We start from the raw sequence: 63,880 nt of genomic DNA, 5'->3' as shown, positions 1-63,880 counted from the left end.
GACTCTCCCCACCCAGGCCTCACCCGGCTCCCAGGAGGTCCTGTTCTGCTCCTTCAAGAGGTGTGTTTCTCAGAGCAAAAATGTAAGTCAGAGCTCATCACCACTTTCTCTAAGCTTCACCTTAAAACAAGAAACCAACTCCTAATTTGCTCCCAGGACTCTTGCCAGCCTCTCCTCTTTACCTCCACCCCCCCCCCGCCCCCCCCCCCCAAGGTCCCTCCTTCCTTCTGACCCAAGGCCTTCCACACCAATCTTCCTCCTGTACAGAGGTCCACCCACATGTCACTCCTTACAATGGGAACTGTGGGGACAGGGACTCTGCCGTGTCCCAGGGCCTAGGACAATGCGTGGCTCAGAGCAGGGCCCGATGCCAAGGGGCATTGGTGACATTAGGACAGAATCAAGGGACACTCAAGTGTTCCCTTGGCCTGATTCCTTCTAAAGGAGGCGACTCATGGCTCTCTGGTAGAAATGAATAGGAGTGTGAGACTGGGGAGGAGGGGAGGTGGGACAAGGGGGGGTGGTGGGCACCCTGTGAAGGGCTGGGGCCTGAGAGGAGGAGAGAAGAGAAGGTTCCTGGGACGTGGGAGGGGCTGAGGGACCCCGAGGTGGGAATACACTGTTGCCTGTTAAGATGCTCCTGGATGGTGCCCTCGCTGGCCGAGTTCCTATTCACACCTGGAGTCTCTGGTGCTCTGGGGAGTGAGGGCAGGTGGGGACATTCAGTGCAGCCCTGTGCATCCATCCCAGGCAGGACCAGAGTAGCCCAGAAGGGCAGCACCACTTGGAACTGGGCACAGTGGGGGCACTGGTTCCCACAACATGTGGGTGCACTTTGGGCTGGGTGAACAGGCAGGCATCCAGATGGCTGACACCTGGGTTGAGACATTCACCAAGGGAAAGTGGTTAAATTCAACCAGTGATATCGTAAAGTTAAAATGTCCAAACTCAGTGGGGGTCTTTTCCGTATTCACATTTAGAATTATTATAGAGGTAAAAATAACAGCAAACCGACTACCGCCAAAAGCTGCCTTTGTCAGGAGGGACTCTGCCCATGAAAGTGAAAACGAGGCCGGGACAGTGGGCATTGCAGCCGCAGGGTATAGGCAACACAGCAGGTGCCCGAGGAGTGAGAGAGGCCTGAACAGGCAGGCACAGGGCCTGGCCACAAAGTGGCCTCTGGCTCCTGACCTTTGCTGGGCTTCTGTCTGCTCCCTTGGGTGAGGTGCCCACTGTGCTGTGCTGACAGCTGGGTCCACGTGACATGGCCTGATTTCCTTCCTGAGTCCCTGGGACTGCTCCTGGGCTAGGCCCTCCTGGGAAGCCTGCTGAGGTCGTGTCCAGAGGGCCAGTGTCACACCTCAATCTAAAGCCACCTCTATGCCAGCCACTCACTTGTGAAGGGAAGGCATACAAACATCCCAGGGCAGGGCCCTGCCACACTCTCCTGGGTGGAGTTCATCTCTCTGGGTAGGGATTGAAGTAAGGGTCCTAGCTCAGAACCCCCTGATCTTGGAGTCCAGGAGTCCACTCAGTCATGGAGGTGACCCTGGGTGCACGCTGAACCCCTCTTGTCCTGTCCCCGTCTGTGGTCTGTGATGGAGGTGGTCATAGGCTCTTTCTGGGGTGGGGGGTGAGACTTGGGGAGCTGATGGCAGGGACCCAGCCCGGGCTGTGCTCTCAGGCCCATGGGCCACCGGTGCTTAGGGCCTGAGGCAGCATTTGGTTCTAGTAGGTGGGGACAAAGCACTGTCACTTTATTCATAAAGTAAACATTAGGGGAGTGCGTTCCTAGCTCTCTCAGGAGCCAAGCTGGGCGCTTCCCAGCTCAGAGTGGAACCCCGCGTCCTGGTGCTTCCAGCACCCTCTGCTGGTGGCTTTGGGAGACTCCACAGCCTACTGGGCAGAGAAGGGGGGCTGAGCTGCCTCTGCTGCCCTTTCCTTTGCGTGGCCAGTCCTGTGACCTTGTGGGGCTGATGATCAGCAGGAGGAAGGCTGATCACAGAGACCTGGGATTTAGCTGAGAACCCATTCACTGTAACTCAGGACTGGCATCAAATTTATTATTATCTTTTGTTAAATATTTTATATTTTCGGAGCATATGTTCTACAAGGGGGGGTGGGGGTAGATTTTCTCCCCAGTACATTTTTGTGTGTGCAGTTATGTGACAGGAGAATAAGTGACACAAACACAAACAGGTGGTACACATGTGGGGAGGGGTCTCAGGCCTGGGCCCCTGCACGCAAATCATGAGTTGCTCCTCTGATTGAAAACAGCCTCTGGACTTCCACCAGGTAAACCTGAGACCCAAGTCTCACAGGCAGGTGACATCAGAGGAGGAGGTCCACTGGGGACAGTCATACCTGCATTCACCATATCTTAAGGGAACAATACACAATGTGGGGGGGTTCCTGCCGGGCAAGCCCCTGCTCGCTGCACGGCCGCCTGTCCTGCAAGCGTCTCATGGGGTGGGGGTGGGGTGTCAAACATTGTGGTGCTAACTGGGATGAGGGTCTTTCTCCTGCTAGAGGTGTGGGTAGCTAGGGAGTGTGAACTGGGCTGGGGAGGCGGGGGCCCTGGGCAGAATGGCTCCAGCCTCCAGATGGTCCTCTGCTGTTCTGTGAGAGAGGCTTGACCTGCCAGGGCACTGATGTCAGGTACAGATCAGGGGGCAGAAGACAGGGCCTCCCTGGGGCCACAGGGACATCCACTGATTGCCTCCTGGTACAGAGCTATGCTGGTGGGTCCTCTGGGCCAACCCCAAAGCCTTCCTCGGTGGAACCCACAGTGCTTGCCTCTCATAAGGTTGTTCACAGCTTGGATGGTGCCTTGGGTGGCAGATCTAGGTCCCAGAGGGAAGAACCAGGTGATTCTCAAATGGGGCAGCTCTAGACCATCGGGTGACTCTTCCAGTTCTGGGCTAGGCAGGTGAGGCTGGGGACTTTCTCCAGAAAGAGGTGGCCACAGTGGGGTCTGTTATGACAGCACTTGACTGGGTGTCAGAGGCAAGGATCGTCCAGATTCAGAAAAACCTTCCCTGGGCTCCCTTCAGACGGAAGTTTTAAAAAGTAAATTCTTCACAGCAGCTCAAATAGTCTCTGAAGTTCTAAGGAAAAAAACAATGTTGAATAGTACTTCTCAACACGCAGGAGAAGAAGGCTTGCTGTAACTGGCTCGGCACTGCGGAGATGGCTACTCTGAGCTGTTTGGCCAGGCTCAGGAGAGGACACCCCCATTCCCCCCACAAATTTCTCATTTGTTGCTTTGAGCTGGAATGTATCTTTGAGCCATATGCATCTTCTCTTGAGCCTTGGAGTGGCAAGTGAAGAAAACCATTCCCACGGGAAGAGAGGCTGCATGGCGGGGGCAGCATTTTGGGTGGGTGCTGGGAGACCACAGCTGAACCTTGATTACTATGTGATTCTCAGACCCTCATATTCCTCATCAGAAATCAGGGATCACACCGCCCACCATGATGAGAGGAGGCACCCAAAGAGATATTTCCCATGAGAGTGCCCGACCCAGGGCTGGCCCCTGTGGATGTTGAGCTAAGCAGAATCTGAATCTGAAGGGGAGAAGGGCCCCAGGGATCAGCAGGGTGGTCCTGGGCAGGCATGGTGATGGAGTTCAAGAGAGCCCTGGAGCCTGGGTTTTGCTCTTCCCCAGACCGAATGAGATGAGTTCCCAGCCTGGGCCTCCAGCCCTCTGCCCGCTGGCCAGGCACGGTCCCCACCAACTGTTGGAGCCCAGGGTCCAGTGGGCCTTGCCCGAAGCTGCCTTAGTAGCTGCTGTCTGTGAAGAAGGGCACTTGGGCAGATGGGATGCCATCGCTCTCCTCTGGTCGCCCTGCCAGCTCCCCATACTCGCTGTTGTAGAACACCTGGCCCTGGGCCCCTGGGTCTGGCCTCTGCCGCCTCCCTGGGGGGTCAGGGTGTGCCATGGTCACGTCCATATTCCTGCCTGGTCCTTTACAGCTGCTGAGACAGGGAAGGTGACGTCAGTAAGAAAAGAAGAGAAGAGTGATTGAAACCATGTTGGGTCTGATAGGAATCACCAGACACAACCGGAGCAATAAGAAAAGCCAATGGAAACACACGCAGACTTGACTTAAATACAAAAACAAACCGATGTGACTGTTGGCAAACACCAGAGCTTTCTTTGTCCCAAGCCTGGGTGTGGGACAATGGAGAAAGCCCAACTTCATTCCCCCAAACCTGCTTCTCTCCCCTGTGTCTCTGTAAATGACACCAACGCTGATTCAATGACTCAAGCACCTGGGTGTCATCCTTTCTTCCTCCCTTTCCCTCATCCCTTATATCCAGCCCACCCAGAAGTCCTGTCCTGTCTATTCCAAAATGCATCCATGCCCCTCAATCCATGCTCTGCCCCTACTTTAGAGTGAGCTTCCGTAACTGCATGCTCTGGGCTGCCCTAGCACATCTTTCTTCTCCCACTCATGCCTCCCTATAGGCCAGTCTTCAGAGATCCTTCAAATTAGATGGTGTCCTTCTCCTCTTGATACACCCTTCAGTGGCTTCCCATCACCCTCAGAATAAAATCCAAGCTTCTCCCCCTGGCCCAGGAGGCCTTGCCGCTTCCAGTCCCCACCTGCCTCGCTGATGGCCCTATGATTCTCCCTCCTTAGCACTCATTTTTTTTTGAAAATTTGTTTCTCTGCTTTTGCTTCTGTTTTTGCTTTGCTTGGTGCTATTGAAAAGCCTGATGCCAATCTCTCTCTCTCTCTCTCTCTCTCTTTTTTTTAAGTGACTTGGTCTTTTTGCCTGGATTTCCAGAATGTTTATCTCTAAAGTCTAAAGTCTAAAGTCAACTAGGATATGCCTCAGAGTTTACTCTTCTTGGGCCAGTTTTCCCAGGTACCCTTCCAATATGTAGATTCAGGTCTCCTTTTATTTAAGAGTTATCTTGAATTACATATTTAAAATATTAGTTCTATTTCACTGTTGGCATTCTTCTTCCTCAGAGACACCAATTGTACACATGTTGGATCTTTTCTACTCAACTTCTAAATTTTTCACGTTCTTTCTGACACTTCTTTACCTCTTTACTTATTTCAGTTTTAATTTCTTGACTTCTTTTCATGTCTATCAAATGTGCCCTCCACTGTAAGTCTGATCATATCTAATTGTCCCTTGGGCACTCTGCTTTTCATTTTTGAGAGGATTTGTCTTTTATTTCAATTTCTTCCATGAATTTAGTCAGCTCCCATTTGATATCTTCACACTGTTCATCCATTTCTATTCTGAATTTTTGAATTTATGATTCACTGTGCAGCTGCTTATTTAATTATAAATTTAATTCATGTTGATGTGTTGTATCACAGTTTTTCCATGCTTTTTTTTTTTCTTGGAGTGTTTACAGCTATTGAAAACTTTTAATTCTAATTTTCTTTTTTATTCTTATATGGATAGTGCTTATTTTTTCTGTTCATGATTATTCATGCTGAGATTACCCTATGGAAGGGGGGCCAGGGATGTGGGTGTCTCCCTAGTTTTCTTCATTCGGGAGTGCTGTATCAGATCCATATCACCTTGAATTCCTTCAACTGCGTCCCTCTTTCCAAAGGCTCTGTTTGTGTCCCATGCTCTAACACCACTGGGGACCAGCCAGTCACTTAGCAGGGAGTGCTGGACCCCCTCTTGGCTGCTGCCATTCATCCATACTGACCAACCACAAGCCCAGGGTTTCCAGATCTTCCTTTCACCTACAGACTTGGATGAAATGCCACACCACAGGGAATGAGATCTGGCATCCTGAGAGGCCATTGAAAGGGCTGGGTGAACCACCTGGAAGTGAGGGTGAGTTAACTTCCCATAGGGTGAGTACTAACCAGTGGTTAAGAGGAGATAGGAAAGAACTGGGCAGATAAACTCCCTCCTTCTCCCTGACAGATGCCTCCAAGGCACATTCCATCCTTGCACCTGTTTGGAGAATGTTCCATATGCCAAGTGAATGCACCTGCCAAGTCACCTGCTACACCTCTTTGTGGCTCATCACAACGTGTTTCTAAGGGGACCTGGGAAGAGAATAGTGCACTTTGTTGCCCCTATCATGAGGTGCAGTTTCTGTAATGAACAGATCCTTGGGTATCTGTCTTCTGGATTCTTAATACAATCTTGCTTCCATAAGAATCTTCTGCAACTTTGTTTTTCCTTCACCACCAGGCACCTGAGGTGTACACTCACTTCCTGCTCACTGCCCTTTCAGAAGCAGTGCCTTCCCAAGCAGTTGTTCTAGTGCTCATACTCTGTTGTCTCCCCAGTCTCTGTGGCCACCGTCCCAAGGACCTTTACATTCCCTTCTCACGGGGCAGTCCCCATCCTGCCCTCCTTCTGCTAGGGCTTGGGCATGGCTCTGCTGGTTCTGCTGCTGAGTTCTATACCCACACATAGCTGAAGTCTCTCCCCTGGTTATATCATAGGCATGGGCTCTGACAGGCCTTGTTCCATGTGTTGTTTTTAGGAAGATCTGTGGAGATTTGAATTTAACTAGCTACCATCCTTTGGCTCACCCTCTTACTGAATTACTTTTTAGGGAGATAAAAAAACTGTTCTGTAAAGAAACAGCCAGAAACTATTTCTGTCAAATAAATTAGCATTAATTTTCCAAACCTAGGTTACTAATAGAGATCACCCGAATCAATAAAAACAAAAAAGGCCAAGATGCATGATACAGATGCAGTAACTATCCCTAGGCATACGACCCCACAACCACCAGTGTCCACAGTGTTGCAAACATGCCCTTTGTAAGCTTCTGGGAAAATAACAGATATTTGGCTAAGTTGTAGAGGTCTTAACTATACCTATCAGAAAGGCGAAAAATGGCATCAACTATCCTAATGTGATACAAATTAACACCTGTGGTCTAGGGTAAACTATTCAGAGACAACATCTATTGATTCAAAAATAGCCTAGGCAGAAGCCAAGATTTGCTCTGAAAAACTGTGTCAGATGACCCAAAAAGGGGACCCTGACAGACACAGGTGTCAAAGGTAGAAGTGAACGGTCTGAACACAAGGATCTGAAGAAAGCAGAAAAGAGCACTGTTTTATATAATATTGTAAGTCCTGTCATTTAAACAGCTATGAGCAAGTCAACTATTAAAGTGGATAAGTAGACATTTAACTACTTTATATATACCCTTAAAAGTTAATATTCAGGTTTTCTTTTTAGAGACGGGGGCTATCTTCTTGGGCAAATGGAGGTCACTGTTTGTGCAGGTCACCCCCCTATGCAAGCACACAGGAGGATTTCTCTGTAACCATATTCTTATCAAAGTGGGACACCAGCCATCTCTAGGTCACATGATCTGTGGCCTCCCCTGGCTGGGGGAAGGGTGTTACACGCATTGGGCATGGTGGATCTTTCCTGGTTTCACAAAGAATATTGTCTGAGTATCTGTCGAATGGCAGGGAGGTTTGGGGACCAGCACCAGGTGTACTGGGTCAGGACGGTGATGGGGGAGAGGGGGCCTTTGGTAAGGCTGGTGGACAAAGGCCTCAAGTCCCAGAGTGGCCGGCCTTGAACACACAGAAAGGCACTATGGAGCCATGAAAGGTTTCAGGTAAGAGAGTGACAGGCACATGTCGGCCTGGCCTCCCTTCCCTGGCCCCTTCCAGGAGAGGAGGCTCCAGAAGCCCTACCTGAGCCCACTTTCTTGTCTGTGCCTGCTCTCCAGCCGCTCAAATTCCTCGGAGGCCAGCACCATCCCACTGTCCGTCTGGCTATCCTGTGCAGAGAAAACAAGCCAAGGCTGTGGGCCCCAAGGACCTGCCCCGCCGCCAACCTGACACTCATCCTATGGGAAGTGTGCAGGAAACAGGCATCCGTTCCATCACCAGAGCCTGTAGGTTAGGGTCACATGCCCCCACCACAGAGGGAGAAACTGAGGCCTGGCAGGGCCATGCCTCACTACTCAGGAGGGTGGCAAAACTGGAACACCCCACTGGGAGACATAAAAGGTGGCTATACACATGCTCAAGGCACAGGCAGAGCAGGAGCACCAGGAGAAACAGGGAAAGTATCGAAAGGATCTGGCAGCTCATAGTATAGAAAAATGATCCTTAGACACATCCCAGGTTTAGGGGGGCTAGGTCACCTTTAGCATGACTTGGCATGGTTTTCATTTTTATTTCCGTGGAGGGGAAGTGCACTCTTGTCAAAGATGGGGGCCCCCCAGCATTTTCATCTGGCCCTGGGAATGGGAGCCCGGGTCTGCATGGCTCTGGTCCAGGGCACCCACTGCCGCCTCTGCACCCAGCCTCCCCTGGTCCTGCGCTCACTCACCAACCGCATCTGGAGGGAGGCTGGGAGGCTGTCTGTGCCTTCAGCCTCACGGAGCTGTAAGAGGTCTACTCTGCTTGACTGCATCTGAGAACACAGGTGGTTTTCCGTGCCCCTTACCCCAGCCTCCTCCTCTAGTGACACCATCTCCTCCTCTCTGGCCATGTGGCTTGATGGCCACCAAAGGGGGGTCCTGACTCAGGCTGATCCCAGGAGAACCATCTAGAAGGAGTCATCTTTCTGCTGGGTTCCTACTGGAGTTTCTACCTTGCTGGGAGAGAAAGGCTGGGGTGCTAGGGAGGGGAGCCCCTCTGTGAGTGAGGAGGGCACAGGTGAAAGCAGCAGAGACACGGTGGCACCCAACATGCCTGAGGCACAACCTGGATTTGACATTTTCAAGCTGGTTTCTGCTGCTGGCCTCAGGACTTCCTGACATCTGACTCCCTGTGGAAAGAGCCCAGTGGCCCTGACCTGGGGCGCACCGGTGCACCCACCCCACTTACCACTGAGGCCTTGTAGGTTGTCAGGGTCATGGGAAATTCTTCGAAAGTTTTCATCCTGAAGGGACCCTGGGTCTGAGTCCCCCTGGCAAGGCATCCCGGAAAGGACACACAATTATAATATCTGTGGGGAGAAAACGTAAAGTGCTGAGAAACGCACTCCAGCACCCTTCCTGAAAGCTCTTTCCACCTCTCATTCTGCACCCCTCTCCACTGGGGAGGGTGTGGAAGGTGAGTGGAGGGCACCCAGCTTATGTGTGACATGGAACTGGAGAGAGACTGGGGGAGGACTTCGCCCCAGGATGGGCCACCCTGTACAATGCAGGCAGTCCCGGTGCTGCAAGCTACTGCCTGACCTGCACGTGCGTGTATGTGTGTGCACATTCGAGTGCCTGTTCGGGGGCTGGTGGAAGGAGCCTGGCAAGAACCAGCTGGGTGTTCCTGTCCCCCAGGCCTGGCTTTGCTCTATGCTGGGGAACATGGGGTGGGGAGTCTCAGAGCCCTTCTCTCAGCACCGTCAACGGGAATGTGGATGGACTTTCTTGGACTATAGAAATACACTGGCAAGAGACCTCTGACCCCGAACTCTGGGAACTTAGGCTGCATTCTAAATCCTAAATACAGGTTAGTGAGTGACCTGCCCTGCTCCCAGGGTCCCTACCAGTGGCCCCTGGGACTCGCCCCTCTTCCCACCCGCTCCGCTTTCTTTCCCTGCAGTGTGGAGCTGGCCAGGGCATCGTGCCTGAGATGGGCACTTCCTTGAAATTGGCAGGGGGAGGGCCCCTCAGGGGCTAGGAGTGCGGGCAAGCAGAGGATGCCAGAGGGAAGAACTGAGGCGGTGTGGAGAAAAGCAAAGTCGCAAGGCTACATGGCCTTGGAGGGGCCCCGAGACTGACCAGGACCACCAGGGTGTCACCGAAACTGGCACTGTCATTGAATGTCACTTTGTTGAGTTGGCATACAATGGCCTCTCAAGCCCTTGTAGTTCACTTTTCCTTGATGACTGATGAGGATAAAACAAACTATGTCCCCCTTGCCTGGGGGACCCCTGGACCTGGAGAGGGCGGCTGACCTGGCAGCCAGGCTGTGCCGGTGCAGGCTCGGTGGGCTGTCCTCCATGTCAGCGTCAGTCTCCATGACATGCAGGGCCGTGGTGGACGCCTGCAAGAAGCTGCCCTCCTCTGAGCTCTGAGAGCCACAGGAAACCACGCAGTCCTCCTCTTCCTGGCAGGAATGGCACAAATGGCCAGGGTCAGAGGCCTCTGTGCCCCCTTAGCCCTACCCCTGCCCTCAGGACTGCTGGAGTTCCTGACCCTTCAAGTGCCGTGCTCAAGGGCTCCAAGGCCTAAAGGAGCAGGCAAATTCTCTCCACAGCCCTCCCAGGCGCCCCATCTGAGGAGGAGGTCGGCACAACAGGACCATCCTCACTCCAGAGCGCCGGCTGCTCCGCAGCCTCAAGAACCAGCACTAGTGCTTCCCACCCTCTTCTTGGGCAGAAGTGGACCCCAAGTGCCTGTCTCCAGCCCCTGAGGCTGGGGCAGCAGGCAGCTCCCTGTTCCCTCCTCCAGGTCCCAGGGCACTTGCTGAGGCCCTGAGCTGCCCTGAGCCAGCCCTGAGCTGCCTTTGTTCCCCACCCCTGTGGGGGGAGATACAAGTCAAAGGCAGGTGAAGGGGGCAGAGGGACAGAGAGGGAGGTAGAGGAACACACCACTATTCTGCTGGGAGACAGGGCTCCTTGTAGGCTCCCTGAGGACCAGCCTGGGGCTCTTCATGGGCAAAGTTGGGCTCTGACCATCCACGTGATGGTCCCTGGGTTGGGGCCAGAGGTTGCTGTAGCCCGACAGGGAGAGTGGGGGCTCACCTGATGGCCCCTGCCCTGAAGCAGGTCCCCCAGGATCTCCACCAGATCTGAGAACGCAGGCCTCTCTTTGGGGTCTCCGGCCCAGCAGCTCAGCATGATGCGGCGTCTGCGGGTACAGCCAGATGCTGGATTGTGTTCTGAGTGCACCCCTCACCCTACCCCAGCAGACCCCAAGCCCCCTGCCTAACGATCCCTCACACCTGCTCTGCCTCCCTCCCTCCCCAGGGCTTAGGTAGGGCTGTCCCTCCTGCCTGCAGGGAGGAGAGTTGTCAATGGACCAGTGGTGGAGTGAGAGACTGTGTCTGCAGGCCTCCACCCCCACCCCTGTGACTGAACAACCTCCCACCTCCCACCCTTGCCTGCATGCCGCCCTTCCCATGCCCGTACACAACCCCTCTTCCCCTTTCCCAATGCCCACCCACCCCTCTGGCCCCCCAGTGCCTCACAGCTTCCCAAGAGACTCACATGGCAGGAGTGGCCAGCTCTGGGGCCCTCATCCGGGTGCCTTCTTTCAGCCGTTGGCAGAACTCCTCATTGATCTGCACCCCAGGGTATGGGGAGGCCCCTGAGGGCAGGAACAGGATGGGTGGGTGGGTGGGGAGCAGGCTACTACTGTTCAGCCCAGACCCCGAATCGCCTCTGTCCTGGCCCTCCATGGCAGAGGGCTCGGCCTGCTGCTCCCCTCCCCAACTGCTAGTTCTTCATCGGGTTAAGAGGACGGTGGCACCCGCTTGCTAGAGCTGCCATGAGCAACAGCGCTTATCACAGGCACATTAGCGAAAACATGTCCCATCCTGGGATCATCAGGGTCAGTAGAGCTTCGATGAGCCATTTGAGCTGCCCTGTCACAATGACCTCTCTTAGGAGAAGCTTCCTCTAATTCTTCTTTAAGTCCTGTGGCTGTACCAGCAAACAGGACCTAACCCCTCCTAGCTCCCTCCTTGCCTCTCCTGACCAGGGGAAAAACAGCTCCTGCAAGCCATACAGCAGTGGAACGACCCTTTTAAGACAAGAGTCAGACTGCTCTATCCTTCCCTCAAAACCCTGCATGGCTCCCAGTAGACTTAAATTCCAGGTTCTCATCCCAGTGGGCCTGCAGAGGCTGCACGAGCCACCTCTCCTAGCTCTCACCGCATCTCCCAATGCCACCTGCTTACACCCTGCCCACCTCCAACAGGCGGGGACCATGGCCATGGCTAACCCCTCATCCCGGACTGCTGTCTTCCCAGGCCCACCTGCCTCTACTCCACCCACCTTCATCAGCCTGGGCCCTCCTGGCCCCGCTGGCTCACACACAGTGCTGTCCTTCCTGCGCTCTTCCATGTTGTTTTATTTTTAGTAACAGCATCGGTCATGGCTGCCATTCAGTGTTTTCACTTTCCCACTTGCTTACTGCCTCACCCCTACCCTGGTGGGGGGGGGGGGCTTCACCTTGGTCCCAGCAGGGCCCAGGTTCCCAAGTGAGGTTCTCGCAGGTGTGGTCACTGAGTGAGCACCCAGTCTCCTCCCAGCCGCTCCCACCCCTGCAAAAGCAGGAGCAGCACTCCCAATGGCAGGTGAGGAAGGGGCTCAGCCAGGGAGGGAGAGATCCGGGGGAACTCGTATGGTGTTACCCTCTGTGACCTGCGTTGACCCCAGGAGCTGCTGAGTGAACACAGGGTTCTGCCCTGGCACAGGCTGGAGGTGAAGGGGAGAGGTAGGGGGCTCTCCAACCACCTGCCTCAGAATGACCTGGGCTGTTCACTCCAGGTGTGCACCTCTGGGCTGCTCAGCTCCTTGTGCAGAGGGGCTGGTGGAGTGACCTGGAACCTGTGATCTTGCCTGCCCCCTCCCCTGCACCCTGCCCTGCACTCACCCAGGGAGAAGATCTCCCAGAGCAGTACCCCAAAGGACCACACATCGCTCTGTGTGGTGTACACCTTGTCGAAGATGCTCTCGGGGGCCATCCACTTCAGAGGCAGTCGGGCCTGTGGGAGGAACATGTGTCCCCAGTGCGGGAGGGAAGAGAGGGAAGAGGCCAAACCCTTGGGCAGCCCTCCTCCTGCCCCCAGTCTCCCCAGGACTCTGTGGAGTCACATCCCAAGAAAGGCTTTTTGATCACATCCACCCTGTGTGTATTCGGATGGCTCTTGCAATTTGCCCTGTTCCCACTCCCCCATCCTGCAGGTAGGATGCAGAAGCCTTCGTTCCTCCCTTGAAGGCTTCTGCCCTGCTACTGTTCTCCTGGGTCCATCTGGGTCCCTCTCTTCCTCTGTGCTCTCCCAGGGAAAACTTGCAGCCCTCCTCCAGCTCCAGACCCCTCAGCCCAGCATCCTGAGGAACACCTGTATCCCTGCACAACCTCACCAGCTCCACCTTTCTCCACTCACTTGGTCCCCAAACTGGAAGCATGGCATCATTCCTGACCCCTCCTCCTGTGGCTTCTGATGTGCCTTTCCTCCTATGGCTTCTACCTGGGAGCCCTGAGGGCCATGGCCCTTCCAGAATTGCCTCTGCCTCCACCCCAGCAGCCCCACCCCCCTCTCCTCACAGCCTGCAGAGGGGGGGCTTCTGGACCGCACACCTGACTCTTACCTCCACAGCCCCCACACACCTGCCAGTTAGAATGAAGTACAAAAGCCTTCACGGTGGGCCTCTCATAGCCTGGACCCATTTTGCCTGTTGACCTCCCTCTAAGCCTCTTCCTTCCTCCCCTGGGGCAAAACCCTAATCAGCTATGGATGCTCAGATGCCTGCCTCTGAGCACCACCAACGAGACACAAGTTGCACCTAGCACCCATGTACTTTGCTGTGACCCTGCTACACCAGGTCTGTCCACCTCCAGGACAGACACCACGTAGGGTCCACCTCTGCATGCCCAGCCGCTAGTGGGCAGGCATGGGGAGTCAGTGCCCACCTAATGGACCAAGGTACGGGGCCAAACACAAGCTCCAGTTGGAGCGCTGTGGTCCCTGTTTGTCAGCTCCTGTCTCCACTCACCTGCTCCAGGTGCCTCAGCAAGGTCACCAGCATTCCCGTAGGCGCAGGCCCTCAGACCTTCCATGTGGGTGGCAGTGAGTCCACCACCCTGCTCCATGGCCCCCAACCCCCATCCTCCCTCTGTGGTCTGCACTCACGCTGCCCTTGCGCACGTAGTCAGGGTCTTTGTAGATGTCCCGGGCCAGGCCGAAGTCACAGATCTTCACCACATCACTTTCTGACAGCAAGATGTTCCGAGCAGCCAGGTCTCTGTGGATGCACTAGGGGTGCAATGAGGTGCAATGCAGTGATCAGTGCAGGCCCCTGGGGCCACACCCATACCTAGAGCTCCAGGGTGCCCCACCTGAGCCTTGCTCTTTTGAGAACAGATTTCTGTGTGCCCCCAGGACTTGCCATGGAGAGAGCTTGTGGAACCGTGCGGACAGCAGAAGAGGCTATGCAGTGGGACAGACTGATTCTATATCTAGCCCTGCCTCTGACTAGCTGGAGACCTTGGGATGTCAATTCCACCCTTTGGGCTCAGTTTATAACTCTGCGAAGTGGGAGAGATGCGCCTTGATCATAGCTGTGCTGTGGGGTGAGCTAGGACCAAGCTTGACGTGCTGGTGAGTTTTGGCCTTTCTCCCCTCTGAAGAGCCTGCTGGGGCAGTCACCTTGCGAGAGGCCAGGAACTCCATCCCTCGGGCCACCTGGAAGCTGTAGCAGACAAGGTCTTCCATGGTCAGTGGGCTCAGCCACAGGTCCTCAGCTGCGCAAAGAAGCAAGGCTGGCTCAGGAGGGTCCTCGTCCGTGACTCCCATCTTCCACCCAGCCCCAAAGGGAGCATTTGTTCACTGAACCTGGCTGCATCCCTCCTGGTCAGGCTTAACAAGCATGTTGGCCCCCTCTCCTGCCCCTCAGCTTCCATTCTCTCCGTGACACCCACTAACCACTTCCAGAGCAGTGAATACTGTTGCCACACTAGACCTCTGCCCCTGCTACTTCTGCCTGGACTGTTCCCCACCATGTTTGCAGGGCAAACTCCTGTTCATCTCTAGATGTCCAAATCAAACATCAAAAGTCTCTGTGAAAACTGTTCCTGAGGTGTCCTCCCCTCCTAAGGCAGAGTGCATTACATGCTCTCCCACATAAGTCTCTCCAGGAGGGTCCCAGGCTGGCTTATCCCAGGGTCCCTGATCATGAGGTATGAGTGTGCCAGCGAACTCAGGCAAGGGGAAGCCAGACTCTTACCTTCTTGGACCGGAGGGGCTCGTCCTGCCCCGCCCTTGCCCATCAGGAGCCTTGTGAGGAGGGCCCTGTCGCTGCTCCCTGGCCTCCTCCGGTCAGCCTTGGCACCCTCCACCATGGTGCAGAAGCGCCTTCGCTGCTCAGGGGACTTCTCCTGCGATGCACAAAGCAGGTCCGAGGGGGAGGAGGCTGGCCATCTACTGCAAAAGCACTCCCCGCGCCTCCTCCCCAGCCCATCTAAGCACCTTGCCTGCTCACCAGCAGAGCTCTGGCCCCTGGTGGGGCGCCTACCTACCGCGTAGGGGTTGAAGGCCTCCCGCTTGGTGCGCAAGAAGTTGGAGAGGTTGCCGTACTTGCAAAACTCCACGATCACCATGAGGGGGCCTGGGGCAGGGCAGGAGCCAGGATCTTGGTGACTGAGGGCACGCTGGAGGGCAAGCACCACAGCCACGGCCCTGCCCCCAAGCCCTCCTGTGCCCCTCCTCATCCCCGCCCATTCCCAGCCCAGCTGGCCCTTCGCACCCACAAAGACAGAGCACCCTGGGGGACTCACCCTCCCGCCAGGGCACCTGAGCTCTTTACCGTTGGGCTTGGTGCACGCCCCCAGGAGGTTGACCACGTTGAGGTGGTTACCGATGTGGATTAGGATTTTGAGCTCTGACATCAGGGCACGGTGCTCGCTGGCTGTGGCGCCCTCTGGAGGGAACATGGGGGCTTCGCGTGGTGCCCAGCCCATCACCCAGCCCCTGCATGACCCTCTTTCCGCGCCACTAGCTTAGCTGAGGCATGGCCAGTGCTCTTGCTGGTGGGGGCGCAGCACATCCCACCTGCCTCTCTGAGGCAAAGGGTTTAGGTGGAACTGGTAAGTATTACTCAGATGTGAGCCCCAGGCTCGGCTCTGATTCCCACGGACTCCCTGTAGAACCTAGGGTAAGAGTCTGTTCTGAGCCTCTTTCCCCTCCTGTACCACAGACCCACCAGCCCACCCAGAGCTGCTGATCCCCACCAGCTCAGCCACCCCTTCTACCAGCTGACCCCACACCTTTCAGCATTTTCACGGCCACAGTGTCACAGCTGCTGCCCTTGTTGATGCCAAAGGCCGAGGCTTCCACCACCTTCCCAAAGGCCCCATGGCCGAGGACTCTCCCTGTAGGGGCAGGGAGCCGGTTCCAGGTGAGCTGTATGGGGGTGAGGGTGGAGAGGATTGGGCAGAAGGGACAACCCCTGTGGAGGGCCAGGAAGGAAGGCCCAGGAGGCGGAGGAAAGTCGGGCTCCCCTCTGCCAAACAGGAAGTGCATGGGGAGTGGGAGTGGGAAGAGAGGGAGAGGAGAGGCAGACAGGAAGGCCTGCATCCTCTCCCAGCAGGTGTGATGGGCCCACCCTGCTTAGAGCAGCAGGAAGTGACCTCGGGGGCCTGGGAATTGAGAGCCCCAATCATTGTTCTGGGGATGCATGCCTAGATGGACAGGTCGGGCCAGGTGGGGGCTAGGTGGGACCTTCTGGCATGAGTTCTGAGAATGGAGGGATTTCAAGGCTCTAGCTTGCCCAGCCCCACAGCAGCTCAAGCTGTCTCTGCCCAGCAGTACAGGGTGGGTGAAGTAGGCTGGGTGCGGGGTCTCACCAAGGTGCAGCCGTTCCCTGGGGAACTCCCACTGACTGGCATCATAGGACAGGTATTCACACTGCTCCTCCAAAGGCACTTCCCCAGGGTCCATGATGATGGACAAGTAGCCGGTCTTGATGTCTGCATGGGTTGGCTGGGGGTGTGGATGGGGACAGCTCATTGACTTGGCCATACCACCCTGGCTTGGGTAAAACTTTGCCTGGGGCAGATGGGAGCTCCTTAGGGACTTTCAATATAGGAGGGGACAGATGGACAGACAACCTCTGGTCCTGTAAGAGCCCAGCATGGAGGGGTCAGGGAGGCCTCCCAGGATACAAGGCTTCCACGTGGAACGATATTCCTTAACTTAAGGGCTAGCCAGGGTGGAGAGAGACCCCATGAGGAGCTGGGGAGAGACTCAGCTGGGGAAGGAGTGCTCACCCTCCTCATGTTACAGAAGATGAGGAGGAGGAGGACCCAGAAGAAGACGGCGATGACCCCGGTGCCAATAAGGATCACGATCTCCATGTTGCCTTTATCCTCGGAGCCTGAGTGGGCAGAAAGAGGCTAGTGTGTGCGTGTTGTGAGGGGGGAGAGGGTGCACCCTGAGGCAAGTGCCCCTTCTGGTGTGGGTGGAGGGGCGCGAAGGGGAGGCCGGACCTTCCACAGCCACGCTGGCGGAGGAGTTGACGCAGCCCTTGGCGTTGCACACACTGCACAGATAGCGCCCGGCATCCTCCTCGCGTACGCGCTGGATGCTCAGCCTCTGGTTCGAGTCCGCCAGGTCGATTCCTGCAGCGAGTTGGGGTGCAGGTTCGAGTTCAGGTAGGTCTGGGGCCTTGGCCTCACCAGCTTCCGGACCCCGCCCTTTACCCACGTCCATCCCCCTACCGGACTCTTCCTCCAGCGGCCTCTCATCTTTGTACCACACGATGCTGGGCATGTGCGCCCCGGCCACCGGGCACCTCATCTCCAAGGAATCGCTCACATTCACCAGGAGGTCGGTCAAGTTCTGCGTGAGCCGCGGGACTTCCAGGGCTGGGGGTGGGGTGGAGACGGAGCTAAGTGGAGCTGCAGAAAGTGGGAGGGCACTCCAGGCAGGGGCCCTCCAGGGCTGGGAACTCTCGAAGCTGAAGGGTCAGGGTTTGAGCTCGGGGGTGGGCCGGGCTGCGCACCTCCACAGAAGGGCTGGGGAGGGTGACGCTCTTGCAGGCTCGGGCTTGGGAATGGACCGCCCAGGCGCGTGCTGGGCTGGGGGTGAAGGCTCCTTGGGAAGCGCCGCCCTGCCCTGCCCTCAGGCCCTGCCTGCCTCACCCTGCACTGACAGGTACTTCTTGTGGCAGTGCTTGTCGTGGCTGCGCCGGTCCTGCACCTCGCACACGTAGTCGCCTTCGTGTTCCGGTGCCACGCTGGGGATGGTCAGGCTGAGCGTGGCGTGGCGCACCCCGGGCGCTGCCTCCTCCAGGCTGGCGGCCAGCGGCGTGGCGAAAAGGTGCACGTTCTTGCAGTCGAGCAGCAGTGGGTTCCCGTGAGCGTCATGCAACGTGGACAGGTTGAGGCGGTACCAGCGCAAATGCTGATAAGTGTAGTTGTCGGCCCGGCAGCTCAGGTGCACGGCCTGTCCCTCTAGAGGATCTTCTGATGGCTCCGATTCTATGCTGAAGCCATCGGGGATGGCTGGGGAGGGAGGAGGAACCACTATGAAGCTGTGTCACAGTGTTGGCTCACTTACCCCCCTGCCCAGGGCCTCTCTCTCCCTTTCTCATTGGCCTTTGGACTCATTCAGCTCTCAACTAAGGGTGTACATCACACGTATCTGGGGCAGGGACACCACTCTGGAGCCCTCTTCTCCCTCTCACTTACAAGAGACCAGCTCTCTGAAGTCATTTCCACCAGGCTCTCCTCCGGCCTTGCATGCCTCTAGCTTTTTCCTAGACAAGCCCCAACTGGCTGCTGCCCCTACCTCTCCCAGGATCCCAGATCATCACTGAGTTCCTTGCTACCAGCCTCAGCAGGGGCCTGAGTCCCCATTCTCCCTCACTGCTGACCACACTCCCCACCACTGTCCCCTCCTTGAAACAATCTGGTTTCATTAGCTTTTGGCAATGCCTCCCAATTTCCTTTTGTCCCTCTGGCCGTTCATTGTCAAGCTCCTATGGGCTCCTCTCCCCTCCAAAGTGTTCTCTTTGGCTCCATCTTTCTTCCACGTGCCCTTGTCTACACCTCTGGGCCCAGTGACTGTCCTTCCATGATCTTCTTAGCTTTTCTGAGGTCACTAACAAGTTTGAAAATCTGAGGAAACTATGGACCTTCTCCCCAGGGCAAAACGCACATAGGAACCAGCTGCTGTGCAGGATCCAGGGCTTAGGAAGGGGGTGGGAGGGAAGTAGAGTTAGGCGGAGCTGTGGGGAACAAGAGGGCACCCATAGGGGAGGCACTCCAGGTCTGGGGGCAGATGGTGCCAATCCATCCCAGTGGATTACCACCCCAGTCCATATGCCTATGACCTCCAAATCTATCCCTCCTGCCCAGACCCAGGGGCCCAGCGGACCCTGGATATCTCTCCTGGGTGTCTCAAGGTCACCAGAAACTCCATGGGCCCCAATCTAGGCATATCATCTTCTCCCAGGCCTGCTCTCCTCCTGTGCCCACCTGGTTCCTGACCTCCATCCAGGCCTGCCCAAGTCACTCACTGGTCACATAGAAGTAGATGAGCCGCTCATCCTGGCCCACTTTGTTGAAGACCACGCACTTGTACATGGCAGACACATTGGCGTCCTGGATCACCAGCTTGCTCACCGTCTGGACAGGACATGGGTCAGGCATAAGGGTCCATTTCCTGCATGAGTTCCCCTACCCCAACCTCCTTTTCTGCATGGAGGTTGCTGTGCCCACCAGAGTAATGAGGGAAACTGAGGCTCTGAGCTGGAGATGACCAAAGCTCAGAGACAGTACCAGGAATGGTGAGGCAGGGAGAAGGTGGTGAGGCCCTCGGGCAGCAGCAAGAGGTGGCTCCCCAGAAAACCCAAGGGACAGCACTATGGACAGTTGGCTTCAACTGTGGCTGAGGTCAGAGGGCAGCATTAGGCAGGACCAGAGAGACCTCTGGCTGTGGATGGGCTCAGGCTGTGGCCATGTCGAGGAGGGGACAGGGGCCTGGTAGCACTGGGATGGTCCAAGCCAGAGCTAGGACTCATGCTCTGGTCACATCAAGGGTCAGCCTGTGGTCCAAGGGGAGCAGCTGGTCACTGTGTGAGATCCTTGTGATGTGCCCATAAATGCCCCAGGGCTTTTGTGATGTGCCCACGAGTGCCCTGGGTCGTGGCAAGGGGAGGGGCTGGGTTCCAGGGCTCCGGAAGGACTCTGGCCTGGGGGAGTAGGAAGCTTGGAAGCAGAGGAGGAGAGAGGGCCATAGGCCCTGCCTACCATCCAAAGACCCCACCCCCCAACCCCAAGCCGGGCACTTCCTGGCCAGCCTGGAACAGGAAGAGGCTCTGGAGGTGTGTAGGAAAACAGGAAGTGACTGTAGGAAGTGGGTGCCTTTGTTCAGTCCTTCCCCTGCCTGGCCTCTTCTAGGCATTGCCCCCAGCCTGAGCCAGCAGCTCAGCAGCCTTTGGTAAGGATGGAGCCGGCCCCCAGCCCCAACCCTCCCAGCCCTGGGTGGCTTGCGCCCATGGCCTTGAATCTCAGCTTCCCTGTCTGGGAAGCAGTTGGAGGTTTGGCCCCCACAGTCTACATGCAGGCAGGGAAACTGATGCCCAGAGACACTGCAGAAAGGTTACTGACGCTCAGCTGCTATCACAAGAGCTCTGCAAGCCCAGTGGAAACCTAGAAGGCCAGGAGAGGGCCCCACCCTGCCTCCTTTCTTCTTCTCCCCCAGCCACTCAGTGGCCTGGTTGGCCCATACCTTATTTTTGCCCTCCACAGACTCAGTCCAGGTGTCCAGGCTCTCAATGGGGTTCACAGCGTCCTGCATGGTCACCTCCCTCCAGTCCTGGCACTGTGGCATTTGGTCTCGCTGCTGCCGCCGCTGGCTGCTGAAGACAAGGAGGGGCAAGGGCAGGTCAGGGATACAGGCAGAGAGGGCCCACACTGGGGGTAGGGTCAAGCTTTTCTCCTACTCAGATTCATCTCACATCATGGTGGGTAAGGCTGGCCCTTGGGCTGAAGTGAGAGAGGGGGGCGGGGGCTTTGTTTCTGGAACACTGTTCAGGGCCTGGCGACCCATATGGCACGAGCTGCCAGACACAGCCTTGCCCAGTAAGCCAGGACCTGCGCCTGCAGAACACCACAAGCCTGTGGCTCTGCGGTCATCCTCTAGTCTGTTGTGCCTCCTGCTCCTACCTGCATGTGTCCCTTCCTGCAAAGTCCACCCAGATCTCCTAGGGCAGCGAAGTCACCACTCCTGTTACAGGAAGCCCTCTCCCTCCCTACCCCTTCTAGAGCTGCAGCCCCTCCCTGGGCTGGCTGTGCATCCCAGCACCCTTGGTCTCCTGCTGGGATGGGGGTCTGTGGGGAAGGGGTGGCCCAAGGGAGGCTCTTGTCTGCCGCTAATGGAGCAGAGCTGGCCCCAGGGTTCTGTAATCATGCAGAGCATAACGGTAGAGCGTAAGAGGGAAGCACATTTGGAGGTGCCAGTGACCTGCAGCCTTGTGGTCTAGAAGAATCTCTTATAAGCCTTGAATGTTGTGGGCTGGCCACCCTGACTGAACCTTCCTAACTGACCATGCCAGGGCCACAGCCCCTTTGCCGGTATAGCCACCCTGTCTCCCTTGGATTCCCAGCTCCTGTCTCTCCCCAGCCTGTGATCCTGCACCCTGCCCATTAGGATCTCTTGCTAAAAGGCAAATGTGACTAGTTACTCCCCTGCTCAGCACCATTCACTGGTTCTCTAGTGCCTTCCAGACCACTGGCCACCTTGGCCCCTCCATTCCGGGCCCTTGTTTGTCCAAGTTTTCTCTGTTCTCCCAGACTGTCTGTCCTGTTGGCGACCAGTCAGGTAGGGCAGTGTGGCCCAGCAGTTGGGCAAGATCTGCTGCTTATTGCCGTGACCTTAGGAAAGTCACATCCCTTCTCTGACCTCACTTTTCTCCTCTCTAAGGGGTCATGGTGAGCGCTGCACAGATGAGCTGATGAGCATTGGACATGCTTAGTGTGCCTTGGGGCTTGGTACAAGTCTCACAAAACTGGCCTAGGTCTGCCTGTTTGGTGAGAGGTGTCCTCCCTGGTGCCCAGAGGTCCTCTCCAGATATGCAGTTGTGTGTCTGGGGGGCTTTGCTTTCAAGGGAGGTGGGTGGGCTGGACCATCCCCAGTGTCCAGCCCGGCCTGATTGATATAAGCGAGCCTTGCTCAGGCGAGGTGAGGTCAGGGATTGGCTACAATCCCTGAATCGCGATAGGGTTTGGGTTTAGAGCAGGGGTCTGGGGAGGGCTGTGGACAGTAAGTGGGGGTTATGACTGAGGTTGGAGATTGGGCTGGGAAGCAAGGGGAGACAGGGTGGAGCCACACTTACAGGCTACGCTGGGTGAAGGTCTTGCAGGGGGTCCACGGCCGCCAGTGCCACTGGATGCTGAGAGGAGGGGGCACCCCATAGGCAGTACAGGTGAGGGCCTGGCGACTATGGCGGGAGTAGATGCTGGGGGAGGAGGCCTCCTTCTCGTGGATGTGGGGAGGCACTGGGGACACAGGCAGACAGCCAGTCAGTCAGCCTCCCCCACCACACCCGCCTGTCCACCATCTCCTCTCCTGTCCTGCCCACACATACCATTTACCACCAGCTCCAGGCTGATGTTGCGCCTCAGGCCGGCCGCGGAGTTCCACAGGGCGAGGGTGTAGATGCCCGCACTGGCTTCCGTCACCTCCTTGAGCACCAGAACGTGTGGACTATGGCGCCCTGACACTGCCTTTCTGTCCTTGTACCTGGCCCAGGAGGGGAGTTCAGGGGGCTGTGCGGACCCCACCCCGGCCCTGTCCTGGCACTCCTTCCATGAAGCACGCCAGCCCCTACAACTGGGATATACTGTCAGGAGGCAGGAGAGGCCAGGAGCAAGAGGCCCCTCCTGCACCAGACCAGGCTGCTGGGAAGAGGAGTAGGGGTGTGGGCTGTAGCAGCTGACTCTGGACTGGGGAACAGATGGCCTAAAGGCTATGGGGATGGTCTCCGGGCTCAAGCCTACCGGGTCTCACAACACCTATAGGCTCAGGACCAACTGCAGTCCCCAGGGGGCTTTGTCTGTCTCTCATAGGCTTCGCCGGTGTGTGTTGTGAAGGGGTGGAGGTGCAGTCCCCGAGGGGCACAGCTCCTTACCACATGGGGGTCCAGGAGCCCTGACCCTGGCTCTGCCCTTTCTGGATCTCTCCAGATATGGGGCCTTCTTGTTGCCCTGCCCCCTCCCCAGGGCTATGCAACTCACTGTCCTGCCTTGCTTGGATGCTAGACACCTGCAAGTCTCCCTCTCTCCTATATTCATATCACCCGCTCGTCAGAGAAGCTGTGTGAACCGGGAGCCGGCCCTCGGGCCTGTGCCTGCTCATCTGAACACTAGTGTTCACACGTATGTCTGTTGACTGTCCGTCTCCCCTACTGAGCTGTACAGGGACTGTCCCCTCACTGCCATATCCCCTACACGTAGAGCAGCACCCAGCACACGTAGGTGCTCGATGCACACGTGAATGAATAAATAAACTCACACCCCAAAGGGGACTCCTCCCCAGTACTGAGCTGGGAGTGCTGCAGGCAGTGCTCCTGCAACCCAAGCTCTGGACTCTGCCTGGAAGCTGCCCTCCCTTAGGCAGGTGCCTTACCCTGGTTTACTAAGCCAGAGAGACACTAGGAGAAGCACAGCCCTCGGGGCAGAGAGTAACAGTGAGGGGGATGCAGGGGTCTGGCCCTCAGCTGCAACACCACAGCCCAGTCAGAAGAGACGTGACTTGACAGGAGTCACACAGCAGGGCAGAGCAGGACCCAGGCTGTGAGGCCTGCTGGGCTCTGGTGCAGAATCCTGGTTGCCACCTGCCGCATTTGTGATCCTAGGTGAACTGCTTCACTGCCCCAAGCCCCTGTGTCCTCATCTGAAAACCAGGGAAACCAAATGAACCTTCTTGCAGGTGTCGTCAGGCCTACCCAAGATATGGCCTTTAGGGTCAGCATGATGCCGGACACACAGAGGCTGCTTTGGGAACCAGGACCAGCCTGTCTGTCTGTCCACTAGATCTCCAATCATCACACGATTACCTGGAAGAATTGGCCCCTGTGGAGCTATGGTCACCATTAGTGCCCTGGGGCAGGTGTCTCAGTGAACAGTGGGCCCAGCTGAGCACTTCTTGGAGGCAGGTATTGGCCAAGTGAGAAAAGAAAGGCCAGATGTGGTGGGAATGGTGAGAGGCAGTCAGCTGCCTGAGGATCAGGCCTGGGCCAGATCTCTGACGCAACAGAGCTGGCCACCCTCCTGGACGGGGTCAGTACTACTGGTCTTGGAGGGCAGGGTACTGGGCCCTAGGCGTCTCCAGGAGACCGCACCTGTGAGGGAGGCTCCAGACTGCATCAGCGCCCTTCCGGACCCTGTCTCAAGGGTCCTGATCCTGCACCAGATGCCCCTGATGGACCCCAAAGCCTGTGGCCTCAGAGGTAGGGTCACAGAAGGCGCAGGCCCAGGACATCCAGGGGCTCTCCCAGGAGAAGCCTGCTTCCAGCCTATGGCCAATGAAGTGGGATGCTGGCTGAGAATGTCTGGGCTTCTGCTTGCCCAGCTCCAGGCTTTCAGCAAAGGTCATCCTGCCTGGTGGGAGGTGCTCCAGGCTGGGAAGGCAAGGCTCCTCTGGCCAACTGTGAAAGAATGGAGCAGACCCCTCCCAGGAGGCTCAGGGCTTGGGCGGGAGTGCCCTTCCCCTTTCCTGGCCTGTTTGCCTCATGTGTACGATAAGGGTCAGGCTAGAGTGTGACCTCCCAGGGTCAGGCCAAGTGGACTGCTCAGATGGCCAAAGGGTGCGTGGTGGGGTGCTGTGCCTTCCTGAGCTCTCTGGGAGCTCTCAGGGAGCGCCCGGTGAGGGTGAAACCACCAGTGAGGGACCCCTCACTGACCCTTGGCATACCCTGCAAGGGAGACCATACTCTCAGGTCACACACCAGAACTGGGGATCTGGAGCCTGAAGGCCTTCCGGAAGTTCTAGCTCACTGCCACACAGATCAGGCCCAGCCCAGGGCCCAGCACCATAATAATTTGTGAAGCCCCTTTGACATCTCTAAAATTCTGGTTAGAAGGATCCTGGGGGTGGCAACCTATTTGGATAGGGGCCTAGAAAACCTGAAGTCATCCCTCTATGACACCCTCCAGCGGGGGCCCTCAGAGAGGCTGAGTGGGTGCAGGAAACAGTTAGATTATGCTGTGCCCACCACACCCACACATAACAGGAGACTGGTATTTACACTTTTTCACAGTTTAGCAGCAATTCAGGCCAACCTTTCCTCTAGCCAAAATATCTCATTATGTGCATATTCCTTAGAATCTTCATAGGGGTTCCCTGCCCAGGGTGCAGGCCCTGATAGTGGGGACAGCTCCCCATCCAGGTCTCAAGGAGTAGGCCGTGATGGGGAGAACGCTGCCTTTCCCTCCCTGTGGTTCTTTCCTGCATTGGACCTGGTGGGTAGTGAGGGGCAGGAGCGAGGGAGGTACCATTGGAACTCCGGTGGCGGGTATGCTGCCAGCTTCACGGGCAGTTTCACCAGCTCGTCTCCTGCCGTGGCCTCCAGGACGGGACCCTTGAGCCACTCGACGCTGATGAAGGGCTTTTCTGCCAGACGGGAGGCATCAGGGTAAAGCTGGGGCCAGCATCGCTGACCCACCACCACCCAGGGATTCACAGCCACCCCCAGTGGCCAGATGCTCTGCTTTCTGGGGTGTGGGAACCGGGCAGTCCGTCCACTCACGGCCCTCCCTTCCCTCTGGCTGGACTCCACACTGCTCAGGTGCACCATGACCTATGACCCTCGGCCCACACTGCACAAGAACCCTTGTTCCCCAGGCTTGACAACTGACCTAGCCCAGGCCGTGCTGGGCACAATGACCTGACAGGCCGTACCATGCACAATGACCTCAGTGCTCTCCTGGAATTGCTGGATGCCATTGTTGGCCAGGCACACATATGGGCCCAAGTCGTGCTGGCTGACGTTGTGGATGGTGAGGATGCTGGAGAGCTCTGTGTGAGTCTGCTGGGAGCGCCGCTCTGGCACCCACTTACCCCGCTCTGCCTGCCCAGGACCAGGGGAAGCATAGGGTCAGAGCAGGCTGACTCTGACAGAACTAACCCCCATAGGCACACACCCCAGCCCAGCCAGCAATAGCTCCAGAAGCCTTGGACCCAGACCCAGAGTTTTCCTCGGGATAGGAAAACTTCTGTATCAGACAGGGGCTCCTGGGGCAGGACTGAGTCTGCACCTCTTCTACACAGAGGTAAGTGTGTGCCTGACCAGGGTGAGTGTGGGTAGTGATGGAGATTCCTGGGGATGATTCAGGCACAGCCCCTGGCAGGGCTGCTGACCTCACCTGCTTTCCTGGATAGTCCCAGTCGAAGGTGACACCCGAGTTGAACTCGGCCCACACAGTGCAGTTCAGGACCAGCTTTTCCCCAACCAGCAGCTCCAGTGATTTCTTGGGGAACAGCTGGATGTCATAGAGCTCATTTCCTGGTGACACACACACAGTGACCCCCATGCCCCTCATAGGACAACGTGCACAGAGTACAGGGCACCCACTGAGACCAGCCAAACCATGGCACCTACAGCCTCATTACTGTGAACTGGGGGGTCCCTGTCCTCTTCCTGCAGTTCTCCTCCCAGGACATGGGGAGTGGTTGCTGGGGGAGGGCCCTATAGCCCTAGGCAGCCCCTACCTGTGATATGCACGAGGAAGGGGTTGGATAGGAAGGCCTGGCCGCCCCAAGTGGTCTCACACTGCAGGTACAGGGCATCACGCAGCAGGGGAGTGGGCACACGCATGCCCCGGCGGTCGTCCCACACTACCTCCTGCCCATCAGGCCACAGTGCTGAGCTTTGCTGTAGAGACATGGCGGCTGTCAGCACCCAGCTGCCCCCTTCCTCTTGGCCAGAGAAACAGCAGTTTTCCCAGGGACAGGACTGGAGGGCCAGATCCAGGGTGGGTGTTGGCATGGGGTTGTACCGAGCGCAGCGTGACGTTGAGGCCGGGGATGGACACCAGGCAGGGCACCCACATGGAGTCCTTCCTGTTGACCAGGAGTGTGTCCGGCTTGTTGATGAATGGCTGCTCCAAGTCTGAGGAGAGGGGGCATGTTGTGGGAGGGGAAGGCGGGGCTCAGGGGGTCTCTGCCCAGGTCTGGGGCCGCAGGGAAGCCCCGTGGGGTTCAAAGGCTGGGGGAGGGGGTGCAGGTGCCAGCCACCCCTCCAGGACCCAGGACCCTGCCTGTGGCTCCTGAGTGGCCACAGGGGTGAGTGCTGGACCCCTCTCACCTCTCACAAATACGTAGGTGCTGGCTGCAGTGGTGCCCTCAATGCGAGCCTTGATATACTTGTAGTAGCAGCGGTAGCTGCCCGTGTCATTGGCGTGGGCCTCCTGCAGCAGCAGAACCTTGCAGTAGGGCCGGGCATCTGTGCCCTCACAGTCTCGCACGATCCCCATGTCCTCGCCGTCCTTCTCCCCTGTGACTGGTGCATCCTGAGCCCCTGGCCAGGCCCACTCCAGGGGGTGCTGCCCCCTGGCAGAGGATGCAGGACATCAAGAGGGGCCCAGGCTGCAGCCCTGGGGGACAGTCCCTGTGGAACCTCCTCAGGAGCCAAGCCTGGCCCATAGCTTATCTCACCCAGAGGTCAGGGCAGACCAGCGTTTGGGCACATACCATGACCTGGGGCAGGGTGCTCCCTGAGCCCCTTGGGGCCTCTGCCTGGCTCCTGGGCCTGCATGTGGCAGGCTGTCCTGCAGAGAAGCCTGAGCCTCAGATTATAGCTGGGGCTGCAGGGAAGATAACAGGTCTGGGGTCTGTGTGGGTGGGCCTGGGGCCAGTGAAGCGTGGCTGAGGGTGGGTGCAGGCAACCTGGGGTCCATGCAGGATGACCTGGGCATGGGCATGGGGTGGCCTGGGGTCAGTGTGGGGTGACCCAAGGGTGGATGCAGGGTGACTGATCTGTGGTCCATATGAAATTATGAGGGGTGGGTATGGGTGAAATGGGGGTGGGTGCAGGGTGCCTGTGTCTGCAGAGCAGGGGATGGTCTATGCCTCCAGGCACCTACAACTCAAGCCACTTGGAAGCAACCCTAAGCCTCGAGGCCTCTGCCCTGGGGAGAGGCTGCCTTCTGGGTGCTCCGCCACCATCTGCTCGGCCTTCTGTAGTCTCCTTGGCCTGCCAGGTAGGAGGGACCCAGTCCCCTGCCCTCCTGGCTGAGGGCTGAATACCTGCAGGAGATGGACAGGCTGTCACTGGAGTCGATGACGTGTGTCTCCTCCGTGATGTTCAGGGTTGGGGGGGTCATGGAGTAGCCACTCGCCAGGCCTGGGGTGGGAGATAGGGTTAGCGTGGGACTGGGTCATGAGTTCACACGATGACATGCATCCGGTGCTGATGGGCCCCTCCCCGGGCAGGGGCTGCCTAGGCTCTCAGCCCTGAGCAGTACCTATAAGGCCCCAAGACAACTGGTAACCTCCACCTCAGGTTGCCCCCTGGCCGCAGACTGGGCCCAGCCCCAAGTGAGCCCTGATTGAGGCCTGGACTGAACCTCTAGCCCCGCATGAGCAGAGCTGCCAACATGAAGTCAATAGGGGAGACCACAGGCCTCATCCTACATTGGGCGAGGCCTGGAGCACATCTCCTCGGCGTTGCGACCCCCACATTTCTGCCTGAAGGCTCCTCCCCCCAGATGCACAGCTACTGCTTGTGAGGGAGACCTGCACAGTGCAGACCGCCAAACATGCCCAGAACTCAGGCCTCGGTTTCTCCCTGGAATTCTGCCTATGACCTCGCCCTCTCCCATGTCCCATGGAGTCCAGCTCACATGTCCTTGGTTCCATCAGTTTCTCTTCACCCCCAAGGCGCTCTCTGGCTGCCCCAGCTCTCCTCTCCCTGCTCCCCCTGCCTCAACCCCCCATTCCTCCAAAAGGGCTAATCCCCAAACAGATAACTGCCTCGCCTGGTTAAACACCCTCCTGTGGCCCTCCAGGACCTTGGCCCTGCTGCCCACGCAGCTCCTTACCCCGCATCCTCCTCCCAGCAGGATAGTGTGTGTAGTGTGTGCATGTGTGTGTGCACGTGCGCGTGTGTGTGTTGTCTCTGTGTGTGCGTAGACGTGTGTTTATAGGACTGATATGTGAGTGTTGTGACTTTGTGTGTGTGTCATTGACATGTCTGCGTGTGCACGCATGTGAACTTGTGTGTGTGTGTGTGTGTGTGTGATCCTGGGGGAGGGTGGGAGCAGGCCCCAGGGGAGGTCTGGACCTGGAACTCTAGCAGATGCATCCTGCCAGGACCATCCTGAGACAACAGGAAGAGAGGACTGTGTGGCCGGAGGCCCAGGGCTGCGTCCTGTCCCTCCCCCAAGTCCCTGTCCTCCTGGGGGGCACAGCCTACTATCCTGCCCCAGCCCCCAGTCCCACAGGTTCAGCTCCTCTGCCCTTCCCAGCCCAGCTCCCTGAGGCTTGGGGTCTTGCCCTGGCAGCTAATTGTGGGAGGCAGAGGCTGGGGGAATCCCCACCATAGTTGGTTCTACACCACCCTGACCCCAAGCTGCCCTAGGAAGAGGCACCAGGACGGCACACTCTGCACCCCAAGGTCTCATTTCAGCAACACCTGGACAAGTTGGCTGCCAGGGCCTGGCTGGCCTCTCCCTTCTGTGCCTCCTGCTGGCCAAACTTTTCTAGGTACCACACCACCGTAGGTCAGAGGCAGAAGGCCCTCATCCAGCATCTAATCACACTAGTATCTGGTACAGCCAGGGAAACTGAGACCCTCCAGCTGGACTACACCACAGCCCTAAGAAGGCAGCCCTTCATCTAGCCAGCTTCTGTGAACACTGTGAAGTTTCTCCTTAACTCGAATCCAGTGCACCCACTCCTGGCACTCAGGACAGTGGCCCCACCCTGGGGCCCCGAGATGGGAAAGTAGCCCTGGGCTCTGCCACCAGGTCCACTCCTCCCCAGGGTGGTACCAGCCCCCCCAACACACCTCCCCACCATGTACCCCCAAGGCTGCTGGGGTGGAGGAGCCCCACAGTGGGGAGGCCCCCCTCTGGTGGTGAGGGGCCAGGAAGGAATCCGAGGCGGACACCACTAAGATGGGCTTCGAAAGAGAAGTAGGATTTTCCAGGCAGTGGAAAGTGAATAAAGCCATGCTAGGCAAACTGGCCTCTGAGCTACATAAGTGGGGGGAGAAGGGAATGATGGACTTGGGTTTGGACCTGTGAGGGGATGAAAGAACTGGCTGTCCCTGTGGACCAGTCAGGGGTCAGGCCTGAGGCTGGCATGTGGGCACCAGAGGAGAGGTGCAGCGGCCAGGACCCACCTGCCCTGGGTTATGTATGCCCCATGGTGAGGCCTGCAGCGTTGCCCTGGGGCCCCTGGGGAGGCCAAGCAAGGGTCCCCTTCTCTGGGGTGCTCCTCCAGGGCACACACCCGGCACCCCGGCGACAGAGCTATGGCATTTATCAGCCCAGCTTCCTTGTGCAACTCCTCTTTGCTTCCAAGATAAAGTGGGGGACCCCAGCCCTCTCCCTTCTGCCTACTCCCCTTCTCTCCAGCTTCAACTCCTGACACATCTGAGAGGAACAGACCTCTCACCATTGTCCCAAAGTGCCAGGCTTTTCATATCTTGAAGTCTCTGTCTGCTAATTTTTTTTGCCCTGGACATTTGTACTTCCTTCCCTCCTGTGGAGCTCCCTCTGTAGGGTCTAGTTCATGAGTCCCTTCTCTATGGGGCAGTCACTGTTACTCAGGCAGTGTTGGCCTCCTAGGCTCATGCTGTTAGAACACTTATTGGACTGAACTGTGGTTTTCTGGTCACATCTGAACAGAGGCTGTATTTTATTCTTCTTTCTAACCTTAGTACAAAAGAGGTGCACACCAAAGATTGAGGGGATGGATCCAAGAATGGTAGGATGGGGCTTCCCTGGTGGCGCAGTGGTTGAGAATCCGCCTGCCAACGCGGGGGACACGGGTTCGAGCCCTGGTCTGGGAAGATCCCACATGCCGCGGAGCAACTAGGCCCGTGAGCCACAATTACCGAGCCTGCGCATCTGGAGCCTGTGCTCCGCAACAAGAGAGGCCGCGATAGTGAGAGGCCCGCGCACCGCGATGAAGAGTGGCCCCTGCTTGCCGCAACTAGAGAAAGCCCTCGCACAGAAACGAAGACCCAACAAAACCATAAATAAATAAATAAATAATTAAAAATTAAAAAAAAAAAAGAATGGTAGGATGGAAGATGGATGATCAGATGAATAAATGGATGGATATGTGGGAGGGTGGGTGGGTTGAGTGGATGGATGGGGGATGGAGCCTAGGAGCTTGCTCCCTAGAGGCCACCATATCACCAAAGGAAGCATCTCCATCACTGTGCTAAACGGGAGGATCTATAGCGTTTGCCAACCCTTTCACCCATCTGAGAGAGCCTTTCCTTTGTTGCCACGTGCCCTGAATTTCCCCAGTGCTTCTCTTTCTTCAGTCACTTCCACTGGACCCTGTGTGATCAGTAGTCTTCACTGCAGACATCACTGTCCTCCTCCAACCTTCCTGCCTTAACTGAAACCTGGCTTTCTGAGGACACCACTGCCCCTGGGGTGATTATTGCTCCCATTGCACACATCGGAGAACTCCTTGCGGTCACTTCCCCTTTTCCAGCAGCACCAGCCGCTCCCCACTAAAGCTGTCATCAGCTGCTGTCCTGGTCACTTCCCCTCATTCTCTGCTCCGGGCTCTTCGGGCCCCTCCACCCCAACTCAGGCCATTCCTCATAACTTCGACATCCACACGGGTGAGTCACCAGCACCCTGGCCTTTGCAGTCCTCATCTCCATTGTCCTCCCTCCTCCCCTCAGCCCCTCACTTCCTGGGCATACCCTGGACCTGGTCCCCACCAGAAGCTGTGCCATCACTGAGTGCCTATCTTCTTGCACTTCTCTCCTTGCCTCCTCTGCCTCCTGCCAGCTGCCATTGTCTCACCACTGCTAAGTTCTTCAACCTCGTCAAAACTCTGAGGTCAAGGACCCCTCTGCATTGTTACCTCCTCCTGGCCTCACCTCTCTTTTGGCACTGCATGTCTCATGGCCCATCATTCTGAATGCTCCCTTGCCCCTGCTCTCCACCGCAACCCTGCAGCACCCATGTCCCTCAGTGGCTCGGCTTGCAGCACAAAGCCAGAGCCCCATGCTGCTGCCTCCCCTTTCTTGTCCTTTTGGCAGACCCTAAATGACCCCCGGGCTGCAGTTCAGGGTGTTCCCTCCTCTCTCACTCTCAGCACTAATGAAGTAGAGCCATCAGATGGAGACACCTCATCTTCCCACATCTAAATCCCACACCCTTGCCCTAGGCCCTGGAAACTCTCGGACATTCCTGCTACGAAGGCAAAGCCCTCCATCAAGCTAGGAATCCCAACCCCCCAGATCTGACCACTGTAGATAATTTCTTTCTTTCCTGATTACCAATTTTTCTCTACGGAATCATCTCCCGTCTTACAAACAAACAAAAACTCCTCAATTCCTTGATCCTATATTCCCTTCCTCTTTTCTGTTCCCATTCCTAGCAAAAGCTCTGCTCGCTGACTCCTTCCTCTCACATTCGCTCATCTTCCCACAGGGTGCAGCCCCCTCCCCTGCTTCACGGAGCCACTGGTGACCTCCATGCTGCTGTAGGAGGCCCTCCAGGGCAGGGGGCAGGGCTGTTCCCTCTTCTGCGAGCTTCTGTGAGCTCACTCTCCCCTCGTCTTCCGTCCCCTCTGCCCAACACCAAGTGCTGCCGCTCCTCACTTGCTCTTCTCTACCAGTCTCTCTCCTAAGCGTCCATTTACTTCCGAAATCTCTACCTCCAGCCCAGACCCCTTCTCTCAACTCCAGCCTTAAGTATCCAGCTGCCACTTCACTTGGCCACCCCACAGACACCTTGAGTTCCACATTTCTGATGCTGAACCCCAGACTCACATCCTCTCCACCCCTGCCAAAGCTATCTCCTTGATAGCTCCCATCTCCCCAAATGGGAGCTCCTGTGGATGCCCACCTCTCCCACCCCGGCCCATCCATCCACCACCAAAGCATCCCAGAGCCAGCCCCCACTCTCCTGCTGGAGCCTACCCAACTGCACTCGCCCCCAACGTGGCCCCCTGGCCCACTCTTGCCCTCCTCCAATCCTTCGCACAGTTGATAGTGATAGTTTAATAACACAAAGGGGCCAAATCATGCTCCTGCTTAAACTTCGTCAGTGACTTTCCACTACACTTTGAAGAAAGTCCAAACTTCTGACTGTGGCCTGGCCCCCGCCCCCTCTCCACACTCTCTTGGTCCACTCTCACGTCCTAGTCTTGTCCTCCAGCCACCATGGCCTCCAGGCTGTTCCATGACATGCTATGCTCCTTCCTACCCCCGGGCCTTTACACACACCTCGCCTCCTGATTTGTCTCCTCTCACATGCCTTGCACAGCTGGCTTCTTCTCGCCTTCAGGCCTCAGCCTAGACGTGACCTCCTCACCCCCTCCAAAACCTAAAAGTCCTCCTTTAAGCTCCACCTTAACCTCCTGGTTGCTTATTTCATTCTTCTTATCACAATATGTAATTTTGTTATTTACTTTTTTATTTAAGTTATGTTTTTTCATTTCCTCTACTAGACAGTAAGTTTCAATGGGGTAAGGACCCAAACAGTCCTCTTTTCTACCCCACTCCATGCCTAGCACTTCACCTGACAGAGAGTCAAGGCTCCATAGATCCTTGTTGAATGAATAAACGAATGGACAGATGGACGAATGGATGGATGGATGGATGGATGAGTGGGTGAATGGAAGGTTGAGTGGATGGATGGATGGGTGGAAAGATGGAAGGAAAGATGGCTAGCTGAATGGACAGACGGATGGATGGATGGAAGGATGGAAAGTTGGAAGAAAGAAAGAATGGCTAGATGGAAGGACAGATGGACAGATAGACGGATGGACAGACAGATGGACAGAAGGCTGGATAGATGGACGAATGGATGGATGGATGGAAGAATGGGTGGATGGATGGATGGAAGAGTACGTGGATGGAAGGAGGGATGAGTGGCTGACTGGTTGGCTAAACAAACCTCTGAGGTCTTTCTTTGGGTTGGAACTTTGTCAAACCTTGTTGTTCCTTTGGAAAAGATGTTTCTGGTTTTAAAGGCCAGGATCCTTGGTGACCATCTGTACCCCAGGCTGCTCAGCAGCTGGGGCAGATTCAGGCCTAGTTTGCCATGCCCAGAGGCTCCGTGCTGCCCAGCCCCCACCTGAAACCCCAAAGAAGGCGCATCCTTCCTGCCTGGCTGTTGTCTGTCCCCGCTGTCCTTCCCTTCCCGAAGCAGGAAGCACTGTCATCCTGACTTCTGCCGCACTCCCCCTGCCTTCCTGTTCCTGACCCAGGAACTGGCTTCTTCCTTCCCCTGGCCAGCAGCCCTGGCCCCCTAGCCTGAGCAGAGCAATCCGGGCAGGCGCCAGGCTGAGGTCAGGGAGGCCAGAGAGCATACCTCCTCTTCTCTGTGCTGTCAGCAGCCTTGGGCAGTGGGACCCTGGGGTCAACCACAGGCGCTGGCTGTGGAAGCAGCACACCAGGATCCTGGGTGAGGGGCAGGCAGGAGGGGTGGGAAGTCCTGTGGGTTAGGCACTGAACCACAGCCCAGCAGTCACTGCCTCATTTGATCCTCACATAGCCTGGGAGGGAGGGAGGGATCACGAGTCCAGTCAGCAATGAGGAAACTGAGGCTCCAGGCTCCACATTAGTGATAACCAGCAGCTGTGCAGGAGCCCACGTCTGGCCAAGTCCAGGCCCATCCCTGCCTGGGACTCAGCCGTCACATCTCTCCATCTCCTTCTCTCCCACTGCCACCCCGAGTGCCAGTCTCCCTACCTCTCTGCTCCCTAGCAGTCTCCTTCCTGGCCTCCGATTTGTCCCTCAGCCCAGCGGACACCCTCGCTGGCTCCCTGTGGCCCTCTGGAGCTGTGAATGCCCTTGGCCCGGCCTCCAGGGCGATGCCCTGCCCAACAGGCCCCCCTTCTAACCAGCTTCACCTCCCAATGCTTCTGCCACACAGTCAAGACACCAGCCACACCACCCAGTATCCACCTGCTGAGCACACCAGGCCCTCACCCACCACATGGGGAAGGTTTGTACCTTTGGGTGGCTCCTGGGGGCCAGGATGTCATTGCCCCATGGCTCTGTTCTCAGGTCCAGCACAACCAACCCAGGGATGATGTCAGGATGGTGTGCAAGCTCAGGGGTTCCCCTACATACTCTGGCAGAGTGTAGCAGTAGTGGTTTTTGCATTTGCAATTCCTTATTTCAAGGAAATGTCATGGTCACCTGGTGGGTGACAGGGGCTGTACTGCAGTCCTGCTAGTCTGGTCCACACTCCCCTTAGCAGCTGTGCCCTGGAGGACAGAGGAAGCCAGGGCCAGGCCCATGGCTGCAGACTGAAGGCAAGCTGAGGGGAAAGCATTGGGGGCAGGTGAGGCCAGGTTGGGGTCTCCATGCATCAGTCCCAGGGCTGGGCTGAGTTGGGGAGCTGGCTCTAAGGCCCTCTCCCTTCATTCTTGGGGCCAGGCTTGTGCATAGACCTTGGGAGAAGGCTCAGGGGTGTTCTGTCTTGGAGTCCCCCCACCCCCACCTGGATGGCAGCCGCTGTGCCTCCAGAGGTCAAGGGTGAGGTCAATAGTCCATCAGTCCTCCCACCTTCCACTCTGCAGGACTGAGAGGGCTGAGATGGGAGGGGCTGTTCCAAGAGAGAGTGCCCGAAGCTCCGTGAGCCCAGCTGCACGCCCTACAATGTCACTCTGACTGTATGACCTTGGGCAAGTCACTTCCCCTGCTCCAAGCTTATGAAATGAGAATTGTCCCCAAGTTTATTGGGAACCACAGACCACTGTAATACCACACTAAGAACCATTGTAAGAATAAACCGTTGCTGGCTCAGGCACACTGAGACCTTCGCTGTCACTGCCTGCCGACTCTTTTGCATGTCACAGCAGTTGCATCTCACTGTGACTCTGTGCTTTGGTCACAGTGCCAAGGTGGGGGGGTGGTCAGAGAAAGCCTTGCCAGTGGGAAGGAGTGTTCCTGTGAGTTGAAATAGGCTTTGTAGACTGAACAGGAGCTTGCTGGTCCAGGAGGAGGGCACAGAGGGCAGAGGGACATGTGCAAAGACCAGAGTGCGGGTGACCTTGGACTGTCAGGTAGGTGGAACAGATGGAGCATGGTGTGGAGGAATGAGGCTCCAGAGAAGGGCCCTGGGTCACAGGCCCAGCCTTAGGCTCTTGGTGGCTCATTTAACTGGAACTTCTCAAGGTGTGCTCTTTCCTCCTGGAGGTGGCACAGCCCCAGGGCTTCAAGCCTACCTCTGAGCCCCCCACCCTCCCTGGCAGCTCTCCTGAGCTCCAGCCCCAGGGGACTCTGCTTCCCAGATGTCTCCTGCCAGGCGCCCCCAGCCCTCATACCACACCACCCACTGAGGAGGACAACGAGCCACAGGGCACAGAAGTATCCCCAGCCCAGATGAGCAAGTGTTAAAAGTATAGAGAATTCCCAGTGTTGGCAAGGATGTGGACAAACAGGCACTCACAGTAATAAAACAAAATGCTCATCTACTCTGAGCCCCAAATTCTGCTTACCCCAATACACCCCGTTACAACAACAGACAAGAGCAAATATTTTCTGTATGCCAGCACAGCCTATGCACTTGTGCATACCACACCCCTCTATTGCCCCCCTGAGGTGGGTACTATTCTTACCATTTTGCAGATGAGAAAACTAAGGCACAGAGGTTAACTTGCTAGTCAGAGGTTATCTTTGGGGGACAGGATTATGGGAAGCTGCTATTTACTCTATACTTCCTCAGAAACAGCACCAACGGCAGGGTGGCTGGAAGCACCAGGCCTGCCCCTCTCCTCTCCCTGCCACTTGGCAAAGTGCTTTGCACTCGCAGAGCTCGGACGCTTAGCAGTAGATGCCTTCCAGCCCGAGTGCCACCCCTAGACATTCTGGGGCTGCCCTTTCCAGTCCCCTTCTTTGTCACCCCACTGCCTGGCCAGCCTCAAAATCCCTCCTCTGGCTCACCACACCAGTGTCTCCCCACTGGTCCAGGCCTTTCCCACTGGTCAGAGGAGGCTTCTAGAACACAAATCCCTCTTCTGCCTAAAACAATTTCCTGCCTCTCCGCTGCTTAGGGATGGAACCTGATCTTCTCAAGGGACTCACCAGTCACCCTCATCACTTGCCTGGTGCCTGCTCCAGCCCCAGGGTAGCAATTTTAGGTCCCCTCCTGGGGGCCTCTCTGCATGTTTCCACAGCTTCACGCAGCGCCTTGACTCACTGCACATGACAGTTCCTCAGTGCAAGGATGAGAGCCTTTTCAAGGTGGCATCCCCAGCATGGACTTGACCCTGGATTGCTCTTGACTGGCTTTGAGGATCCAGGGAACAAAGCAACAGCACACAGTGTGTGGGCAGGTGTGGAGGCAAGGGATGGAGGTGCAGATGTCCTGCCCGGAAGTAGGCACATCTGCCAGGGGTAGGCCTAGGGGAAAGCAATGTGTCTAGTGGCATGCTGCTTTTGAAAGCTGTACAGGACATCAAGGTGAAAATGTCCATGAGGTGGTCAGAAATTTAGGACCCCACATGCCCACCTCTCTAGTGCTTTCCCTGGGGAATGTGGACAACACCTGCCATGCCTGCCCCTTCTTGCCCCTCAGTCCCTATGCCATCTGGCACCAGGCACCAGACACTTGTCACTTCCCTCAAAGCTGCTCTAGCATCTAATGAACCATTTCATCCCTCTGGCCTTAATTTTCTCATCTCTAAAATGGGCACAATAGCCTACGTCACATGGTTAACATCTTCACACACCCTAGCGTGAAGAAGTTTGATTAACCATTTCAGACCGAGGTGTGGCTCACTGGTAGACACTCCAAGTGTGTGTGCGTGCCTGTGTGCACATAAGTGCTGCTTCATACAAACGGAACTCCATTTGGTAGAATTCAGGGCGGCTTTGAGGATGGTGCTTTAGGTTGGATAAGGATAAGAGCGTCCCCTGAACCTACCTGAAAGCCTAGATTCTGTGCTCCTGGGGCACACAGGGGGTGGGAAGGAAGCCCCCCCCCCGCCCTAGTAGGCCCCTCCCACTTGAAGCAGCATCACCTTCCGCCTGGAATTCTCAGCAGCCTTCTGCACGTATCTGGAGCAGGAGAAAGGTCATGGGCTGAGGCTGGGGTATGTGATGGGTGCAGGCTAGGTGGATGTAGGGCTACATACGGCTGCCCTTGGGACCCTAGCAGGAGGGCCTGTACTACCAGCCCAAGAGGGGCCGGCGGGGGCGGGTGGCCCGAGGAAGGCTCAGATCTGTGTTTTAGAGTGGTCCTGCTGAAGCAGCATAGAGGCAATTTTGGGAAGCAGGGAGTGTTGGAGAGGCTGAGTGGGACCGTGGGCTGCCTGAGTACCCCCTGGGGGTGAGATGGGGAGGAAGGGCACCCTGGTACACGTGGAGCTCCCAGTGCAGCACAGCTGTGGGTGCAGCCAACGGTGCCAGGCAGTAGCCCTGGCCTTTCTGGGATCAGGGCTCTGCTCTGTGGCAGCAGGACGGGTGGTGTTATCAGACAGCCCAGCTGGCTCAGAGGTGGCCCCCCAGCGCTGCTAAATCTGGGCCATGGGCTCCTGCTGCAGGAAGAGGGAAATGCAGGCAGGATGTCCTCTCCTGTGGCTGACAAGTCCTTTCCCATGAACCCATGCTGACCTCGCTGGCCACGTGGCGGGGCTCCCCCACTTGCCACCCTGAAACCTGTGCCTGCTCACTGGGCCACCCACACCCCAGCCAGGCCCCGGGGATGGGGGTGGCCTGGGGCACCAGAGCCAGCCAGCAGCGGCGTGCCTGCTGTCGGCCACACCCAGCCTCAGCGGCAGCCAGCGCCAAAGCCCGCATCTTCCTGCTCCCAGACTTCTCCCTTTGGCGTGACCGGAAAACCGAGATCCCAGAGGAAGCAAGTGTCTGAAAAGGATCGAAACTCAGGAATCCCTGGCTCCAGCTGGACACGTCGGCTGTGTCTTGCTCAGAGGTCGGTGCAAGGAGTGTGAGAGGCTCTCCGGACCCCTCTCCCTACCCATCCCCCCTCTCTGAGGGGTATCTCAGGGGCACAGGCTAGGCCCTAGTGGAGAGAAATCTACAATGGCGGGGCGGTGGGGGCACACCCAAGCGGCAGCGGGAGGGGTGTGAGCCAGACAGAGAGAAGAATTTCCCCTCATGGCTGAGACCCCACTTAATTTCCCTGGGTTCCCCGACCCCCCTCTGCCTCATCACACTCAAGTGCTCCCAACTTTCCTCTTCCCTGCCTTCGACTTGAGGCCCTGCCTCCCTAGTGGAGTGTCTCATCTTTCCCCACATTTCCTCCTCTTCTCAGGGTCCCCATCTGGTAAACAATTTCATGACCTGTCTGTTGTTTAAGCCAGAGACTGGCACTCGTCCCTCTCTCTCCACCATCCCCTGCTGCCTCCTTCCCTGGCGTTATCTCCTGGGTTCACCCACAGCCTCCTTGCTGTGGGCTTGCATCTGGTCTTACCCTTCTGGTGATGCCTTCAGGGGAATCTGACCAGGTGACTCCCTGCTCAGACCTCCCCTTTCCAGGTGTGCTGCTGGCTCCTGCCACCTCCACTTGCCTGTCTCCTCCATCTCATCCCTCCGCCCCTAGGAGTCTAGCCTCATCTGACCACCATCTGACTCTTCTGCCTCTGGGCCTTTGAGGGGGTCTTTGCCCTACCTGGAACCCTTTTCCCTGGAGTCTGCAGACCCCTCCAGGAAGCCCCAAGCTAGAAGCAACCCCGTGCAGCACACAGCCACCAGCTGGGCCTCACTGGGTCACTGAGCACTTTCACCCCTGGGCTACGATACCATGTTTGTGTTCCTGCTAGTCTGGCACTCAGGAAACCCCTGCAGGATGCGCTTGGTCCAAATCCTCCCGAGACTGCCCAGAGCAGACACTATACCTTTCAACTTGCACAGAACTGCAGTCCCCTTCCCTGGGTTGGGGTGCCACTGCCTGGGGGTCAGGGTGGGGATGGCACAGCAAGGAACTGGCCAGACAGTCCCCTTGTTATACCTCATGCCCAGTCTGGTGCCTGGCCATGTGGGCACTGGGCTCTGGGGAGGCAGAGAGCCTTCAGCTACACTGACCCGGTGCCTCCGGCATGCTGGGGATGTGAGCAGCACCTACACTTGAGTCCCCAGAGCACTGAGTCACTGATCCACAGGCACCAAGTAAGATGGGCCCAGCCCCCACATTCTGCCTGCACTGACTTGCATCCCCACCACCCCCCCACACCTCTGTCCACACCTGGGTCTGGCTCAGGGCTGAGGAGCAGGGACAGCGAAGAGCTGGGATGGTCACGTGTGCCTCAGCCCATGGCAGGAGCCAGCATCCTCAGGCTGGGCCAACCAAGCTTCACAGCAGTTGCCTCCTTCCCCGACATGTCCCTGAGCTGACTGCCCACTGTTCAGAGGCAGAAACAGCCTCTCTCTAGACTAAGCTCCAAGAGACAAAGTCTGTTGGAGGTGACCTCTGCCACCTACCTTCTCTACAGGGACACTACTGGGGCAAAAAGCCCAACCCCAAGCACAGCCCCTCAGTGCTTGCCAGCTTGTTGCACTCCTATGCATGGGATAACTGAGGCGCAAGGAAAGGAAGAGAGGGGCCCAGGTAATATAGCAAGGAATTTAGGGGTAGAGCTAGGACAAGAGTCTCGTTCTGGGACCAACATCACACCTTTGAGGGTCAGCTTCACGGCCAGGCTGCTCACCTGCCAGCACTTGGCCTCCTACTCTGGCTGCACTGACACTTGGCTGCACTGGAGTGTTTATGCTTCTGCTCCAGTATCCCCCATCTAGCTGGCAGCTCCTCGGGTCCTCCTCAGCCCAGAAGTGGGTGGTGCAAATGCAAGGCTCAGGGACAGCGGCAATGGTCTGTTCTCCATGGGACATCTCCCCGCGAGCCATGCCCTGGTCCAGCCTGGGCCACCCCGCTTCCATGGGCCCCTTAGCTTCATTCTCTCTCTTCTCCTTCATTGCCCAACTTTGGTAAGAATCACCTGCACTCACTGAAAGACTTACCTCATCCCCCCTCCCTCCTCCGCCTCCCACTCTGCTCCACTCAGGAGCACCAGGACACAAGCCTCTCCTGGTTTTCCGCAAACCCTGCATGCAGAATGTTTCCCGTCTCCCTGGAAGCCTCTCCCTCTCTGGTCCCCTCCTTGGGGGAGAGGGTCCCATCCTAGACCCTTTGCTCTGCTTCCTCTCCAGCTCTCCAGCCCAGCCTCTCTCCTGAGCCTTGGACACTACACCCAGTGCTTGCTGGATGTCACCGCAAGGTGGGATCTCCCACTCCTCTGCCCCGAAGCCCAGCCATGGCGCCATTCAATTCTTTCCCCACACTCATTCAGTCACTTAACACATGCTGAGCACCTGTGAGAGCCTGGTCCTGGGCAGGGTGCAGGGGAGCGAGGAAGGGCCAAGTGGCAGCCCCTCTGCTCAGACCTGCCCTGACTTGGAGGCCAGACAGATGTCTTCCTCCCTCCTCCCCCCGCTAGGTTCACACACGCCTTCCTCACCTCCACTATCCCCAGCTCTTCAGCCCATATAGGCACAGAGAACAGAGCTCTGTTATTCCAAAGACCTGGGTTGACCATTTCCCTTACTACTGGCTTCCCGGGGACTTTGGGGGAAGTTATAAGTGTCCATGCTCTAATTGTTCCCATCTGTAAATTGGGTCTAACACTCCCTTGTGAGGATTAAAAGAAATGAAGCATGTAAAGCCACTATTCAATGCCCATGGTGTTTAAAAATAGCGAGGTCCCCATCTCTCCCTTCAGACCTCCCAGAACTCCTCCCTCAACCACTGGGGACCCATTACCCCTCCTCCACCCTCTGATTTCCAGGGTCACCAGATCTTGCATGGGCTTCCAGCTCATCCTCCCCTCATTCCTGACGCTTTATCCTGACATCTCCAAACAACCATACCCCTCTGCTCCCTCCCTCATCCCCCACACTCTCTTCTCTCCAATCCCTCAGCAGCAACCTCCAGTCATGTTCCCATCACAAACCAGACCTTGCCTCTCCTGTGTTTAAGACCCGTCCTTGTCGGTCCCTGCCTTATGATCCAAGATCCTTAGCTTGGCCTTCCAGGGTCCTACCCCCTCAAATACAGCGAGGGCCGGCCTTCTGCCTCTTCTGCCATGCTGACCACTTACGAGTGGCCGACTCAAGATTCGCCTCAAGTTCCAACAGGCACCTGCGCCCAATCCGCCCCACGGCGCCTATCTCCCACGATCCCGAGCCCCCGCCCCCGCAGTCCTTGGCCTGGGGAAGGTAGACACCAACCAGAGTTCCCTCTGGAGGACCGATCTCGAGCGCAGACTAGAGGTGTCGGGAAGTGCGCACCCAGGTCTATGACCCGGCGGGGATTGCAGCCTCTGCGCGGGGGGACAATCCCCAGTGCTCCCGGGTCCGAGGAGAGCAGTGCGGTGCCTGGACTCCGCGGGAAAGCGTGTAAGCAAGCGAAGGATCCAGGCTGAGGGTGCAGCGCGAAGGGGCCCAGGTCCAAGGAGCTGAGCCACAGACTGTGGAGCGCAGTCGGGGACTGTGCACCACCTCTAAGCTGCGGTGCAGCCCCGCGCCCCGTCCCCGCCCTTTCCTCATCCCGGCAAGCCCGGCCCGACTCGCCGTGCTCCTTCCGGTGTCTGAATCCCTGGCTCCCGACCCTGTCTCGTGCCGGAGGGTCCCGCGGGCCCTGTCCCCCGCCCGCCTCCCGTCGGTGAGGTCCCACCATTTGCCCAGGGAAAACGTCCCCCCTCGTGGCCAGCTGTACACTGGGGCAGGCGGAGGGCTCACCACGCTCGCTGTCGAGCAGTCCGAGGCAGAGCCACAGGCGCAGGCACAGCGCGGCACCCCGCTGCATCTCCGGCCGCTGTGGCTCGGGTCAGATGAGCGACCGCGGCTCGGGCTCTGAGTGTGGGCGCGCGGCAAGGCGCGGGCGGGGCCGGGGCGGGGCTTCGGCCGGGGCGGGGCGGGGCCTGGGCGGGGCTCCCGGGAAAGGGCCTGGCATCTAAAGCAGCCCTCGCACCTCTCAGTCCCGCCCTGCAACCTAGGGAGACTCCCGCCTAGGCAGGAGGGTTGCTGGCTCTGCACTGTGGAGGGAAGGCTGGTCCGTGCCCCACTTCCAAATCAACCGCAGCCCTTCAGGCCGGCCCTGGGGCTGCTCCGGCCAGTCCTTCATAGTGCGCTAGAAAGGGAATGAATCCCGCCGTCAAGGTTGGACAAAATGTGGCACTACATATTTTTCTGTAATTTTCTTCCATCAATAAATGCTGTGTTTACCACTAGCTATCTATTTTACGTTTGGTCGTGTATATATGTCCATGCCACTCGCAGCCGCATAGCACAGGGAGATCAGCGCCGTGCTTTGTGACCACCTAGAGGGGTGGGATGCGGAGGGTGGGAGGGAGGGAGACGCAAGAGGGAAGAGATATGGGGACATATGTATATGTATAGCTGATTCACTTTGTTATAAAGCAGAAACTAACACACCATTGTAGGGCAATTATACTCCAATAAAGATGTTAAAAAAATAAGTACTATGTTTAAAGTAAGAAAAAGCGAGCAATAAACATATTTAAAAATAGCAATATATCAAATATTTGAGAACATTCAGCAAACTTTATGTTACCGCCTACGTGGTGTAAATGGAGGCTGTACCCTTGGGCCAGGCACCCAGTATAACCAACCTCCATCCTGCAGGCATGTCCTCTTTAGATTTCCTCCAAATAGTTTTGCTCTGAGCTCATTCATAAATAAGTCCTTTTATCAGGTGACACTTTGCTCTCTGACTTGGCAAACCTCTCACAGACTTCCTCTCTCTTTTCGGTTCTGTCTCTAGAATTTTCCTATTTAACAACAAATCCCATGAGGATGACTATCTCCCTCTCCTGCATTTTAGTTCACACTTTTACTATCTCTCCCCTTCACCCACCCCCCGCAAAAGTCCATTCATCCTTGCCAAAAACTATTGTTGATAACAACAGTTACCAAATCTCAAGTGCAAGTAAGAATGGAATATATTAAGTTGTAATCACATATAGATGGTTTAATAAGTAATGTTGGGGAAAGTAAGCAACCAAATAAACAAAGTTAGATTTTTTTTCCTCAACCATATATTGATTTTCTTTCAACTTTTGTTTAGTTTTAATATATGGAAAGTATATATCAATGTATTATAAATGTAAATTTTAAAGCAAACACCTATGTTTCAACCCTCCAGATCAAGGTATATAGAATGGCACTAGCTTTCCAGAAGCCCTCCCTTTCCCCTCCCTAACCCCCCAAATCCTGGCTTTATCATTTCCCTGCTTTTCTTTATCATTTTGTTGCCCAAATATGTTTTGCTTGTTTTTTAACCTTATTTAAATGGATTCATCACACATATATTCTTTTGCTCAGCATCTTTTGTGAGATTTATGTGTACTGCTATGAAGACCTATACTTCACTCATTTTCATTACTGCATAGTCTTCTGGGTGATACAGCATAGTTCACTTGTCCATCTACTGTTGATGGAAGTTTGAGTTGTTACCAGTTTCCAACTTTTGCTGCTACAAACATGCTTTTATATGTGTCTTGGTGTACATGTGCCCTCTTCTCTAAGTTATGTGTCTAGGAGTGACACTATTAGGTCATAGTATATGTATCTTCAACTTTGTAGATGGTACCAACTATTTTTTTCATTATTTGTGCCATTTTGCACCCCACAGCAGTATAACTAGCTCCCTGTTCTCCACATCTTCACTGACACTTATTGTCAGTTTTAATTTTTAAATTTAGCCATTCTAGTTGGTTTGTAGTGGTATCTCTTTATGATTTTTGCTAGCTTTTCCTTAATTAATGTTGCGTTTGAGCACATTTTTATAATGGTCCATTTGGATTTCAAGTCTTTTGCTTCTTAGTACTACCTTTTTCTTATTTATTTGTAGTTCTTTATATATTCTGGGTATGAGTCCTTTGCCAGTTCTGGTTATTATTGTTCTTGGTATTATTGCTGTGCATCTCTTTGTTTTCTGACTTTAGGGTTTATGGTATACATCTTTAACTCATAGTAGTCTACCTTAAACTGATAATATACCACTTCATGTACAATATAAAAACCTTACAACAGTTTACCTCCATTCTTCCCTCACAGCCTTTATGCTATTGTTGTCATTCATTTTATTTGTACATATCATAAACCCCACAATATATTGTCATTACTTTTGTATAAGCTAGTCACTTATCTTTTAAAGACATTTAACTAGAAAGAAAAATATTATATATTTATTATTTATGATCTCATATTTTCATCAGGTATCATCAGGTATCAATTCCCTTCTGCCTGGAGAACTTCTTTTAAGATTTCTTTTACTCTGGGTTTACTAGTGATGAATTCTTTCAGCTTTGGTATGTCTGAAAGTCTTTATTTCTTCTTCTCTATTCTGGGACTTTGATGATATGAATATTATGAATATTAACAACTTGATAATATCCCATACTTTCCTGAAAGTCTCTTCATTATTTTTTAACCATTTTATTTTTTTTAATTGTGGTAAAATACACTAAACAGAAAATTTAGAATTTTTTTCAATTTTTATTAAAAAATTTTTTATTGAAATATAGTTGATTTACCACGTTGTGTTAGTTTCAGGTGTACAGCAAAGTGATCTATATATATATATATTTTTTTCTTTTTTAGATTCTTTTCCATTATAGGTTATTAAAAGATATTGAGTATAGTTCCCTGTGTTGTACAGTAGGTCCTTGTTGGTTATTTATTTTATATATAGTAGTGTGTATATTTTAATCCTAAACTCCTAATTTATCCCTCCCCCCTTTCCCCTTGGTAACCTTAATATTGTTTTCTATGTCTGTGGGTCTATTTCTGTTTTGTAAATAAGTTCATTTGTGTCATTTTTTTAGATTCCATTTATAAGCGATATCATATGATATTTGTCTTTCTCTGCCTGACTTACTTCACTTAGTATGATAATCTCTAGGTCCATCCATGTTGCTGAAAATAGCATTAGTTTGTTCTTTTTTATGGCTGAGTAATATTCCACTGTATATATATACCACATCTTCTTTACCTGTTGCTACCATTCATCTGCTGATGGACACTTAGGTTGCTTCCATGTCTTGGCTGTTGTAAATACTGCTGCTATGAACATTGGGGTGCATGTATCTTTTTGGATTATAGTTTTGTCCAGATATATGCCCAGGAGTGGGATCACTGGATCATATATATCAAAGATATATATATATATATATATATATATATATATTTGAGTCCCTGATTTAAATTCCTAAAGTAATTGCTGGATCCTATGATAATTCTATTTTTAATTTTTAAAGGAAATTTCATACTGTTTCCATAGCAGCTGCACCATTTTACACTCCTACCAACAGTGTACAAGGCTTCCAATTTCTCTGCATCCTCGTCTACACTTGTTATTTCTTTTTTTCCCCCTGATAGTATCCATCCTTAATGGGTGTGAGATAGTATCTTCTTGTCATTGTGATTTGCAGTTCCCTCATGGTTAGTGATGCTGAGCATCTTTACTTGTACTTACTGGTCATTTGTACATCTTTGGAGAAATGTCTATTCAAGTCTTTTGCCCACTTTAAAAATCGGGGTTGGTTTTTTTCCTTTAGCCTTTTTTTCTAGTATGTTTCAGTTGGATAGTTTCTATTGTTGTTTTCCAAGATCCCTGGTTTTTCCTTCTGCTAATTTGCTATTTAACTCTTCCAATGACTTTTTCATTTCTGATATTATAATTTTTAGCTCCAGGATTCCAATTGATATTTTTATATATCTTCGAGTTCCATGCTCATTGTGTTTGTTTGTTTTTCTTTTAAAATTCTTCAACGTAGTTATAACTTTTTTAAAATTTTATTTTATTTTTTATTTTTATTTTTTCACACACACGCACACACACACAACCCCTGTGTTTTATTTTTACAAGAGATAAATAAACTGACACCAAGCATTGTAAATGGATGACCACAACAAAAGCAACAATGATTGCAATTACCAAACACGAAACACACTCATACTATGTCATAATATTGACATTCAGTCCAGTAATCCTCCACTGTAACAGCTCCTTTACTTTGCAGTGAAAATTGATTTGTATATTTTTTGCCTCTGAGTCCTTGTGGGATTTTTTTTTCATTCAAACAGAAAGTCACAAAAATTATAATCATCCTCATCAGTTCACTCAGTCCCATGTAATTAATTTTTTTTTCATCTTGATCTTTTGTTAGCACTTTTATGAATTCATCAGTTTTCCATTAGCGTTCTGAAAATGCTTATTCATGCAGTTCAGCAGTATAGTCAGTTAACAGACACCTGTACTTGTCAGAGTCTTTTCCATGAATTCCGTGTCCCTTTTATAGGAAAATTTTTGCAAAAGCATCAGAGTACACCCAGAACTGTCTGTAAATGACAGAAGACTTAAAAATGACCACAGTTAAAGATTTCATGAAAGTTCATAATAATGCAACTGACAAGGAAATTTAGTTATTTCTGAGATATACATTTTAAAGTAATAACTAGAATTATGACTTATAACATTATACCAGAACTTATGAGATTTTTAGAAATTTCATGTAATGTCTGAAACATTTATATTAACATATTTCCATACAAATAACCCAAAGAAACTTTAGTATTAGTTGTTTTTTTTTGGTTTGTTTGTTTTTTCATACTGCAGGTTGTTATTAGTTATCAATTTTATACATATCAGTGTATACATGTCAATCCCAATCGCCCAATTCAGCACACCACCATCCCCACCCCACCGCGGTTTTCCCCCCTTGGTGTCCATACGTTGGTTCTCTACATCTGTGTCTCAACTTCTGCCCTGCAAACCGGTTCATCTGTACCATTTTTCTAGGTTCCACATACATGCGTTAATATACGATATTTGTTTTTCTCTTTCTGACTTACTTCACTCTGTATGACAGTCTCTAGGTCCATCCACGTCTCAACAAATGACTCAATTTCGTTCCTTTTTATGGCTGAGTAATATTCCATTGTATATATGTACCACGACTTCTTTATCCATTCGTCTGTCGATGGGCATTTAGTCTGCTTCCATGACCTGGCTATTGTAAATAGTGTTGCAATGAACATTGGGGTGCATGCGTCTTTTTGAATTATGGTTTTCTCTGGGTATATGCCCAGTAGTGGGATTGCTGGATTATATGGTAATTCTCTTTTTAGTTTTTTAAGGAACCACCATACTGTTCTCCATAGTGGCTGTATCAATTGACATTCCCACCAACAGTGCAAGAGGGTTCCCTTTTCTTCACACCCTCTCCAGCATTTGTTGTTTGTAGATTTGCTGATGATGCCCATTCTAACTGGTGTAAGATGATACCTCATTGTAGTTTTGATTTGCATTTCTCTAATAATTAGTGATGTTGAGCATCTTTTCATGTGCTTCTTGGCCATCTGTATGTCTTCTTTGGAGAAATGTCTATTTAGGTCTTCTGCCCATTTTTGGATTGGGGTGTTTGTTTCTTTAATATTGAGCTGCATGAGCTGTTTATATATTTTGGAGATTAATCCTTTGTCCGTTGATTCGTTTGCAAATATTTTCTCCCATTCTGAGGGTTGTCTTTTCGTCTGTTTATGGTTTCCTTTGCTGTGCAAAAGCTTTGAAGTTTCATTAGGTCCCATTTGTTTATTTTTGTTTTTATTTCTATTTCTCTAGGAGTTGAGTCAAAAAGGATCTTGCTGTGATTTATGTCAAAGAATATTCTTCCTATGTTTTCCTCTAAGAGTTTTATACTGTCCGGTCTTACATTTAGGTCTTTAATCCATTTTGAGTTAATTTTTGTGTATGGTGTTAGGGAATGTTCTAATTTCATTCATTTACATGTAGCTGTCCAGTTTTCCCAGCACCACTTATTGAAGAGACTCTCTTTTCTCCATTGTATATCTTTGCCTCCTTTGTCATAGATTAGTTGACCATAGGTGTGTGGGTTTATCTCTGGGCTTTGTATCTTGTTCCATTGATCTATGTTTCTGTTTTTGCACCAGTACCATATTGTCTTGATTAATGTAGCTTTGTAGTGTAGTCTGAAGTCAGGGAGTCTGATTTCTCCAGCTCCGTTTTTTTCCCTCAAGACTGCATTGGCTATTTGGGGTCTTTTGTGTCTCTATACAAATTTTGAGATGATTTGTTCTAGTTCCGTAAAAAATGCCATTGGTAATTTGATAGGGATTGCATTGAACCTGTAGATTGCTTTGGGTAGTATAGTCATTTTCACAATGTTGATTCTTCCAATCCAAGAACATGGTATATCTCTCCATCTGTTGGTATCATCTTTAATTTCTTTCATCAGTGTCTTATAGTTTTCTGCATACAGGTCTTTTGTCTCCCTAGGTAGGTTTATTCCTAGGTATTTTATTCTTTTTGTTGCAGTGGTAAATGGGAGTGTTTCCATAATTTCTCTTTCAGATTTTTCATCATTAGTGTATAGGAATGCAAGAGATTTCTGTGCATTAATTTTGTATCCTGCAACTTTACAAAATTCATTGATTAGCTCTAGCAGTTTTCTGGTGGCATTTTCAGGATTCTCTATGTATAGTATCATGTCATCTGCAAACAGTGACAGTTTTACTTCTTCTTTTCCAATTTGTATTCTTTTTATTTCTTTTGCTTCTCTGATTGTCATGGCTAGGACTTCCAAAACTATGTTGAATGATAGTGGTGAGAGTGGACATCCTTGTCTCATTCCTGATCTTAGAGGAAATGCTTTCAGTTTTTCACCATTGAGAATGATGTTTGCTATGGGTTTGTCGTATATGGCCCTTATTACGTTGAGGTAGGTTCCCTCTATGCCCGTTTTCTGGAGAGTTTTTATCATAAATGGGTGTTGAATTTTGTCAAAAGCTTTTTCTGCATCTACTGAGATGATCATATGGTTTTTATTCTTCAATTTGTTAATATGGTGTATCACATTGATTGATTTGCATATATTGAAGAATCCTTGCATCCCTGGGATAAATCCCACTTGATCATGGTGTATGATCCTTTTAATGTGTTGTTGGATTCTGTTTGCTAGTATTTTGTTGAGGATTTTTGCATCTATATTCATCAGTGATATTAGTCTGTAATTTTCTTTTTTTGTAGTATCTTTGTCTGGTTTTGGTATCAGGGTGATGGTGGCCTCATAGAATGAGTTTAGGACTGTTCCTTCCTCTGCAATTTTTTGGAAGAGTTTGAGAAGGATGGGTGTTAGCTCTTCTCTAAATGTTTAATAGAATTCACCTGTGAAGCCATCTGGTCCAGGACTTTTGTTTGTTGGAAGATTTTTAACCACAGTTTCAATTTCCTTACTTGTGATTGTTCTGTTCATATTTTCTATTTCTTCCTGGTTCAATCTTGGAAGGTTATACCTTTCTAAGAATTTGTCCATTTCTTCCAGGTCGTCCATTTTATTGGCATAGAGTTGCTTGTAGTAGTCTCTTAGGATGCTTTGTATTTCTGCGGTGTCTGTTGTAACTTCTCCTTTTTCATTTCTAATTTTATTGATTAGAGTCCTCTCCCTCTTTTTCTTGATGAGTCTGGCTAATGGTTTATCAATTTTATTTATCTTCTCAAAGAACCAACTTTTAGTTTTATTGATCTTTGGTATTGTTTTCTTTGTTTCTATTTCATTTATTTCTGCTCTGATCTTTATGATTTCTTTCCTTCTGCTAACTTTAGGTTTTGTTTGTTCCTCTTTCTCTAGTTCCTTTAGATGTAAGGTTAGATTGTTTGCTTGAGATTTTTCTTGTTTCTTTAGGTAGGCTTCTATAGCTATAAACTTCCCTCTTAGAACTGCTTTTGCTGCATCCCATAGGTTTTGGATCGTCCTGTTTTCATTGTCATTTTTCTCTAGGTATTTTTTGATTTCTTCAGTGATCTCTTGGTTATTTAGTAATGTATTGTTTAGCCTCCATGTGTTTGTGTTTTTTACGGTTTTTCCCCTGTAATTCATTTCTAATCTCATAGCATTGTGGTCAGAAAAGATGCTTGATATGATTTCAATTTTCTTAAATTTACTGAGGCTTGATTTGTGACCCAAGATGTGATCTATCCCGGAGAATGTTCCGTGCGCACTTGAGAAGAAAGTGTAATCTGCTGTTTTTGGATGGAATGTCCTGTAAATATTAACTAAATCTATCTGGTCTATTGTGTCATCTAAAGCTTCTGTTTCCTTATTTATTTTCATTTTGGATGATCTGTCCCTTGGTGTAAGTGAGGTGTTAAAGTCCCCCACTATTATTGTGTTACTGTCGATTTCCTCTTTTATAGCTGTTAGCAGTTGCCTTATGTATTGAGGTGCTCCTATGTTGGGTGCATATATATTTATAATTGTTATATCTTCTTCTTGGATTGATCCCTTGATCATTATGTAGTGTCCTTCCTTGTCTCTTGTAACATTCTTTATTTCAAAGTCTATTTGATCTGATATGAGTATAGCTATTCCAGCTTTCTTTTGATTTCCACTTGCATGGAATATCTTTTTCCATCCCCTCACTTGCAGTCTGTATGTGTCCCTAGGTCTGAAGTGGGTCTCTTGTAGACAGCATATATATGGATCTTGTTTTTGTATCCATTCAGCAAGCCTGTGTCTTTTGGTAGGAGCATTTAATCCATTCACGTTTAAGGTAATTATCGATATGTATGTTCCTATGACCATTTTCTTAATTTTTTGGGGTTTCTTTTTGTAGATCCTTTTCTTCTCTTGTGTTTCCCACTTAGAGAAGTTCCTTTAGCATTTGTTGTAGAGCTGGTTTGGTGGTGCTGAATTCTCTTAGCTTTTGCTTGCCTGTAAAGCTTTTGATTTCTCCATCGAATCTGAATGAGATCCTTGCCGGGTAGAGTAATCTTGGTTGTAGGTTCTTCTCCTTCATCACTTTAAGTATATCATGTCACTCCCTTCTGGCTTGTAGAGTTTCTGCTGAGAAATGAGCTGCTAACCTTATGGGAGTTCCTTTGTATGATATTTTTCGTTTTTCCCTTGCTGCTTTCAATAATTTTTCTTTGTCTTTAATTTTTGCCAGTTGGATTACTATGTGTCTTGGCGTGTGTCTCCTTCGGTTTATCATGTATGGGACTCGCTGCACTTCCTGGACTCGGGTGGCTATTTCCTTTCCCATGTTAGGGAAGTTTTCGACCATAATCTCTTCAAATATTTTCTCTGGTACTTTCTCTGTCTCTCCTCCTTCTGGGACCCCTATAATGAGAATTTTGGTGCACTTAATGTTGTCCAAGAGGTTTCTTAGGCTGTCTTCATTTCTTTTCAATCTTTTTTCTTTATTCTGTTCTGCAGCAGTGAATTCCCCCATTCTGTCTTCTAGGTCACTTATCTGTTCTTCTGCCTCAGTTATTCTGCTATTCATTCCTTCTAGTGTAGTTTTCATTTATTTCAGTTATTGTATTGTTCATCTCTGTTTGTTCTTTAATTCTTCTAGGTCTTTGTTAAACATTTCTTATGTCTTCTCGATCTTTGCCTCCATTGTTTTTCCGAGGTCCTGGATCATCTTCACTATCATTATTCTGAATTCTTTTTCTGGAAGGTTGCCTATCTCCACTTCATTTAGTTGTTTTTCTGGGGTTTTATCTTGTTCCTTCATCTGGTACATAGCCCTCTGCCTTTTCATCTTGTCTATCTTTCTGTGAATGTGGTTTTTGTTCCTCAGGCTGCAGGATTGTAGTTCTTCTTGCTTCTGCTGTGTATGTGCCCTCTGGTGGATGAGGCTATCTTAGAAGCTTGATGGGAGGGATGGTGGTGGGTATAACTGACTGTTGCTCTGGTGGGCAGAGCTCAGTAAAACTTTAATCCACTTGACTGTTGATGGGTGGGCCTGGGTTCCCTCCCTGTTGGTTGTTTGGCCTGAGGCAACCCAACACTGGAGCCTACCTGGGCTCTTTGGTGGGGCTAATGACAGACTCTGGGAGGGCTCACACCAAGGAGTACTTCCCAGAACTTCTGCTGCCAGTGTCCTTGTCTCCATGGTGAGCCACAGCACCCCCCCACCCCAGCCTCTGCAGGAGACCCTCCAACACTAGCAGGTATGTCTGGTTCAGTCTCCCCTGGGGTCACTGCTCCTTCCCCTGTGTCCCCATGCACACACTACTTTGTGTGTGCCCTCCAAGAGTGGAGTCTCTGTTTCCCCCAGTCCTGTTGAAGTCCTGTAATCAATTCCCACTAGGCTTCAAAGTCTGATTCTCTAGGAATTCCTCTTCCTGTTGCCAGTACCCCAGGTTGGGAAGCCTGACGTGGGGCTCAGAACCTTCACTCCAGTGGGTGGACTTCTGTGGTATAATTGTTCTCCAGTTTTTGAGTCACCCACCCAGCAGTTATGGGATTTGATTTTAGTGAGATTGCACCCCTCCTACCGTCTCATTGTGACTTCTTCTTTGTCTTTGGATGTGGGGTATCTTTTTTGGTGAGTTCCAGTGTCTTCCTCTCGATGATTGTCCAGCAGCTAGTTGTGATTCTGGTGTTCTTGCAAGAGGGAGTGAGAGCACGTCTTTCTACTCCGCCATCTTTGTTCCTCTCAATTTATAACTTTTAAAGCCACTGTCTGCTAATTCCATCATCACTCTCATTTATGAGTTTGTATTCTGTTGACTGTTTTTCTCTTGGTTCTGTGTCACGTTTTCCTGCTTCTCTGCATGTCTAGTAATTTTTATTGGATGTTAGATATTTTATATATTATACTTATGAATGTCTGGGCTTGTTATGTTCCTTCTGAGGGTACTAATATTTGTTCTGGTAGACAGTCAAGTTATTTGTAGATCAGCTTGTTTCTTTTGACACTTATTTTTAAGCTTTGTTATGGAGATGTAGTATTCTCTTACTAAGGCTTTATTATTTTGGGGTTTCTACTGAATGTCTCAAGTGTTCAGGAAGGTCTCCTCTGGCTGTTGCTTCCAGCCCTTTGTGTGTTCTTGGAATTGCTTGGCCCATAGCCCTCTTCCCAACCTTTTGGATTTTTGCCTTATGCAAAGGCAAATGCAGCTTAACACTCAGCAAAAAACTTGAGGTGACTCATTTACAGATTTAAGGAGTACTTCTTATGCATAACTTAATCTTGTCCTGAACACTGTACCACAAATTTCAGCTGCCTTGGCCTCCCTAATTCTAAGGTATGTTGTCTTAACTCAGCAGGTCTACTATGCTTTATTTGGGTTTGTTCTCCTTGTGCCATGATCTAGAAAGTTGAAAAATTTGTATGACTTCATCCAGTCAGACAGTTGGACTATTTGTAGAAATCACCTGGTTTGTTGTCCAATATTTGAAAAGCATTGTTTGATATATTTTGTATGGTTTTCTAGTTTATAGTCAGAGGGAAAATTTGTCATGGTGGAATTGGAAGTCTTCTCATTTTAGCTGAATTTGCATTTATGTGTATATTGGTTATTTGGATAGTCTCTGTTTTGAAGTTTCTGTTCAGTTCTTTTGTCTATTTTTTTATGTAGTTGTCTTTTTGTTTTTAATCTGTAGAACTTCTTTATGTATGCTGGATACAAACCCTTTGATAAGCATTTACATTGCAAATATCATCTACTCAGTGATTTGCCTTTGCATTGTTTTAACATTACCTTTGGTAAATGGAAGTTATTATTATTTTTAAATTAATTTTTATTGGAGTATGGAAGTTATTTTTAATGTAGTACATTTTATAATTTTTTCTGTTGTGCATTTTTGTGTGTTCTATTCTAAAAATTTTCTGCTTACTCCAAAGTCATAAAGATATTTTCCTCAACTTTTTTTCTCAATGTGTTTGTTTTCTTTTTTTACATTTATATTGACAACTCTTCTAGAATTGATTTGTGTATGGTGTAAGACTGGTATCAAGATTTTTTTGTATTGCTATTTAGTTGATTTAGATTATTTTATGGAAATAACCAGCCTTTTCTCACATTGCAGATGGACATTTATTATAAACCATGTCACCTTATATGGATTAATCTGTTTCTGGATTGTTATGTTTCATTTGTCTGCTTACCTATCTTGCCCAGTACCACACAGTTGTAATTACTGTGGTTTTAAATAACTTTTTAAAAAAAAATAAATTTATTTATTTATTTATCTATTTATTGGAGGTGTTGGGTTTTCGTTGAGGTGTGCGGGCTTCTCATTGCAGCGGCTTCTCTTGTTGCGGAGCGTGGGCTCTAGGTGCGCGGGCTTCAGTAGTTGTGGCACACAGGCTCAGTAGTTGTGGCTCACGGGCTCTAGAGTGCAGGCTCAGTAGTTGTGGTGCATGGTCTTAGTTGCTCTGCGGCATGTGGGATCTTCCCAGACCAGGGCTCGAACCCGAGTCCCCTGCATTGGCAGGCGGATTCTTAACCACTTCGCCACCAGGGAAGTCCCTATAATAACTTTTAATATGTAGTGGTGTTGGTCCTTGAAATTCATGCTTTATTTCCCCAGAGTGTCTTACTTTTTATTGGCTTTTTGCATTTCCGTATTAACTATAGAATCAGCTTGTCAATTTTAAAAAATGAAAAACATGCTAGAACTTTGATTGGAATTACATTGAGGAATTTTGAAGAATTGTCATCTTAACAATTTTCACTAATGAATATGGTATGCTCATCCATTTATCTAGTTTTTCTTTTATTTATATCTATAATGTTTTTTAGTTTTCCTTTATTTTATTGTAAATCAGATCATAGAATTTTCTAATTTCCAGTGTTATTTCTTCTTTGAACTATGGGTTATTTAGAAGTATGTTGTTTAATTTACAAATACTTGGGGACTTTTTATTTCTAGTTTAATTTTATGTGATCAGAGAATGTATTCTCATTGAGTTCAATACTATGAAATTTGTTGAAACTTGCCTTTAGGCTCAGTATGTGGTCTATCTTGGTAAACTTACCAACCTTGAAAAGGTTGTTTGTGTAGCATGGCACTATACATGTACCTAGATCAAGTTGTTTAATCATGCTGTCCAAATCTTCTATCTCCTTAACTTTCTATTTGTTTGTTTTCTTGTTCTTTTCAATTACTGAAAGAGGTATGCTAAAATTCTAACTATAATTAGGATTTGTCAATTTTCCTTTTAGTTTTGTTAATTTTTGCTTTACATAATTTCAATTTATATTATTACATGTTTATGTATTTGTTTTCTATGAGTTAATGAAGTGGTTTTCTGCTTTTTAATGCATTAATCAAGTATTTTTTATTGTTTTTTTTCTCTTCTATTAATGTGATAGATGGCAAAGGTGGTCACCATCCTTTACTTCTCTATCCATGCCCTTTACAATGTGACTTGGTATCTCCTATCATCAATTTTACGTATTTTGAAAGAATATTATTAGATACATACAAATTTAAGATTGTTTATATCTTCTTATTGAATTGACCCTTTTAGATGTGTGTAATATTTGTAACTTTTAACTCTTGAAATACATCTTAACTAAGTATAATTTGTCTGACATTGTTATAGCCATACCTGCTTTCTGTTGGTTTTTATTGGTGTGGTTTATCTTTTACTTTCAACCCACCATCAACTCTGTTTTAATTCAACATAGGGGTTCTTAAAACTCATCATGTCATACAAAAATTCCACAATTAAAACCATGGAGCATATGGGGGAAATGGGACAGGGGCGTAACACTCAAAAACTTCATCAGGGATACATACAAAAGATAGGAACCTAGTAAAAATGGTAGCACAGATTCCACTGTTATGGCAGTATGAGGAGCTCTATGGACACTACTGAAAATTATTTTAAAACAAACATTTAAGTTCTCTAGAAATGACCTGAAGCATACAGAAAAGGAAGAAACATTTATTCAAGAAAACCTGCTAAAATTTGGTAAAAACAGTGATAGTCTATGGCAACTGAAGCACAACCTGCTCCCTCCCTCCCTTCCCCCAGCTCCCTTCCCCCAATGGAAACTCCACTCCAGACAGTGCAGCCAAGAACACATGGCGCCCTCTTCCTCATCCCCCAGTTGGAGGCCCAGGACGGGCAGGGCATCAACATTTCTCATCTTGCCCTTGGCTATCCATTGTAGAAGCTAAGTTCCTGGTGAATGTGGTCAAGAGGTGGGGGTTCCCATATTCTGTTCAGTCTCTACTTGTACAAGAGAGGCTCTACCTTGAGTGTGGTTCACTGAGAATACAATGGCCCTTATGGCCCTCACCCCAGCTAGCATGTGAAGTGGAGATTCCATACCAGGAGAGGCAAACCAAGACCAGAGGCTGCAGCTTGCCCTCCTCTTCTATGGAGTACCCACTTCTTAAAGCAGATGTTTGTCTCAGAGAAAAGCATGCCACTGTCCCCACTCCCAACTCTAGAGCTGTGGCTCAAAGATTTTTCCCAGAGGGAGAGGTAGGTGTAAAACAGAATACTTTGAAGCTCGTCCAAAAGGAACTGAGCTTATTTGCAACAGAAAGTAAGATGATTCAAGCCTAAAGACTGTTTAGCATTATGCTAAAAAAATAATAGAGGTTGTGGTGAAAAACAATAAAAGGGGACACTGCTAGACTTATTAGAACTATAAGCTAAACAATAGGTTGCTTAGTTTAACAGAGACAACCAGGAAATGAGACCACTAAGAAGAGCTCTCCTTAGGCTCTTTGTTGTCAGAACAAATCTCAAACACTGACTTCAAAATCTATCCCTGTTCAGGAACCCAAATTTAATTTGATCAGACTGTGCAGCAATTTAAACCCCAGGACATTATTAAAAACAATAGAGCAATCAGTCAGCAATTAGTGTAGCTCAACATCTGGGTGTGGGCAGGGAGAGAGACAAAGAGGCTAAAATAATTATCTTCCCAGGGTGAGTGTGCACATGCTTAAGGCTGCACCCTCCAAGGCTTCACACTGAAGGGGAGAAATTTTCACTAAAATAATTGTGAGTCACTAAACAAATAAACAGCAAATAGTGACAACAAGTCCTGGGGACGGGAAGGACAGAGACCAGTACCCAGAACTGCTATAATATATTACCTAAAATGTCTGGTTTCCAACAAAAAATATTTCATAAGATGGAAAAAAAACCCCAGGAAAATCTGACCTTTACATGGAGAAAAAAGCAGGCAACAGAAACTGCTTGGAGAAAGGACAGATGTCTGATTTAACAGACATATACTTCATAGTAGCCATTATAAATATCTTCAGAGAACTAAAGAAAACCATGCTTAAAGTAAAGGAGGTATGATGACAATGTCTCATCAAATAGAAAATATCAATAAGAAGTAGAAATGATTAAAAAGAATCAAATGGAAATTCTAGAGCAAAGTATAATAACTGAAATGAAAAATTCACCATAGTAGGCTCAACAGCAGATCTGAACTATCAGAAGAAAAATTAGTGAGCTTGAAGATAGATCAACAGAAATTATATCAGTTGAAGAATAGAGATAAAAAAGAATAAAAATGAACAGAGCCTCATAGAAATGTGGGACAACAATAAGTGCATCAACATATGTGTAATGAGAGTGCTGGAAGGATAGGAGATAGTGAAAGCAGAAAAAATATTTAAAGAAAAAATGGCTGAAAATTTCCCAGATTTGAGGAAAAACTTTACACATTTGAGAAGCTCAATGAATTGCTAGTAGGATAAACACAAAGAGATTCACAAGCAGATACATCACAGGAAAAATGCTGAAAGCCAAAGACAAAGAGAAAATCTTTAAATCAAGAAGAGAAAAATAAATCATCACTTACAAGGTAACCTCAGTAAGATTTCTTTACTTCTCAGAAGAAACAATGGATGCCAGAAGACATTTGGATAACATAGTCAAAGTGTTCAATTAAAAAAAATTGTCAATCAAGAATCATATACCCAAGAATGTTATGTTTCAAAAATGAAGACATAACAAAGACATTCTCATATAAACAAAATCTGAGAGAATTTGTTTCCTGAAAACCCATCTTACAAGAAATACCAAAGGAATTTCCTCAGGCTGGAAGCAAGTAATCTCAGACAGTAATTTAATTCCACATGAAAAAACAAAGAACATCAGTAAAGGTAATTATATTGAAGATAGTATAAATGCATATTTCCTTTTCTTTCTACTCCTAACAGATCTAAAAAACAATTGTATGAAATAATGTGTATATATTTGTGTTTTGGTCCTCTAACATATAGAAACAATAGCTCAAAGGAGGAGTATGGGAACAAATCTGTGTTGGGCTAAGGAAATGACTCCAGATGTTAACTTGAAGCCACAGGAACAAATGAAGAGAACCAGAGGTGGTAAATTAGAAGGCTAATATGACAAAACCTATTAACTATATCTTTGATCTCCTTTCTTTTCTCAGCTTGTTTAAAAGACATAAAATTATATAAGGTAATAGTTATACAATATATTGTTATATTTTTAATATTTATAGATGAAATTGTGTATAAAAATAATACCTCAAAAATGGGAAAAAGGAATGGAGTTATATAATAGTAACATTTCTATATCTCATTGGAATTAAGTTGCTATATATCTGACTAGATTCTGATTGACTAAGATGTATATGTAAGCCCAAGAGCAATCACTAAGGAAATAAAAATATAGTGCAAAAAATCATTAAAGAACTTAAAATGTTACATAATTATGTAACATATCTCTTCCGCCATCTTCTCTCCTCCCCGTTGTTGTTGTTTTTAAACATCTTTATTGGAGTATAATTGCTTTACAATGCTGTGTTAGTTTCTGCTTTATAACAAAGTGAATCAGTTGTACATATACATATGTTCCCATATCTCTTCCCTCTTGCATCTCCCTCCCTCCCACCCTCCCTATCCCACCCCTCTAGGTGATCACAAAGCACCGAGCTGATCTCCCTGTGTTATGCGGTTGCTTCCCACTAGCTATCTATTTTACGTTTGGTAGTGTATATATGTCCATGCCACTCTCTCACTTTGTTACAGCTTATCATTCCCCCTCCCCATATCCTCAAGTCCATTCATTCTCTAGTAGGTCTGTGTCTTTATTCCCGTCTTACCACTAGGTTCTTCATAACCTTTATTTTTCTCCCCTTAGATTCCATATATATGTGTAGGAATACTGTATTTGTTTTTTTCTTTCTGACTTACTTCACTCTGTATGACAGACTCTAACGCCATCCACCTCACTACAAATAACTCCATTTCGTTTCTTTTTATGGCTGAGTAATATTCCATTATATATATGTGCCATATCTTCTTTTTTTTTTTTTTTAAAAACACCTTTATTGAAGTATAATTGCCTTACAATGGTGTGTTAGCTTCTGCTTTATAACAAAGTGAATCAGTTATACATATACAATATGTTCCCATTTCTCTTCCCTCTTGCATCTCCCTCCCTCCCACCCTCCCCATCCCACCCCTCTAGGTGGTCACAAAGCACCAAGCTGATCTCCCTGTGCTATGCGGCTGCTTCCCACTAGCTATCTATTTTACATTTGGTAGTGTATATATGTCCATGACACTCTCTTACCCTGTCACATCTCACCCCACCCCCTCCCCATATCCTCAAGTCCATTCTCTGGTAGGTCTGTGTCTTTATTCCCGTCTTGCCACTAGGTTCTTCATGGCCTTTTTTTTTTTTTTTCCTTAGATTCCGTATATATGTGTTAGCATACTGTATTTGTTTTTCTCTTTCTGACTTACTTCACTCTGTATGACAGACTCTAACTCCATCCACCTCATTACAAATACCTCCATTTCATTTCTTTTTATGGCTGAGTAATATTCCATTGTATATATGTGCCACGTCTTCTTTATCCATTCATCTGTCGATGGACATTTAGGTTGCTTCCATGTCCTGGCTATTGTAAATAGAGCTGCAATGAACATTTTGGTACATGACTCTTTTTGACCTATGGTTTTCTCAGGGTATATGCCCAGTAGTGGGATTGCTGGGTTGTATGGTAGTTCTATTTGTAGTTTTTTAAGGAACCTCCATACTGTTCTCCATAGTGGCTGTATCAATTTACATTCCCACCAACAGTGCAAGAGGGTTCCCTTTCCTCCACACCCTCTCCAGCATTTATTGTTTCTAGATTTTTTGATGATGGCCATTCTGATCGGTGTGAGATGATATCTCATTGTAGTTTTGATTTGCATTTCTCTAATGATTAATGATGTTGAGCATTCTTTCATGTGTCTGTAGGCCATCTGTATATCTTCTTTGGAGAAATGTCTATTTAGGTCTTCTGCCCATTTTTGGATTGGGTTGTTCGTTTTTTTGTTATTGAGCTGCATGAGCTGCTTGTAAATCTTGGAGATTAATCCTTTGTCTGTTGCTTCATTTGCAAATATTTTCTCCCATTCTGAGGGTTGTCTTTTGGTCTTGTTTATGGTTTCCTTTGCTGTGCAAAAGCTTTTACGTTTCATTAGGTCCCATTTGTTTATTTGTGTTCTTATTTCCATTTCTCTGGGAGCTGGGTCAAAAAGAGTCTTGCTGTGATGTATGTCACAGAGTGTTCTGCCTATGTTTTCCTCTAAGAGTTTGATAGTGTCTGCCATTACACTTAGGTCTTTAATCCATTTTGAGTTTATTTTTGTGCATGGTGTCAGGGAGTGTTCTAATTTCATACTTTTACATGTAGCTGTCCAATTTTCCCAGCACCACTTATTGAAGAGGCTGTCTTTTCTCCACTGTATATGCTTGCCTCCTTTATCAAAGATAAGGTGACCATATGTGTGTGGGTTTATCTCCGGGCTTTCTATCCTGTTCCATTGATCTATATTTCTGTTTTTGTGCCAGTACCAAACTGTCTTGATTACTGAAGCTTTGTAATATAGTCTGAAGTCAGGGAGCCTGATTCCCCCAGCTCCATTTTTCGTTCTCAAGATTGCTTTGGCTATTCGGGGTCTTTTGTGTTTCCATACAAATTGTGAAATTTTTTGTTCTAGTTCTGTGAAAAATGCCAGTGGTAGTTTGATAGGGATTGCATTGAATCTGTAGATTGCTTTGGGTAGTAGAGTCATTTTCACAATGTTGATTCTTCCAATCCAGGAACATGGTATATTCCTCCATCTATTTGTATCATCTTTAATTTCTTTCATCAGTGTCTTATAATTTTCTGCATACAGGTCTTTTGTCTCCTTAGGTAGGTTTATTCCTAGATATTTTATTCTTTTTGTTGCAATGGTAAACGGGAGTGTTTTCTTAATTTCACTTTCAGATTTTTCATCATTAGTATATAAGAATGCAAGAGATTTCTGTGCATTAATTTTGTATCCTGCTACTTTACCAAATTCATTGATTAGCTCTAGGAGTTTTCTGGTAGCATCTTTAGGATTCTCTATGTATAGTATCATGTCATCTGCAAATAGTGACAGCTTTATTTCTTCTTTTCCGATCTGGATTCCTTTTATTTCTTTGTCTTCTCTGATTGCTGTGGCTAACACTTTCAAAACTATGTTGAATAATAGTGGTGAGAGTGGGCAACCTTGTCTTGTTCCTGATCTTAGTGGAAATGGTTTCAGTTTTTCACCATTGAGGACAATGTTGGCTGTGGGTTTGTCATATATGGCCTTCACTATGTTGAGGAAAGTTCCCTCTATGCCTACTTTCTGCAGGGCTTTTATCATAAATGGGTGTTGAATTTTGTCGAAAGCTTTCTCTGCATCTATTGAGATGATCATATGGTTTTTCTCCTTCAATTTGTTAATATGGTGTATCACATTGATTGATTTGCGTATGTTGAAGAATCCTTGCATTCCTGGGATAAACCCCACTTGATCATGGTGTATGATCCTTTTAATGTGCTGTTGGATTCTGTTTGCTAGTATTTTGTTGAGGATTTTTGCATCTATGTTCATCAGTGATATTGGCCTGTAGTTTTCTTTCTTTGTGACATCTTTGTCTGGTTTTGGTATCAGGGTGATGGTGGCCTCGTAGAATGAGTTGGGGAGTGTTCCTCCCTCTGCAATATTTTGGAAGAGTTTGAGAAGGATAGGTGTTAGCTCTTCTCTAAATGTTTGATAGAATTCGCCAGTGAAGCCATCTGGTCCTGGGCTTTTGTTTGTTGGAAGGTTTTTAATCACAGTTTCAATTTCAGTGCTTGTGATTGGTCTGTTCATATTTTCTGTTTCTTCCTGGTTCAGTCTCGGCAGGTTGTGCATTTCTAAGAATCTGTCCATTTCTTCCAGGTTGTCCATTTTTTTGGCATAGAGTTGCTTGTAGTAATCTCTCATGATCGTTTGTATTTCTGCAGTGTCAGTGGTTACTTCTCCTTTTTCATTTCTAATTCTATTGATTTGAGTCTTCTCCCTTTTTCTCTTGATGAGTCTGGCTAATGGTTTATCAATTTTGTTTATCTTCTCAAAGAACCAGCTTTTAGTTTCATTGATTTTTGCTATTGTTTCCTTCATTTCTTTTTCATTTATTTCTGACCTGATCTTTATAATTTCTTTCCTTCTGCTGGCTTTGGGGGTTTTTTGTTCTTCTTTCTTTAATTGCTTTAGGTGCAAGGTTAGGTTGTTTATTCGAGATGTTTTCTGTTTCTTGAGGTAGGCTTGTATTGCTATAAACTTCCCTCTTAGCACTGCTTTTGCTGCGTCCCATAGGTTTTGGGTCGTCGTGTCTCCATTGTCATTTGTTTCTAGGTATTTTTTGATTTCCCCTTTGATTTCTTCAGTGATCACTTCGTTCTTAAGTAGTGTATTGTGTAGCCTCCATGTGTTTGTATTTTTTACAGATCTTTTCCTGTAATTGATATCTAGTCTCATAGCGTTGTGGTCGGAAAAGATACTTGATACGATTTCAATTTTCTTAAATTTACCAAGGCTTGATTTGTGACCCAAGATATGATCTATCCTGGAGAATGTTCCATGAGCACTTGAGAAAAATGTGTATTCTGATGTTTTTGGGTGGAATGTCCTATAAATATCAATTAAGTCCATCTTGTTTAATGTATCATTTAAAGCTTGTGTTTCCTTATTTATTTTCATTTTGGATGATCTGTCCATTGGTGAAAGTGGGGTGTTAAAGTCCCCTACTATGATTGTGTTGCTGTCGATTTCCCCTTTTATGGCTGTTAGTATTTGCCTTATGTATTGAGGTGCTCCTATGTTGGGTGCATAAATATTTACAATTGTAATACCTTCCTCTTGGATCGATCCCTTGATCATTATATAGTGTCCTTCTTTGTCTCTTGTAATAGTCTTAATTTTAAAGTCTA

General features: G+C 50.3%; 1 protein-coding gene across 1 annotated transcript; it reads right to left on the bottom strand.

Moving 5' to 3' along the window:
• Positions 1-3,702: 3,702 nt before the first annotated feature.
• On the bottom strand, positions 3,703-42,630 carry FLT4 (fms related receptor tyrosine kinase 4). Its single transcript, XM_068534667.1, has 30 exons — positions 42,559-42,630; positions 27,897-27,993; positions 26,956-27,200; positions 26,648-26,760; positions 26,361-26,523; positions 26,015-26,154; positions 25,551-25,719; positions 25,145-25,262; positions 22,237-22,391; positions 21,985-22,147; positions 20,379-20,505; positions 19,165-19,273; positions 17,786-18,148; positions 17,363-17,509; positions 17,132-17,263; positions 16,913-17,019; positions 16,490-16,625; positions 15,911-16,015; positions 15,451-15,564; positions 15,164-15,252; positions 14,872-15,022; positions 14,295-14,389; positions 13,779-13,901; positions 12,518-12,629; positions 11,128-11,227; positions 10,663-10,768; positions 9,874-10,025; positions 8,805-8,925; positions 7,662-7,747; positions 3,703-3,978 (listed from the first exon to the last, which is right to left on the bottom strand). Exons 1-30 carry the CDS (start codon positions 42,623-42,625, stop codon positions 3,780-3,782), a joined length of 4,104 nt encoding a protein of 1,367 aa, XP_068390768.1. The 5' UTR covers positions 42,626-42,630; the 3' UTR covers positions 3,703-3,779.
• Between the last annotated feature and the right edge of the window lie 21,250 nt (positions 42,631-63,880).

The sequence above is a fragment of the Eschrichtius robustus genome, chromosome 2 (assembly GCF_028021215.1).
Source record: "Eschrichtius robustus isolate mEscRob2 chromosome 2, mEscRob2.pri, whole genome shotgun sequence".
Taxonomy (NCBI): Eukaryota; Metazoa; Chordata; class Mammalia; order Artiodactyla; family Eschrichtiidae; genus Eschrichtius; species Eschrichtius robustus.
This window is presented reverse-complemented; position numbering and strand designations above follow the sequence as displayed.

Coding starts and splice junctions, on each gene's coding strand:
- FLT4 (XM_068534667.1), bottom strand. CDS start 42,625: ATGCAGCGGGGTGCCGCGCTGTGCCTGCGCCTGTGGCTCTGCCTCGGA. Junction 25,263..25,550: donor CACTGAGGTCATTGTGCATG/GTACGGCCTGTC, acceptor CCCGTCTGGCAG/AAAAGCCCTTCATCAGCGTC. Junction 17,020..17,131: donor CGCCAGCGTGGCTGTGGAAG/GTCCGGCCTCCC, acceptor CTGCCCACTCAG/GCTCCGAGGATAAAGGCAAC.